This window comes from Hylobates moloch, unplaced genomic scaffold (assembly GCF_009828535.3).
Source record: "Hylobates moloch isolate HMO894 unplaced genomic scaffold, HMol_V3 SCAFFOLD_1, whole genome shotgun sequence".
NCBI lineage: Eukaryota > Metazoa > Chordata > Mammalia > Primates > Hylobatidae > Hylobates > Hylobates moloch.
The window spans coordinates 230,094,932-230,165,110 of NW_026652276.1; the positions used below are offsets into that span (position 1 = coordinate 230,094,932).

Here is a 70,179-nt window from a genome sequence, read left to right on the forward strand (position 1 = left end):
GGAAACACTTCGCGCCTATCCTGTGAAGTGGCAGTTCACTGCTTGTCTCCAGACAGACAATGGTATAAATTAGGCAGGTATGGTTGCCGTAGTGTTGCTGGTAATGGGGATTAAGCACATGGCGATTAAATGGTAATGTGGCCGTGCTTTCCAACAAAAATTCCGAACACATTGTCTGACATGTAGCATGAGGACTGGAAATATTTGAAATCAGGGTTGTCTTGGACTTTCCAAGGCACATGATTACCGTAATAGGCTACAGAGGGCTGGCCTGGGCCTGACCCCACACTCCACACTGTTGATATGGAAACTGGTCCCAGTTTCTAAAAAGCCAAATAACAGGTGAACTTTTGGAATAAAATCACCTGCCTTTTGGAACCATATTTCTTTTCCCCAGCAACATTACATGTTCTTTCCTCAGCAAAAAGTCTGAGTTGTACACATTTTTGAATCCCTCAAAGCATTTAGCAGAGTGCTGGGCATACGGAAGACAGCAGGATCCCGTGGCTTTGCCTGAAACGCGGAACCTGGTCTTGACTTTTGAGTGACTGAGCCCTCCTGCTGCCGGCACCCTGGCCGGGAGTGTCAAGCAGCGTTCTCCCTCCCGCCGCACGGGGGCACAATGGGAAGCCTGCGCAGTGAGGAAGAGCGGCTGGAGCCGGTCTTGCGCCGGGGAGGTCGCTGCTCCCATAATGCACCTGGCATCAACACGGCGGCGGCGGCGGCGGCGGCTTCCAGCAGGCTTCGGGGCGCCGAGCGGACAGGAACGCAGCCCGGGGACTCTGAGGCGGGGTCTGGGTGTTGAGGGGCGACTGGAGCCATGGCGGAGTCGGCGCCTGCTCGGGTAAGAAGCACCGGCGCGCGGGCTCAAGGGCGCGTTGGGGATGGCGGAGTCCCCTGCCCGGGGCGGGGCTTCGCGGTTTAGACGCCGCCGGGGTCTTGGTTTCCCCGGGCTGCAGTTGGCGCGGGTGAACGCGGACCCTCCTCCTCGCGACCCCGGTGCTCTGCCCTTTTTTCCCTCCGCTTCCTTCTGCAGCGGGGTCGGAGCCTCGGCGCCGTGCGCTCTTGCCCAGAAACTTCTCTGAAGCTTGCTTTAGGTTGGTGGATTTGTGACCCTGCCCACACGTTTTCTCTTTCGTGCCAAAAGAGCCCGTTCCCAGGTTGGAGCGTTTCCAGATTGGAAACGGTCTCCGTCGCTACGAGTGAGCTCTCCCACTGCCTGGGAGACCCCAGGACTTGCCTCTCTGCGACCACCTCCTCTTCGGTCCGATGTGTTGTCGGTTTCTCCCGTGCTGCAGATTTCTGTCTTGGGGTTGCAGCCACAGGTTGAAGTCAGCCTGGGCTTCTTCTTGGGGACGGATGTTATCTACAGTGTAGTTGCTGCATTTTGTTTGTAGAGCTGTCCAAACTCTCTCCTTCATCTCCCACCAACCCCCGCCCACCGACCATCCCCATTCTGGGAATGTCAAGATACGGAGCTTGGTGTGAGGAAAATCCTATTTGTGGAGTCACGAAGTTGTCAGCTATCCATTTGGGTGATTTTAGGCAACTGTGTTCACCTCTCTGGGTGTCTTTCGTTTTCTTAACTGTAAATCGAGAGAGTTGGAGTAGTTGCTAGATGATCTCTAAGGCTCTAAGTTTCCTTCCAGCTCCGACATTCTCATACTATTCCAAAGTGGTGGTTAATTTAACAACACCAGAGGATTTGCAATGGAAAGGGCAGCTGGAATTGAATTGATTTTTAATGAAGTGTTCCTTGGTCTAGAAACACTTTGAGAATCATGTTAGATCTTTGTGAGAATGGAGGGCTAAGGAGATTCTGTGGGGAAAATTTGACCATGAGCAGGGTGCGCTATATTTGATTCTTGTAGAAAGTGCGTTAAGAACTAAGAAGGGAGGGATTGGAAGACTTAGAGAACACAGTTTTTGCTTTCAAGGAAGTTAACAGTTGAATTGGGAAGACAAGACATAAATGTTTACAATATTAACCTCATCTGACTCCTATAAGCTAGGCTGAGGCAGTCAAAGACTTGGCTTTTCCACAAGATCTAGTTAGTGTTAGAGTCCGGCGAGAGGACTCTGCCACAGTTCTGCCTGCCAGGTCACTCCACAATTACCTACAGGTCATCAGTAGACCTTGTTAGGAAGAAGCCTTAAAGGTCCACCACAGGCCAGGCGCAGTGGCTCATGCCTGTAATCCCAGCACTTTGGGAGGCCGAGGAGGGCGGATCACGAGGTCAGGAGTTCAAGACTAGCCTGGCCAATATGGGGAAACCCGGTCTCTACTAAAAACACAAAAATTAGCCGGGCGTGGTGGCAGGCGCCTGTAGGCCCAGCTACTCGGGAGGCTGAGGCAGAAGAATCGCCTGAACCCGGGAGGTGGAGGTTGCAGTAAGCTGAGATCGTGCTGCTGCACTCCAACCTGGGTGACAGAGCGAGACTCCGTCTCAAAAAAAAAAAAAAAAGTCCACCACAGTCCCAAACTATGCCTTAAATAACATGAATTTGTCGTTGTAGAACTTATTCAGATTGTTCTTGAGCCTGTTTCTCTTCTCAGACATCTCTTCAGGTGAGGATTCTGTGTCTCTCGTTTGACAGTAAGATCAAGTAGGTGCCCTGATGAAACAGCTAAAAATGCTGGAAAACCCTGCACATAAATGCATTTGAAATTTTTTTAGTGAAGAATACTTGGAGCCCCAAAACTTAAGCGAAAGAGGAAACTCGAAAGTGATAGAGTTCTGAAGCCAACTTCGAGGGCATTGGCCGAACATTCATCTTTGGTATTTATGATTCAAGGGACCTGCAAAATAGAACACACATCTCAGAGCCTAAGATGGAAAGTCTAAGAAGCTCCCTAACCCAATCCCATGAAGCAGAGACTTCAAAGGGCAACATTCTGTGTAAGGGTGAACTGAAAGTAAGGTCTGACCTTCAGAAGATTGCAAAGTAAATTGTTAAACCTTGGCACAGATTACAGGCGTGAGCCACCGTGCCTGGCCATAGTTACGTTTCTTTTCTTTTTTTCTTTTTTTTTTTTTGAGAGAGTCTCGCTCTCTTGCTCTGGCTGGAGTGCAGTGGAGCAATCTCGGCTCCCTGAAACCTCTGCCTCCCAAGTTCTAAGCTATTCTCCTGCCTCAGCCTCCAGAGTAGCTGGGATTACAGGCACGTGTCACCATGCCCGGCTAATTTTGTATTTTTAGTAGAGATGGGGTTTCACCGTGTTGGCCAGGCTGGTCTCTGAACCAACCAAAAAAAAAAAAACTACCTTGAAATGAAGTACAGCAAAACTAATGGGGGCCAGCTTCTCAACAGCAACCATGGAAGCCAGACAAAAGTAGAATGATATTGTCAATAGGCTGAAAGAAAGTAACTATAGTCCCATAGTTTTATATGCAGCAAAAATATGTTTCAGAAACAAGGATGTAATGAAGACATTTTCAGACAAATTAAAAATGACAGTTTGCTAAAGGTAATTCTAAAAGATACACCTCAGGTAAAATGAAAATTTTCCCAAATAGTCTGAAAATGTGAGAAGATGTGATGATGCATGGAAATGGTTAAATCTAAACAAATAGTGACTTAATAAAACAGTAACAATTTCTTGTTGTGTTAAAAACAATTAAAATACATGATGGCATTGATGTAAATATGAGGAAGAAATGATCAGAATTAAAGTGTTTAAAGGGCTTTGTTAAAGGGCCTTCTATGTATGTTTCCCATAATTTCTAGGATACTTGCTAAACAACTAGAAATTGGTTGTATAACTTATAGATCAGAAAGGGGGATAATAGAATAAGAAAAAATTAATGTAAAAGAAGACAAGAAAGTAGAGAAGAAAGATGGGATAAATAGCACAAAAAAGGTAAAAATAAATCAAAACTAATGAACGATTACAATAAATGTAAATGAATGAAATGTTCAAGTTAAAAGGCATAGATTGTCAGGATGGGGGAAAAATCCAACTAGATGGTTTAAAAGAGATACAGCTGGCCAGGTGCGGTGGGTCACGCCTGTAATCCCAGCACTGTGGGAGGCAGAGGTGGGTGGATCACGAGGTCAGGAGATTGAGACCATCCTGGCTAACACAGTGAAATCCCATCTCTACTAAAAATACAAAAAATTAGCCGAGTGTGGTGGTGGGTGCCTGTAGTCCAAACTTCTTGGGAGGCTGAGGCAGGAGAATGGTGTGAACCTAGGGGGCAGAGGTTGCTGAGGCAGGAAAATCGCTTGAACCTGGGAGGTGAAGGTTACAGTGAGCCGAGATCACGCCACTGCACTCCAGCCTGGGTGACACTCTAGAGTGAGACTTCGTCTCAAAAAAAAAAAGAGAGATACAACTAAAAGATAAGGATATAGAAACAGTTGCATATAAAAGGTCATGAAAAAATATGCCAAGCAAATACCAATCAAAAGAAAGTTGACTTAAATATATTTAGTATCTTAAGAGATAGAAGGCTACTACTACTTTTGTAATGGTAGAAGACTCAATTTACCAGCTAGATACAAAATTTCTAAACCTCTATGCACCTAATTACATAGCCTAAAAATATATAAAACAAAACTGACAGAACTATGAGAAAGATTCACTGTTATAATAGGAGATTTTAATACAACCTTAGTATTTTGTCAAATAGAAAAGACTTATAAGGGTGTAGTGCATCCAGTAGAACTTTCCAAGATGATAGAAATGTTCTGCTCTGCAGTGTTTAATACAGTGGCCACTAGTCACATGTGGCTTTTGAGCACTTGAAATGTTAGCTAGTATGATTGAGAAACTGAGTTTTAAATTTTATTTATTTATTTTGAGACAGACTCTCACTCTGTCACCCAGGCTGGAGTAGAGTGGTGCAATCTTGGCTCACTGCAACCTTGCAACCTCTGCCTCCCAGGTTCAAGTGATTCTTCTGCCTCAGCCTCCTGAGTAGCTGGGATTACAGTCATGTGCCACCACACCCAGCTAATTTTGTATTTTTAGTAGAGACAGGGTTTCATCATGTTGGTCAGGCTGGTCTTGAACTCCTGACCTCAAGTGATCCGGCTGTCTTGGCCTCCCAAAGGGTTGGGGTTACAGGCATGAGCCACTGCACCCGGCTAATTTTATTTAACCAGCCATATGTGACTAGTGGATATTATATTGGAAGCACAGGTACAGAAATGATTATTTTTATTTTTTTTCTGAGACAGAGTCTGTCTCTGTTGCCCACGCTGGAGTGCAGTGGCACGATCCGGCTCACTGCAAGCTCCACCTCCCGGGTTCACGCCATTCTCCTGCCTCAGCCTTCCCAGTGGCTGGGACTACAGGCGCCCGTCACCACGCTTGGCTAATTTTTTTGTATTTTTAGTAGAGATGGGGTTTCACCGTGTTAGCCAGGATGGTCTCGATCTCCTGACCTCATGATCCGCCCACCTTGGCCTCCCAAAGGGCTGGAATTATGAGCGTGAGCCACTGCGCCTGGCCAGAAATGATTTTTTTATCCATATATCTATCAGTATATAATATCAAAGTATAGAGACAAAATGAAATCAAAAGAGAGGAGGCAAAAATAAAAACCTATTGGGAATGAAAATGTGTGAATTCCCATGTCTATTGGTTGATGCTGGCGTGTAGACGGAGACTGTAGGTAAGGCCATTGAACAGAACACCATGCACTCTCTTCATGTGGCTTGGGATTTCTCAAGGGATTCTAGCACCTGGCTGCCTGTGATTTGCCCCACTTGACAGAGAGTGGAGCAGAGACGAACCATCCATGTGCCACCCTCCTTTAATTGCAGATTCACGTGCAAAGTAGATGATGATGTCTTAAGCCACTAAATTTGGGGCTTATTTGTCATACAGGAGTTGGTGGTTGGAATAGATACCTAGGGAAAATGTTAAAACATTGAAAGCTATTAAAAATGGAGTCTCAAAAGGCTGGGCATGGTGGCTCATGCCTATAATCCTAGCACTTTGGGAGGCTGAGGCGGGTGGATCATTTGAGGTCAGGAGTTCGAGACCTGCCTGGGCAACATGGTGAAACCCTGTCCCTACTAAAAATACAGAAAGATTAACCAGGAGTGGTGGCACACACCTGTAATCCCAGCTACTTGGGAGGCTGAGGCAGGAGAATCACTTGAACCTGAGACAGAGGTTGCAGTGAGCTGAGATCATGCCACTGCACTCCAGCCTGCAGCCTGGGCGACAGAGTGAGAGACTCCATCTCAGAAAAAAAAAAAAAAAAGGATTTGCATACTATGTTTATGAATTGAAATTCATCCTAAATGCGTCACTTTTCTGTTGGGTGGGGTGACTCATGACTGTAATACCAGCACGTATAATCGTGCCACTGCCCTCCAGCCTGGGTGACAGTGAGACCGTGTCTTTATTTGAGGCAGAATCGCTGTCACTGGAGGGAAGTGGTGTGATCATGGCTCCCTGCAGCCTCAATCCCCTGGGCTCAAGTGATCCTCCCACCCCAGCTTCCTGAGTGGCTGGAACTATAGGCACCTGTCATCATGCTCGGCTAATTTTCTTGTCTTTTTGTAGAGATGGGATTTTACCATCTTGCCCTGGCGCCCGTCACCATGCCTGGCTATTTTTTTTGTATTTTTAGTAGAGATGGGGTTTCACCATGTTAGCCAGGATGGTCTCGATCTCCTGACCTCATGATCCGCCCGCCTTGGCCTCCCAAAGTGCTGGGATTACAGGTGTGAGCCACTGTGCCTGGCCTACAATCAATATTTTTCTCCTATCCCTAGCCCTTGGCAACCACTGATCTGATTTCTGTCCCTATAGTTTGCTTTTTTCCAAACATGTAAATGAAACACAAATGTAGCCTTTTGTGTCTGAATTCTTTTTTTTTTTTTTTTTTTTTTTTAAGTGGTCTTACTTTGTCACTCAGGCTGGAGTGCAGTAGTGCGATCATGGTTCACTGCAACCTTGAACTCCAGGGCTCAAGTGATCCTCCCATCCTCAGCCTCCCAAGTAGCTGGGACTACAGGCACATGTCACCACTCCTGGCTCATTTTTAAAAAATTGCGGAGGTGGGGGTCTTGCTTTGTTGCCCAGGCTGATCTTGAACTCCTGGGCTCAAGTGATCTACCTTAGCCTCCCAAAGTGTTGGGATTATAGATATGAGCCACCGTGCCTGACCTTTGTCTGATTCCCATCACTTAGCATGTTGTTATACATGTCAGTGATTTTGGTTCGTTTTTATTACATAGTAGTAGACTTAGTAGTCGAAGTAGTAGTCTACTACTAAGTAGCAGGCTTAGTAGTCTACTAAGCTATATAGGAAAAATACGCTAAATATATAATACGGTATATAATGAAGTGTCTTATATAGTGTATCTGTTTCCTAGGGCTGGTGTAACAAACTGGGAAGCTTAAATAACAGAAATTCTGTCTCACAGTTCTGGAGGTTATGAGTCTGCAATCAAGATGTTTGCAGGGTTGGTTCCTTACGAGTTTTGTGTTTCTCTCCTGGCTTCTGGTGGTCCCATGTGTTTTCTTGGTTTGTGGCAGCATAACTCCAGTCTCTGCTGGAGACATGGCCCATTATGTATTGGTGTAACAGAATACATGAGGCTAGGTAATTCACGAAGAAAAGCGGTTTAGTTGGCTCACGATTCTGGTGGCTGGAAAGTTCAAGATTGGGCAGCTGTGTCTAGTGAGGGCTTCAAGCTGCTTAAACTGGTGGTGGAAAATGGAAGGGCAGCAGGTGTGTGTAGAAATCATGTGGTGACAGAGGAGGCAAGAGAGAGACCAAAGAAGTCAGACTGTTTCACAACCCACTCTAGTGGGAACTAATCCATTCCTGCCAATGACAGCTCACCCCTGTGGGAGCGCATTAATTTATTTATGAGGGATATGCCCTCATGACCCAAACACCTCCCACGAGACTTCACCTCCCAACACTGCCACATTGGGAATAAAATTTCAACATGGGTTTTGGTGAGGACAAACCATAGTAGACATCTTCTCCCTGTGTGTGTGTGTGTGTGTCTGCGTCTAAAGGTCCTCTGTTTTAAGGACATCGGTCATTGGATTAAGGCCCACCTAATGACCTCATTTCAGCCTGATTACCCTTGGAAGTACCTTATTTCCAAGTAAGATCACATCCTGAGGTACTGAGGATTAGGGTTTTACTGTATTATTTTGAGGAGACACAATTCAACCCATAACACTGGATGGATCACAATTTTTTCGTCCATTCACTGGTTCATGAACATTTGAATTGTTCCCATCATGCTAGATAATTCAAAACAGAAGATGAGAAGAAACTAGTTTAATCATTCTTTTCAACCTCTTACTATGTGGAAGAGGAGGGGGCTTATTCCTTTGCACAGATTCTCACCTATGTTCCTGTCTAGAAGAAGTGCTACTAAGCACAGAATACTGGGCCACAGAAAGAGGAGACTCACAGACTTAAAGTAGAAGCAAAACAAACATGATGGCATGCATATATCCAGTTTAATATTTTGTTTTGTTTTGCTTGCATTTGTTTTTTACGTTGAACTTTTCTTTTAATCTTTTGCAGGAGGATGTATTTAAGCTTTTGTCTCATGTGTTCCATGATGAATTAACTGACTTGAGTAACTAGAGTAGGTCCTGGCCAAACTTAAATGTTCAGTTCTGCACCAGTCAGTTTCCTTTTGTCCCATGTTCTCTGGACCACGACCCTTGGCCCCAGCAGTTCTTTCCGAGATATTTCCTCTACGTGTCTTGGTCTTGGTGGCCTCGCTGTGGTTAGAGAAGCAGCCTTGAATAGTGTGTGCCATGAAAGAATATGAAGTTTGCAGAGGGGGTTAGGACTGAAGTGAACGTGCAGGGAGACAGTAAGGGGACAGCTTGGGGAAGACTTCCCCAGTGTTGGTTTCAGTAATTTTAGCTTCTAGGACAGCGATTTTCCTACTGTCAGAGACAGCTCATTAAAGTGAAAATTATAAGGAAAATGTCAGTAGACTTAGTCACATCATTTCAGTAAGTATTTTCTAAGGATTTATTCACCATCCCAGCTGCTAGAGTGCAAAGATGAATGAATTAAGTCTTGTAGGTCCTGCTAAGGAATTTTATCTTTATTGTGGAGAGCCATTGAAAGTTTTCAAACAGGGGTGACATGATCAACTATGAAGTCTGGCAGGGATGTGGAGGCAAGATAAGATGTAAATGACATCTTTTATCATATAGTCCAAAACATTAAATAAAAATAGGTTTAAAAATGAACACTGATACAGGAGTCTCAGAGAATATGCTAAGCGTAAAACATAGGTAACAGAACATGCACACTATAATTTCACTTTTGTTGAAAAAAAATAAAAGATGAAAAAAACTTTAGAAATACACCAAAATTCAAACAGCTTCTTTCTTTTTTTTTTTTTTGAGACAGGGTCTCACTCTGTTATTCAGGCTGGAGTGCACTGGCACGATCTTGGCTCACTGTAGCCTCAACCTCCTGGGCTCAAGCCATCCTCCCACCTCAGTGCCCCAAGTACCTGGGACTACAGGCATGCATCACCATGCCTGCCTAATTTTTTGAACTTTTTTGTAGAGACAGGGTTTGCCTTGTTGGCCAGGCTGGTGTCAAACTCCTGAGCTAAAGTGATTCAGCTGCCTTGGCCTCCCAAAGTGCTGGGATTACAGTTATGAGCCACCACGGCCAGCGCTAACAGCTTATTCTGTGTGAGAATATTTTGTGTAATATTTTCTTTCTATTCTTCAGCATTTTCCAACATTATTAATACAATATCTACATATAATTTTTAGTATCAATAAGAGACATGCTTTTTTTTAATTAAAAGAAACTAGATAACTCTGAGCACTGATACACTTGAACATTGCTTTCTTTTTTTTTTTAATTTTTATTTTATTTATTTTATTTTTTTTTTATTATACTTTAGGTTTTAGGGTACATGTGCACAATGTGCAGGTTTGTTACATATGTATCCATGTGCCATGTTGATTTCCTGCACCCATTAGCTCGTCATTTAGCATTAGGTATATGTCCTAATGCTGTCCCTCCCCCCTCCCCCCCCACCCCACAACAGTCCCCGGAGTGTGATGTTCCCCTTCCTGTGTCCATGAGTTCTCATTGTTCAATTCCCACCTATGAGTGAGAACATGCGGTGTTTGGTTTTTTGTCCTTGCGATAGTTTACTGAGAATGATGTTTTCCAGTTTCATCCATGTCCCTACAAAGGACATGAACTCACGTATGTTTATTGCGACACTATTCACAATAGCAAAGAGTTGGAACCAACCCAAATGTCCAACAACGATAGACTGGATTAAGAAAATGTGGCACATATACACCATGGAATACTATGCAGCCATAAAAAATAATGAGAACATTGCTTTCTTTACTTGATGTTTGGAAGTGACATTGTCTGACCCTGTGTCTTTGATCCTTCAGCACAGGAGAAAACGACGCTCCACACCTTTAACTTCTTCCACGCTTCCTTCACAAGCAACAGAGAAAAGCTCCTATTTTCAGACCACCGAGATCTCACTCTGGACGGTGGTGGCTGCTATTCAGGCTGTGGAGAAGAAGATGGAGTCCCAGGCTGCCCGGCTACAGAGCCTGGAGGGACGCACAGGGACAGCTGAGAAGAAGCTGGCTGATTGCGAGAAGATGGCCGTGGAGTTCGGGAACCAGCTGGAGGGCAAGTGGGCCGTGCTGGGAACCCTGCTGCAGGAGTACGGGCTGCTGCAGAGGCGGCTGGAGAACGTGGAGAACCTGCTGCGCAACAGGAACTTCTGGATCCTGCGGCTGCCCCCGGGCAGCAAGGGGGAGGCCCCCAAGGTAGTCTCATTTAGGATTAAAAGATAGAAGAGAAGGGGGAACCAGCCCTTTGATATGTAAGCACCTCAGTTGCTGGCTTTTCTGTCATAGCTGTGGGTAGGAGCACTCACGGTGTGCCATTGGTGATTCCAGGTGTCCAGGTCACTGGAGAATGATGGTGTCTGTTTCACCGAGCAGGAATGGGAGAATCTGGAGGATTGGCAGAAGGAGCTCTACAGAAACGTGATGGAGAGTAACTATGAGACACTGGTCTCTCTGAGTGAGTAGCAGTTTTCTCCCTAGAATTGTGTCTCAGACATACTACAATTCCTGGCCGGGAGCTTGTAATTCAGACTACACTTGTGGCTCTTGTGGCTGTGGGTCCTCTGTTGGCCTGCACGGGTGGAGAAATGCAAGTCTCTAGGTCCTCCCATTTACAGAGACTTTTGGAAAGCTCTCAGCATTGTGCCTTTTTTTTTTTTTTTTTTTTTTCCCCGTGGTCACATAGTCTGTTCTTGATAGTATTTTCTAATAAATAAAATGTCATATACCCTATAGTGTGATATGGCTAGGGTTCCTCATGTTGTTTTTTAATTTATTTTGTTTTATCTTTTTTTTTTTGAGACAGTCTTGCTCTGTTGCCCAGGCTGGAGTGCAGTGGCACGATCTTGGCTCACTGCAACCTCTGCCTTACGGGTTCAAGCGATTCTCCTGCCTCCGCCTCCCGAGTAGCTGAAATTACAGGTGACCACCACCACACCCAGCTAATTTTTGTATTTTTAGTAGAAATGGGGTTTCACCATGTTGGCCAGGCTGGTCTTGAACTCCTGACCTCGTGATCCGCCCACCTCAGCCTCCCAAAGTGCTAGGATTACAGGTGTGAGCCACTGCGCCTGGCCTGTTTTATCATTTTTTTTTAAGACTCTGTCACTTAGGCTGGAGTGCAGTGGTACGATCTCGGCTCACTGCAGCCTTGACAGCTTGGGCTCAAATGATTCTCCCACCTCAGTTTTCCGAGTAGCTGGGATTACAGGCGCATGCCACTGCGCCTGGCTAATTTTTTTAAATTTTTTGTAGAGACGTGGGTCTTACTGTGTTGCCCAGGCTGGTCTTGAACTCCTGGGCTCAAGTGATACACCCACATCGGCCTCCCAAAGTGCAGGGATTACAGGCGTGAGCCTCCGCACCTGGCCTCTCATGCTGTTTTTAATATTTAAGACTATTTGAGATGGGTGTGGTAGCTCACATCTGTAATCCCAACACTTTGGGAGGCCAAGGTGGGAGGATAGCTTGAGGCTAGGAGTTCGAAATCAGCCTGGTCAACATAGTGAGATCTCTGTTGCTTAAAAAAAAATGATTTGACAACCGTATGTTACCTTGGATGAGGCAGGCAGCACAGGCTGATCAAAACCATTTTCTTGGTGTTTGGCTGGAATTATAGCTGGTCATTGTGGTCTCAGTGATTTTTTCTTGTTGATTAGAAGTGCTGCTTAATAGATAGAAGTCTTTATATGCAAAATGTTACCTATTACATAATAAATGTGTTTTGTTTGGTAGACAAAGTCTTTTAAAACCTAGGTACATGGAGGAGTGTCAAGTGCCTGGAGCAGAGTAAGAGGTAAAGGAAATAGAAAATGGGCCAGAAAAGTGACCTTGTAAGCTTGGTTGGGTCACATGCTCTCATTGTGACTGTTTCCTTGTCTGTCCCAATGCCCATCTTACCTTGCAGTGCCTTAGCAAGGATGAAATTAGATCCTCTGAAAGGAAGCATTGGCAAGACTTAAGCTGCACGCACATGGAGAGGCAGAGGTGGGTGGTGGTGCCATCAAGGGCAGTGGTGGCTCGGTAGCCTGCCTGACTGAGCCACAGGCCCTCTAATGGAGGAGCACTGGAGGCAGCAGCTAGCCAAGTCAGTTGTTATGATTGGCCAGAATTTTATAATTGTCCCAAACTGCTAGGGGAAACTGACAAGAACAGTAGCCTTTGAATCTGTATTTCCTTCCTGCCATTGGTCACCTTGGTCATTGGTGGCTGATCAGTGTGCAGTGAGCTTTTGCTCTCTCCTGGGCTCACACTGTGCTGTTTCCCACCCAGAGGTCCTTGGCCAGACAGAGGGAGAAGCGGAGTTGGGTACAGAGATGCTGGGTGACTTGGAAGAGGAAGGTCCTGGTGGTGCCCACCCAGGTGAGTGGCTCTGGAATATTCTGTTCCCCTTCCATAGCCCTCTGTAGCCCAGAGAGAGCTTTCCCACGGCTGAACTGCCAGGTGCTGGCTTGGTAACCTCATCTGGCATTTGCTTGTTCTGGACTCCTTTATGATTGTTGTTAGTTCAGCTGTTACATGTGCCTCAACTCCTACCCCCCTGTGGGGTCTTTAAGACTAACGGCCACATCAATCATTCTTCTTCATGCCCTACAGAATAGAGTACCATACTAGGTGGTAGTGAAAACCTGCTGGAGATTGAGCGTGGGTACGTCAGAGCTTCAGGAGGGAAGGCAGTGCAGGGAAAGCACTTGTCAGTAGGTAATTTGGGAGGTTATGGAGGAAGAACAGAGCTGGACATGAATTTTTAAGCTGTAGGTTTAGTTTGTCTTTAATCATTCAAATTTGTTATTTTAACACTCTTAGTATAGTTGTTACAGTGTATTCTGTCATTTTTCACAGGGATTAAATATAAATTTCTAGACAAGCTTGGAGAACTATCATTTACAGTATTGTTTTATAAGAGTAATACATTTATATTTCCAATCAACATTGGAAAAACTGTACATGAATATAGTTTTATACAAGTCTTGGTGCCTAGCCAGTGTCATTCTCCTCCACGTTATCCTAATTCACTTATTCCTGGAGTGCTTCTGAAATTCACAGATGGATGTTTGGTTCTGGAGAAACCAAAGGTGCTAGAATGTGATCTTTTTTGTTGGTCTTCTTCCACTTTGCAGCAGGTGGGGTCATGATCAAACAGGAGCTACAGTATACACAGGAAGGCCCTGTGGATCTTTCTGGAGAGTTCTCATGCATTGCTGACGAGCAGGCTTTCCTGAGCCCGGAGCAGACTGAGCTCTGGGGTGGTCAGGGCAGTTCTGTCCTCTTGGAAACAGGTCCTGGGGACTCTACTCTAGAGGAGCCTGTTGGTAGTAGAGATCCTAGCAGCAGCAGAACTGTGGGCTGCCCGAAGCAGAAATCTCATAGGCAGGGACAGCTCGGCCAGGAATGTGGGCAAGGCCTGAAGCTGAAAAAGGACATTTCCCACCCCTATGAATGTTCTGAGTGTGAGATCACCTTCCGCTATAAGCAGCAGCTGGCCACACATCTGCGCAGTCACTCTGCGTGGGGGTCTTGTACACCTGAGGAGCCAGAGGAGAGCCTTAGGCCCAGGCCACGGCTGAAACCACAGACCAAAAAGGCCAAGCTGCATCAGTGTGATGTGTGCCTGAGGAGCTTCAGCTGCAGGGTGAGCCTGGTGACCCATCAGCGTTGCCACCTGCAGGAGGGGCCCAGTGCCAGCCGGCATGTCCAGGAGAGGTTCTCACCGAACAGCCTGGTTGCCCTGCCTGGCCACATCCCTTGGAGGAAAAGCCGGAGTTCCCTCATCTGTGGTTACTGTGGCAAGAGCTTCAGTCACCCATCTGACTTAGTGCGGCACCAGCGCATCCACACGGGCGAGCGGCCCTACAGCTGCACCGAGTGTGAGAAGAGCTTTGTCCAGAAGCAGCACCTCCTGCAGCACCAGAAGATCCACCAGCGGGAGCGGGGCAGGCTGGCCCTGGAGCCCGGAAGGCCCAATGGCCTGCTTTAAGGGTGCAGCCCCTCGCCCGTCTGGGGGACGGAGGGGGGTGGCATTGGTTCCCCCGAAGAGACACTGCAGTCAGGGACTGAGTTCTTCCTGAGAGCAGTTGTTTGTGATTTGCCTTCCCTTGTCCCAGTACCAAGCCAAGCCCAAAGGCTATCCTGAAAACCCTGTGGAAGAAGAGTCCAGGCCAGGTCTTCACCCTGCTGCCAAGTTTGCTGTTTCTTGGCACCTTCAGGTCTCTGTTTTTCTCATTCATGCCAATGCTTGTGGGCTGGGGTTGGCGTTCTGACCCCACAGGGACTGGTCGCTGGTTCCAGGGCTCGTCCCAGCATTTCATGTCTTCCCACGGGGTTGAGTCGGGCCATAGGGGTGAGCAGCTGCCTGGAAGAGTTCTGGGAAGTATAACCCTCCATTTTTTCTTGTTTTGTAATCTCTTTGTTTAATAACAAGTAGAAGAAATAATTTAATTGAACTGCTTAGCCCTGCTCTGAAGAACCTTTTTTGGAATTAGATTTTAGTTGATTTTTTAAAGAATACAGCCCAACACTTGTTTTTTACGTTTTAAGAGTTGTAGAAGTTGTTCCTAACTTGGGGACTGGACCTACCCTCTAGGAGGGAATTGTTAATGGGGCTCTTTTAGCCCACTGACGCTTACTTAGGCCAGAGAGCAGGGGACATGGTGCTAGGTTCCCTCGTGCGGTGCTTGGTGCTCTCAAATTGTCTCAGAAGGACCAAGAGGAAAAGAGTCGGAGGGGTAGACCCTGCAGCCTCTGTTGAGGAGAAAGATTCCAGTGAAGTTGCTGATGGTATGGCTGTGGTCTGGGACTTGCAGTGTCTCGGCATACCCCTCTCCTCTTCCCACCTCCTCCTGGCTATGTTCTGCAGCCTCCCAGAGTAGAAAACTACTTTGTTACTTAAGGTTGTTCACCTTGTACCAGTGGTTATTTGAGTTTGTTCCTATTACACCAATCCTAACTTGAGGTGGTTCGGATTACAGTTTCCAAATGCATTCTGGGATTGCCTATTCCAGAGAGGGTACAGAAAAAGCACACGGATGGCTTGTCTCAGGAGTGTTGAATGTGTGCCCCGCTGCTGTCTGGGGGGATGGGAGTGGGCTCTGGGGTCATATGTGAACATCCCCTTGGATGATTTGCAGTTGCCTAGAATAAAACTTGCTACTAGCAAAAAAAAAAAAAAAAAAAAGTTCATACTGGATGTTCTTCTCCATTTGTCAAGAACACTTTCCTGGGGCCAAGGTGGAAGAGAGGCGCCTGACCTGGAGTGATGACAGGGAAGGACTGATGGCACAGCCTAACCTGCACTTTTACTTAAACCTAGGACAGAAGACAAGATGTGGCATGGGTGAAAATATTCAGGGGACTGTACTTAGATGGTGGAGAGCTGGAGACAGTCTGAGTGATGGCTATTGGGAGGTAGAAAGAGTAGGTGAAATGTGGGTACCCCAGGGAGTGCCAGGCAGCTGTTATAAGCATTGGCTTAGATATATGCGTAGCCATCTGGATCCATCTTAAACACAATGCTGAGGGGAAAAGGTAAGAAATTGAGATCTATAATGTAACACCATTTATATAAATTAAAAATGCATGTACACAAAACATTTTGTAAGAACACTTAGTACCAAAGGAGACATGTTAAAGACATTACAGTTTTCCGTGGGGAGATGGAACAAATAGATAGAAGGAAACTTGGGTTGCTATAAGGCAGAGGTCCCCAACCTTTTTGGCACCAGGACTGGTTTCGTGGAAGACAGGTTTTCCACAGACGGTGGGGGATGGGATGGTTTTGGAATGAAACTTCCACCTCAGATCATCAGGCATTAGATTCTCATAAGGAGCGCATAACCTAGATCCCTCACATGCACAGTTCACATTAGGGTTCATTCTATGAGAATCTAATGGCGCCACTGATCTGACAGGAGGCAGAGCTCACCTGCTGCGTGGCCTGGTTCCTAACAGGCCATGGACCAGTACTGATCCACAGCCCAGGGATTGAGGGCCCCTGCTATAAGGTATGGGATTGTCTTGTTACAGAAACTGAACAGGGAGGGAATCCTTGTAGGGCTGGCACTGTGTGAGGTCAGTAGTAGCTTCGTCAGGAAAACCTTTGGAGTTTCTTTCCTAAGTTTCTTCTGCAGTCTTACCCTCAAGTCTTTGCCTTATAGACACCCCTTCTGTCCTGTCCTTAGTTACTCTTACTTCCCAATTGTTGAGCGTTTTAATGTGACCAGCCTTGGGCCTTGCGTTGTGGGGAAAAGCGAAGCACAGAATATGGTCCTACTTCTCCAATAAAGTTAAGTTTTCCTTGAGGCTGGGAAATAATTGTATCAAGCAATTGGACTCCTGCTGACACTTGTTGAATACTTGTGTGCTAGGCACTATTTTAGTTATTTCCATGAAAACAAATCCTCATAGTTTTGGGTGGTGAGTATGATTTTACCTAGTTTTCCATATGAGATGTGGGAGGAGGCCTGAGAAGTGAAGTAAGATGGCAGAGGTGATGGAAACCCAGAGCATCTTGCTTCAGAGCCACAAACTTGGCTGTGGGGTGGTGGTGCTTCTGCAGTTAAGAACTCAGTGTCAAAGCTGGATTCTATGTCCTGAAGTGTGGGCTCTCTGCTGGCAGCAGCAGCATCCCGTAGGAGTGTGAAATGGTGCAGACTCAGGCTCTACCTAGACCCCCGAATCAGAACCTGCATCTCAGCAAGCTCTCCAGGTGATTCCGTGCATGCAGAGGCACTCTCTTACGGTATGCGAAAGATTTGCCTCTTGTCTGCTTCTGCCAACTTCCACTGAAAGCCTGTTCTGCCAGGTGCTGAGGAGAAAACAGGAAATGGACTGTAAGAAGGACAGGGATGATCAAGTTAGAAAGATTGAAGTCAGCAGGGAAGAATTAAATGCCAAATGTTAGTGACTCATCTATCCTGCCTTTTTTATCCTTCCTGTTCCCACAGTTAAGGTCCTAGTCATCATTCACCCAAATTTTTCAGTAACCAGTAGGTCTGCTGCTCTTAGTCACATCATTTTTGATTCCAGAGTTAATGTCCTTGCACACAACTGGATGTAGACTTTCCTCAAAACCTTGCAATGGCTTTCAGCAGCTACTGATAATGAGCAATCTTTTTAGTATAGAACTCAAGACTCTGACAACCTGCATCACCCTGCATTTTTCCCTTTTTACTGTATGCTGCTGCCACACTGGGCTTCCTGTCATTCATTCATTCATTCATTTTTTTAAAAAATTTTTGAGACAGGGTCTCTGTTGCCCAGGCTGCGTGTGCCATCACAGCTCACTGCAGCCTTGACCTCTTGGGCTCAGTGGACCCTCCCATCACAGCCTCCCAAGTAGCTGGGACTACAGGTGTGCACCAACCACACCCAGCTGATTTTTGTACCTTTTGTAGAGACAGGGTCCCACTATGTTGCCCAGGCTGATCTTGAACCCCTGGGCTCAAGCGATCCTTCTGCCTCAGCCTCCCAAAGTGCTGGGATTACAGCTGTGAACCACCACGTCTGGCTCCTGTCTTACTGAATAAGCCATGCTCTCTCCCTCTCTCTGCAGTGTCCTTCTCTGAACCAAACACTATTTTTCACTGTTTTGGTTTATAAGTCCCTTCTGTGAAAGCTTCCCTCATCCATTTCTTTCATTGAACAAATACATATTGAGTCCCTGTTATCTAGACACTATTTTAAATACACATCAATGAACAAAATGAAGATCTTTGCCCTTATTGAGTTTACGTTCTTTCAAAATCAGTTTTCTTCCTTTACTGCACCTTTGCACAGCCCTTTCTTAGGTGAGGACAGTATTCCATTCTGCCTTAGAGTTTGTTCACTCACAAATATCTGAGTATCTTCCCTGTGCAGAATTCTACAGAGGGGTACAGGGATAAATCTTGCTCTTGGACTTACAGGCTGCTAAGGGGATATAAGATAGAATAGTAATGTCTTCAGATAAGTGAGGGTAAAAGGCTGTAAGCATTCAGAGAACTATTATTTTAGATGTGAGACACTGGGGAAGACTTTGTGATAGGTGGTATTTGAACTGGCCTTTTAAGGATGGGAGGAAGGACATTCTAAATGGAGGTGACAGGACCAAGTCAGGAGACATTATGGGACATGTACAGAAGAGGAGTTCATCCAATTTTGGGAGGGTGGAGTGTGAGAAGGAGAGTAGTGGGCGTTAGAGTTGGGTCAGCCTTCAAGGAGTCTGGATTTTATTCGGTTGATAATGGGGAGCTGAAGAGCAAAAGAGTGACAATTCTAGCTGTGATTTGGGAATGCTAATAAGGATTATACTGTGCTTTTTTGGGGGGTGTGAGGTTTGGGATATGTTAGAATGTTTCAAGTGAGATCAAGGAAGAGCCAGTGAGGGCCTACCTGATTGGGTGCAGCTGCAGTGGGAAGGGAGCAATAGATAAGACCAAGAAACAGTCACAGGATGTGATGCTGTGGGGAAGGAGGGACCATGTGTGTGTGTATTTTTTTTTTTTTTTTGAGATGGAGTCTTGCTCTGTTGCCCAGGCTGGAGTGCAGTGGCGCCATCTCGGCTTACTGCAACCTCCGCCTCCTAGGTTCAGGTCATTCTCTTGCCTCAGCCTCCCAAGTAGCTGGGACTACAGGCGCCTGCCACCACGCCCGGCTAATTTTTTGTAGAGACGGGGTTTCACCGTGTTAGCCAGGATGGTCTCGATCTCCTGACCTCGTGATCCACCTGCCTCGGCCTCCCAAAGTGCTGGGATTACAGGTGTGAGCCACCGCGCCTGGCCCCAGGAGGGACTATGTCTTACTCCTATCAGCCTCCACAGCTCTCAGCACAGGTGCTCGGCACATAGGTGCTCAGCAAATGTTTGCTGAATGAGAAAGTATAATGCGTGTTCACAGGATAGGGAGCTGGGTGTTGTCTGAAATAGGGAAGGCTTCTATGGAGGAAGGGGGATTTGGTTGTACTTCTGGTCTCCCTCTACTAATGCTTCCGTTCCTAACATCTTTATAATTCTGTGTGGGTCCACCTCCTAATCTAAATTACATTCCTGGCTTGGAGGATGAGGGACCCACAGGAATTCTGTCTCCGACCTGCCCCTATCTCTTGGCTGAGGATGTTCTGGTGGGGACAATGGCACTTGAGTGTGCTGACCTCTCGAGTGACCCTAGGTACTACTTTGGTGGTCCTCAAATTGTGACAGCCCTACCTTCTGCAGGTGGAGTCACCCTTGTTAGTCCACGGATTGGGCCTCCACTGGATGTTGTCAGTTCACCCAGAGATAATCAGGTCCTGGAAATCTGATCCCCAAAAAAGCAAACTCACAAGAGACAGATTAACAAAGATGAATGTAGGCTGAGCGTGGTGGCTCATGCCTGTAATCCCAGCACTTTTGGAGGCCGAGGTGGGTGGATCGCCTGAGGTCAGGAGTTTGAGACCAGCCTGGCCAACATGGTGAAACCCCATCTCTACTAAAAATACTAAAAATTAGCCTGGCCTGGTGGCAGGCACCTGTAATCCCAGCTACTTGGGAGGCTGAGGCAGGAGAATCGCTTGAATCTGGGAGGCAGAGGTTACAGTGAGCCGAGATCGTGCCATTGCACTTCACCTTGGGCAACAAGAGTGAAACTCCGTCTTAAAAAAAAAAAAAGCCACCATGTAATTTTAATTTATATCAGAGCTGGCTTGACACCCCGGCTGGTCTGCTCAGAAACCACATTATGGTGCAAAGTGTTCGTTTAATTAAATATATTTATAAAATCTAAGCATGGGAATGGGAGGTAGCTGTGGGACCCTGATAAACAGTGCCAAGGTTTTTGAACTGTGATCACCAGACCAATAGAATCAGCATTTCTTGGAAACTAGTTAGAATTGCAAATTCGCATCACTTTCATCCCCTCCTGCTTCAGACCTAGAAATGTTGAGGTTTGTGCCTAGCATCCTGTATTTTTAACAAGAACCCTCAGTGAAGATGATGCACACTCAAGTTCGAGTACCACTGACTTAGAGAAACTTTTTTTCTAAAAAGCGAAGACTAGCTGTCAAACATTATAGCACTCTTTCCTCAAGAGCTCATTAAATCCTAACATTTTTGTCTCCAGCCCATTTTCCTGACCCTTTCTTTCTTTTCTTTGTTTTGAGATGGGGTTTTGCTCTTGTTGCCCAGGCTGGAGTGCAATGGCATGATCTCGGCTCACTGCAACCTCTGCCTCCTGGATTCAAGCGATTATCCTGCCTCAGCCTCCAGAGTACCTCACCACCACACCCAGCTAATTTTTTGTATTCTTAGTAGAGATGGGGTTTCATCATGTTGGCCAGGCTGGTCTCGAACTCCTGACCTGAGATGATCCATCTGCCTCAGCCTCCCAAAGTGCTGGGATTACAGGCATGAGCCACGGCTCCTGGCCCATTTTCCTGACCCTTTGTTTGCACTGGGCCTTAACTGTTATTCTATAATGTCACCATTTACAGGTATTTTATAATCCTGAATAGATTGGACTGATCCCTGATAAGATCCTAGGGATGCTCTTAATGTCTTTAGTGCATATTTGCAGTTTGTGTCTTAGGTTGGGATAGTTCAACAAGAATTTCCAAAATGAATAATGCCAAATATTTATTTGATTTGTTACCTTAAAGTAACACGTCCTAACCTTTCCGCAAATTCTAGGGGTGCACCTTACTTAGGGTATCAGTTTGTGTTTTTTCTGATAGTTGACCACGCTTTTGCTTGGATCAAATATTTGTGAAAATAACCTCTCACCCTCCCCCCCCCCAAAAAGAAAAAACTAAAAACCAAAACCAAAAAACCCCAAACAAACCCAAACACAGAAAGAAACAAAACTGCAGATTTCTAGCGGGAAGAGTTTGCCAGCTTGTTGGACACAGACTGTGAGATGAGTGGGAAATGCAGAAAAGACAGAAAACAAAGCTTCAACTGCATACAGCACATTTAGTTCAATATGCCTCAGCACAGGCCGAGGAAAATGGGTCCTGCGGTTTATTCAGGATGCCTCGGGGCCTAAATGAGGGATGGACTGATTCACACTTGCTGTGATCTCAGCCTGGACCAAAGCTATAGAAGGGTCCTCGTGGGTGGCTGAGGACTTTCACCAGGCGGGCCTGGGAGGAGGAAGAGACCCCAGAGTCCCCAGGAGGGGAGGGCAGGCTTAGGAAAAAAAAAAAAAATCCTACAATCTTCACGTTTGTTCTGTCAAATTTAAAAGAGACTTTAAATCGTTCATCTAAGTTTCCCTGGCTTCTCCCTGGGTACACACGTATCCTTTTTACTTTCCCCAACTCAGTTCTGTGGTGCGTGGGAGGCGCTGCAACAGAGTCTCGGTCCGGACTGGAGCCCCGGCGAGGGCCGCCCCCGTTCCCCACGCAGCTTTCCCTCGCGAGGTTTCGCACTTTCCAGTGCGGTTCCTTCCCCCAGCCCTCCCGGCTCCCGCGTGGGACGCAGAGAGAGGTTGGGCGCCGCCCTGGCCCGGGAGTGGTTTACGCCTGATGCAGCCCGGCTGGAGGCCGTGGCACGCCCGCTCTGGCGTCAACTCCCGCGCCCCGCGTGAGGGTGGGTGGGCGCGCCTGGGTCCCGGACGCCGCGGGCGCTGAAGGCCTCGGGCGGGCGCGGGGCGGCGGCCGCGGGCGTGCGGTCCTACGGGCTGCAGGGGGCGCTGTGCGCGTCCTCAAGCTCGGCCGCCGAGTGCAGCTCTTTTTTAAAGGGCCAGCGGGGCACGTGGCTCGGGACGCAGTTGGCGGCCGCTCGGCAGTAGCTCCCAGGTTAGGCGGCTACCGCTCCGCTTCCGCCGTCGCCGCCGCGCCGCCCCAGGCCCGACAGGCCGGGTCCAGGGACTGCAACCCAGCGAGGGACGCGGGCAGCCATGGCCGAAGCGGCGCCTGCCCGGGTAAGCGCCCTCGGCCCCGCGGACGCCCAGAAGGCCCAGGCCGCCGCCGCGTGAGCCCGCGCGAGGGAGTCTGGCCGCGCGGGGCCACCGGGTGAGAGGGCCTTGTGCGCAGCCTCCACGCTCGTTGCCCCCGGCCCATCGCCCGGCCCGCGTCGAAGGCATTGACCGGGCGGCCCGGTGGGCGGGGCCCCGACGTCAGCGACTGACATTCGGCCCATCCGCGGCCTCTGCCAGGCCGGGCCCCAGAGCCACGCTCGGCGACGAGGAAGCCGCGCCTTAGAAGCATTGTCCCATTTGAGGCCTCGCGGCCCCCCCACAGCAGGCTGGGCGGGCAGGGGCCGCCAGCCCCACGGGACAGTAGCGGAGGCTGACATGGGAAGGGACAGGCCCAGGATCACGCATCTATTAGAGGCGGGAGCCTCACACCGGGGCAGGGATTTTGGAATTAGACACTTTAAAACGTCTCATATTCTACTTTTGCCAAAGAGAAAGATTGTGTCGTTTACAAGAGAGATTGCAGATTTTATTTAATTTTTTTTTTTGAGAGGGAGTCTCGCTCTGTTGTGCATGCTGGAGTGCAGTGGCACGATCTCGGCTCACTGCAAGCTCCGCCTCCCGGCTTCAAGGGATTCTCCTGCCTCAGCCTCCCAAGTAGCTGGGACTACAGGCGCCTGCTACCACGCCTGGCTAATTTTTCTATTTTTGGTAGAGACTGGGTTTCACTAGTTGCCCAGGCTGGTCTCGAACCCCTGACCTCGTGATCTGCCCGTTCCGGCCTCCCAAAGTGCTGGGATTACAGACGAGAGCCACCACGCCCGGCCATTTAAAAATTTTTTAATTAAAAAATTTTATATATGTGTGTGTGTGTGTGTGTGTGTGTGTGTGTGTGTGTATTTATTTATTTATTTATTTTTAGACAGGGTCTCACTCTCACCCAGGGTGGAGTGTAGTGGCAGGATCTCATCTCACTGCAACCTCTGCCTCTGCCTCCTGGGTTCAAGGTATTCTGCCTCAGCCTCCCAATCCCAAGTAGCTGGGATTACAGGCGCAGGTGCCTGTCTCATTTATATCTATCTAACTGTCTATCTATCTGTCCAGATATGTATCTATATGAATAAGTTTATTCATAAGAATAAACTGTATTTATAAGTATTCCTATACAGAATTTTTCTCCTGGAGAAGGAAGAATCACATCAGTTTTTTTGTCATCTTCATCTATATAAGCTAGGCCAGTTTAGCAGATTTTAGAATGTTGGTTTGATATAGTGCAATATGTCCAATTGGGAGATTATAATCCTTTGGCCATTTTTGACATACTGGAAAACGCTTGTAAAGAGCTCAATAGATGATACCTACTATTATTAATACACCTCAGTGAAGGTTTTGAAACCTTGATTTTTCTGGATACTTTTATTAAAGTAGAACTTCCTCTCCCTCCTCTTAGTGAGTGTGCTGAGCTTCTTTTTGGGTTCCCTGAGTGCAAGGGAGAGAAAAAGCGTTGGGGATTCTGCAGGTTTATAGCCCTGTTCCCTGGGAAGAGGGGGCCCTAGAAGGTGACATCATCCACTCCTCCTAACCTGGGGCTCACTGCTTCTCTACCTTTCAGATCACTCCTGTCCACCTGCTCCTCCCTTCTTGCAGCACTTGAGATCCCAAAAAACTCCCCAAAAGGGACAGATTTGCCCTGGACTCTTGTTAACCCATCCTATCACACTGTTGTTGTTTATAAGTATTCCTATACAGAATTTTTCTCCTGGAGAAGGAAGAACCACATCAGTTTTTTCTTCATCTTCATCGTACATTTACTATGATAGGTGTTCAGCAATTGTTATTGAATGAATGAAGCAATTATAAATTACTAGTGCTAAGGAGGAAGGGGCAGTGAAAGTCTCTAGGATGCGTTGTCTAAGCTAGAATCTTAAAGACGAGAGAGACCCAGGCATATAGAGGATGCATATTGAGAGCTGATGTGAAGTTGGAGGAGGGCCGGGTGGGTCCTTGGAATCCACAGGAAGCTGGCATGGCTGGAGCACGGCAGGAACTGGATGGCTCAAGGTCAAGAGAGGTCGGCTGGGCCATGAAGAAGTCTAGATCTTATGCCAGGTACACTGGGAAGCTATCGAAGAGTTTTAAGCAGGGGACTGAAATGATCTATTTGTGTTTTTAAAAGATTACCAGGCCAGGAGCGGTGACTCACTGACTCACTCCTGTAATCCCAGCACTTCGGGAGGCTGAGGCGGGTGGATCACAAGGTCAGGAGTTTCAGACCAGCCTGGCCAATATGGTGAAAGCCTGTCTCTACTGAAAATACAAAAATCAGCTGGGTGTGGTGGTGGGCATCTGTAGTCCTAGCTACTCGGGAGGCTGAGGCAGGAGAATTGCTTGAGCTTGGGAGGTGGAGGTTGCAGTGAGCCGAGATTGCGCCACTGTACCCCAGCCTGGGCGACAGAGCACGACTGTGTCTCAAAAAAAAAAAAAAAGATTAACAATTATTCTGTGGAAAGTGTATTGTCGGGGAGAAGGCTGGAACTGGGGGAGAAGGCTGGAAGTGGGGAAATCAGGTGGGCAGGACCGCAGTGGCCCAGGCCAAGCAAGGTGATGGGAACTTGGACTAGGCACTGGCAATGGAGAAGGAGAAACATGGATGGATTTGAGGTAATTTTGGAAGTTAGGACCTGATGGTGATTTAACCGTGAAGGATGAATGAAATTGAGGAGTGAGATATTGATTTGTCTCTCCAACAAGGCTTTTAGCAGCACCAACCAGGACTGTGCCCATTGCACATGCACAGTAAGAGATTGTGAATCAGATACCAGGGTAAGCTGAGGCACTTGAGAAGCTTTTTCCAAGGCACTGAAGGACAATGGAATAAAAGAGGTGGAGGTTAAAAAAAGGCCATATGAACTATTTATACCATATCCCTGAGCTGGAACCATCACCATAATCACTGTCATTGTCTCAGTCTGCTCAGGCTGCCTCACTTGGTTCCCGGCAGGGCTCTTTTCCTGGTTTGCAGACGGCTGCCTTCTCTTTGTATCCTTACATGGCATACAGCAAGATCATCTCCCTTGTGTCTCCTCTTACAAGGGCACTAATCCTATTTATGAGGGCTCTGCCTTCATGGCCTAATTGCCTCCCAGAAGCTCCACCTCCAAATACCACATATTGGGGATTAATGCTTCAGCAGATGGATATTGAGGGAGACACAAACATTCATTCCATAGCAGTCATCGTCATCTTAGCCCTGCAACATGGGGCTCATGTTTATTATCTGTGCTGTGCTACCCGTTGTACTAAGTGCTTTGTACACAGATTTTTCTTAATTCTGTCAGTGCTATTGTATAGGTACTATTATTATCTCCATTTTCTAGATAGGGAAGGGAAGTTGGAAGCTGTTGAAAACACCTTGCCCACAGTTGGCCAGCTTGTGAGTGGCAGAGCTGAGTTGCACCTGGGCTGTCCACTGGAGAGTCATGTTCTCTGTGCCACAAAGCCTTGTCCCTTCATTTTTAGAAGAGGAGACCGAGACCCAAGAAGGGGAGTCACTTGTTTGAGGCTGCACGTGGTTGCTCAAGCCTGTGGGGCATGCCCTGTCTCCATAGCTAGTGTATAGGACAGGAGCTGGGGCTGTTTTTTTTCCACTTTCCCACTTGCTGACACGTTGGTCCACCACTATGTCTTGTATCAGTTAGGCTGGATTCCTAACTGATACCCTAGCCTCTCCGTCTCCCCCCAGTCTGCTGCTAACTCAGGAGCCCAGATGGGACTTTACCATGGCAGGTGTCATTTCTGAAGTGTGTTTTTGAGGTGGAAGTTTTGATTGTGTAATTCTCATAACATCTCTCTTTTCTCTTCTTGTGAGCAGGTCCCAGAGACAGACAAGCACACAGAGGACCAGAGTCCTTCGACACCCTTGCCCCAGCCAGCTGCTGAGAAGAACTCGTACCTCTACTCCACGGAAATCACACTGTGGACGGTGGTGGCCGCCATTCAGGCCTTGGAGAAGAAGGTGGATTCCTGCCTGACCCGCTTGCTGACTCTGGAGGGGCGCACAGGGACAGCTGAGAAGAAGCTGGCCGACTGCGAGAAGACAGCTGTGGAGTTCGGGAACCAGCTGGAGGGCAAGTGGGCCGTTCTGGGGACCCTGCTGCAGGAGTATGGGCTGCTGCAGAGGCGGCTGGAGAATGTGGAGAACTTGCTGCGCAACAGGAACTTCTGGATCTTACGGCTGCCCCCGGGCAGCAAGGGGGAGGCCCCCAAGGTAGCACCGGGACACCCTGGGGTGGGGGAGCTCGAGGGGCTGAGCCTGTGAACATGTGGGTGAGTGAGTGCGACACTTATGGTTCCAGGTGCCTGTGACCTTCGATGATGTGGCCGTGTATTTCTCTGAGCTGGAGTGGGGCAAGCTGGAGGACTGGCAGAAGGAGCTCTATAAGCACGTGATGAGGGGCAACTATGAGACTCTGGTCTCCCTGGGTAAGGCCATGGAGGGAGGATCTGGGCCTCTGTCCACAGGTTGTCTGTGTCTTTGCTTTGGCTTTTGGTACTTTGGGCATCTCTGCATCTCTGTGGGCATCTGGGGGTCCAGCTCTTCCTCATTTCTTGTTCTGTGCACAGATTATGCCATCTCCAAACCGGACATCCTCACCCGGTTAGAGAGGGGAGAGGAGCCTTGTCCTGACCGGTGGGGCCAGGAGAAGGGGAATGAAGTAGAGGTGGGGCATCCAAGGATGTCGGACACTGGTAAGTATAGGAGCAAGATGTAGGGGGGTGGGGCACCAGGGGCTAGCTGCACCATCGCCTACCCTCTCGGGCTTCCCAGACAATCAGGGAGGGCAGGAAGGGAGCATAGACCATTAACCCAAAGTGGGACCACTCTGTACAAGGCCACCCTGGGCAGGAGTGGGTGGCAGGCTTAGAGCCATAGGGTTTCTATATCTGTCGGAGATGGACCATCACACTCACGTTACGTGGTTGTGATGACCGAATGATAAATGTTAAGCATGTACATACTGATCACTTTATAATAGTGGGGACTGGCCGGGCGCAGTGGCTCATGCCTGTAATCCCAGCATTTTGGTAGGCTGAGATGGGCGGATCATGAGGTCAGGAGATCGAGACCATCCTGGTTAACATGGTGAAACCCCGTCTCTAGTAAAAATACAAATAATTAGCCGGGTGTGGTGGCGGGCGCCTGTAGTCCCAGCTACTCGTGAGGCTGAGGCAGGAGAATGGCGAGAACCTGGGAGGCGGAGCTTGCAGTGAGCCGAGATTGCGCCACTGCGCCCTAGCCTGGGTGACAGAGCAAGACTTCGTCTAAAAAAAAAAAAAAAATAATGGGGACTTATTAATAGTAATAACCTCCACCAGCAGCACTGCTGCCTCCTGGCATCTTCAGGTGTGTCCATGTCCTGGCTATTGCTTGTGCCCCCCATTGCAGTCCCACAACCCCAGCCTGTGGCAGGAAGGCCTGTCGTGTGCTGGCTCCCATTTGTGTACGTGGCCTTTGGTAGGAGGGCCAGGCATGCCCTGTCCTTGTAGCTGGTACATAGGACAGTGGTTCCAAAGGGGACTGCACATCACAATCCTCTGGGGGGCTTTTTTTTTTTTCAATTAAATTTTAATAAAGTGGAATAGCACAGTGAATCTCCAAATGATCGTCACCCAAACTCAACACTCTGCTGGGTTTTGCCACATTCGCTTCATCCATCTGTTTTTTCCCGTTTCCTGAACAATGACCACAATACCATGGTCACACCCGCAGAATATCAGGATATCATCTAATACCATCTAATACCTACCTTTGTTTTGTTTTCCCCAGTTGTCTCAAAAACGTTTTCTATAGGTCTTTGGATCCTAATTGTAATATACTCTAGTCCACACTTTATATTTGGTTTATGTCTCTGAAGTATGTAAAAAAAACTTGTGAAAATCCCCCCAGTCTTTTTCAACAGCGTTATAGAGATACAATTCATATGCTATATAATTCACCTGTTAAAGTGTACAACTGAGTACTTTTTAAAAAAATTTCAACTTTTAATTTGGATATAGGCGTACACCTGCAGGTTTGTTATATGGGTATATTGTGCCCAGGTAGTGAGCATAGTACCCAAGTTTTTCAATCCATTCTCCCCTCTTTCCCTTCCCCCTGTAGTCCACAGTGTCTGTTTTTGCCAGGTTATGTCAATGTGTGCTCATTGTTTAGGTCTCAGTTATAAGTGAGAACATGGAATATTTGGTTTTCTGTTCTTGCATTAGTTCCCTTAGGATTATGGCCTTCAGCTTCATGTTACTGCAAAGGACATGATTTCATTCATTTTTATGGCTATGTAGTATTCCATGGTGTAGATGTACCACATTTTCTTTATTCAGTCCACCACTGATGGACACCCAGGTTGATTCCATGTCTTTGCTATTGTGAATAACATTGTGATGAACATAGGTGTGCATGTATATTTTTGGTATAGTGATCTATTTTCCTTTGGGTATATACCCAGTAACAAGATTGCTGGGTCAAATGGTAGCTCTGTTCTAAGTCCCTTGAGAAATCTTCAAACTGCTTTCCACAGTGGCCGAACTAACTTACATTCCCATCAACAGTGTATATAGGCATTCCCTTTTCTCTGCAGCCTCACCAGCATCTGATGGTTTTTATTTTTTTTATTTTTTTTTTTGAGATGGAGTCTCGCTCTGTCGCCCAGGCTGGAGTGCAGTGGCGCATCTCGGCTCACTGCAAGCTCCGCCTCCTGGGTTCACGCCATTCTCCTGCCTCAGCCTCTCCAAGTAGCTGGGACTACAGGCGCCCGCCACCACGCCCGGCTAATTTTTTTGTATTTTTTTTAGTAGAGACGGGGTTTCATCGTGGTCTCGATCTCCTGACCTCGTGATCCGCCCGCCTCGGCCTCCCAAAGCGCTGGGATTACAAGCGTGAGCCACCGCGCCCGGCCGATGGTTTTTTTTTTTTGAGGCGGAGTCTCGCTCTGTCGCCCAGGCTGGAGTGCAGTGGCGCGATCTCCTCTCACTGCAAGCTCCGCCTCCCGGGTTCACGCCATTCTCCTGCCTCAGCCTCCCGAGTAGCTGGGACTACAGGTGCCCGCCACCGGGCCCGGCTAATTTTTTGTATTTTTAGTAGAGACAGGGTTTCACCGTGCTAGCCAGGATGGTCTCGATCTCCTGACCTCGTGATCCGCCCGCCTCGGCCTCCCAAAGTGCTGGGATTACAGGCGTGAGCCACCATGCCTGGCCTATCTGATGGTTTTTGAGTTGTTAATAATCGCCATTCTGACTGGTGTGAGATGGTATCTCATTATGGTTTTGATTTACATTTCTCTGATGATTAGTGATGGTGAGCATTTTTTCATGTCTGTTGGCTGCTTGCATGTCTTCTTTTAAGAAATGTCTGTTCATGTCCTTTGCTCATTTTTTGCTTGTTGATTTAAGTTCCTTATAGATGCTGGATGTTAGACCTTTGTCAGATGCATAGTTTCCAGATATTTTCTCCCATTCTGTAGGTTGTCAGTTTACTCTGTTGGTAGTTTCTTTTGCTGTGCAGAAGCTCTTTAGTTTAATTAGGTGCCACTTGTCAATTTTTGTTTTTGTTGCAGTTGCTTTTGAGGACTTAGCCAAAAATTCTTTGCCAAGGGCAGTATCAAGGAGGGATTTCCTAGGTTTTATTCTATAATTTTTATAATTTGAGGTCTTACATTTAAATCTTTAATCCATCTTGAGTTACTTTTTGTATATGGTGAAAGGTAGGGGTCTAGCTTCATTCTTCTGCACATGTCTACCTAGTTACCCCAGCAACATTTATTGAATAGGGAGTCTTTTCACCATTGCTTTTTTTTTTTTAGTCACACTACAGGTGCATGCCACCATATCCGGCTAATTTTTGTATTTTTTTGTAAAGACAGAGTTTCACTATATTGCCCAGGCTGGTCTCAAACTCCTGGGCTCAAGCAGTCCACCTACTTTGGCCTCCCAAAATGCTAGTCAGCTTTTTTAGTTACCCTGAAATTCAGTCTGCACTGAAAAGGCAGAATGGATGCTTAATTCTTTCCTTTATCAGTTTCAGAATGAATGAAGAGTGGCTGCCTTAGTAGCCTCCAAAGGTGACCCTTGACTTGGGCTTCTTTTTTTTCCTGAGTGTTATTATGACTTCACAGATGGTTGGATATTTCATATGTGCTAGGCCTTTGCAGCCATGATTTTCCTGCTTAAACCGTCCCATCTTTAGCTAGTGGGAGCCTCTTTTTTAAGTTGGCCCATAGGTTATTCTGATGTGACCTCAGTGGCCTTCAGACACCACAAGGTGTGCCAGATTTATGTGTGTGTTTCTTGCTCCAGACCTGGAATCAAAATGTCTCTGGATTTTTTATTTCTTTTGGTGAAGAGTGGTATTTAGAGATTACAATGTGAGTGTTAATTGTTGCTGATTTTTGGCACTACTTCTAGGCCTGTTCAGAAAATACATATTTTTGGAAAGAAAAAAGAAATCATGAGTTTATACATGGATATTTCTAATTCAAATTTAATGTTCTTTGGTTTTTTTTTTTTTTTTTGAGACGGAGTCTTGCTCTATCGCCCAGGCTGGAGTGCAGTGGCACGACCTTGTCTCACTGTAATCCCTGACTCCTGGGTTCACATGATTTTCGAGCCTCAGCCTCTGGAGTAGCTGGGACCACAGGTGTGCGCCACCACGCCTGGCTAATTTTTGTATTAGCAGAGACAGGGTTTCATCATGTTGGCCAGGCTGGTCTCTAACTCCTGACCTCAAGTGATCCATCCTCCTCAGCCTCCCAAAGTGTTGAGATTACATATGAGCCACTGTGCCTGGCCCCAATGTATCTTTGAGATGTAATCCTGGAAGTTGGATTTCTGGGTCAAAAGGTAAATGAATATGTTATTTGGGGAGAATTTATCTCCAAATTCCCCTTCATAGGGCTCGTATCATTTGCATTCTAGTCTGTGTTGTGAAAAAGGTTCTCTTGCCAACAGAGGATGTGGGCAAACTTGTAGGATTCTTTTCAGTCTAATAGTAAGAAGTGTGTCAGTGTAGTTTTAATGGCACCTCTCTTACTGAGTGTGGATGAGTTTTTTTTTTTCCTTTAGAACTCTTTCTATTTTAATCTCTAATTTTTATGGGGACATAGTAGGTGTACATATTTATGGGGTACATGAGATATTTTGATACAGGCATACAATGTGTAATAATGACATCAGGGTAAATGGGATATTCATTACCTCAAGCATTTATTATTTATTTGTGTTATAAACATTCCAATTATACTCTTTTAGTTATTATAAAATTACAATTAAATTATTGTTGACTGTAGTCACCCTGTTATGCTGTCACATACTAGATCTTATTCATTCTATTTAAGTATATTTTTTACCCGTTAACCATCTCTACTTCCCCCCTCACACCTTCCCCCAACCCTTCCTAGCCTTCGGTAACCATCATTCAACTTCTCTGTCTCCATGAGTTCAATTGTTTTACTTTTTAGCTCCCACAAATGAATGAGAGCCTGCAAAGTTTGTCTTTCTGTGCCTGGCTTATTTCACTTAACATAATGTCCTCCAGTTCCACCCATGTTGTTGCAAATGACAGGATCTCATTCTTTTTTTATAGCAGAATATTACTCTATTGTGTATATGTACATTTTCTCTGTCCATTTGTCTGTTGATGGACACTTAGGTTGATTCCAAATCTTGACTATTGTGAATAATGCTGCAATAAACATGGGAGTGCAGATACCTCTTTGATACACTGATTTCCTTTCTTTTGGGTATATACTTAGCAATGGGGTTTCTGGGTCATGTGGTAATTCTGCTTTTAGTTTTTCTGAAGCACCTCTATACTGTTCTCCATAGTGGTTGCACTAATTTACATTCCCACCAACAGTGTATGAGGGTTCCCTTTTCTGCACATTCTCACCAGCATGTGTTATTGCCTGTCTTTTGGATAAAAGACATCTTAACTGGGATGAGATGATATGTCATTGTAGTTTTGATTTGCATTTCTCTGATGATCGATTATGTTGAGCACCTTTTCATATACCTGTTTGCCATTTGTACTTTTTTTTTTTTTGAGGCAGGGTCTCACTCTGTTATCCAGATGTGACAGGAGTGCAGTGGCACAATCAGAGCTCACTGCAACCCAATCTCCTGGGTTCAACCCATTCTCCCACCTCAGCCTCCAAGTAGCTGGGACTAAAGGCATGTGTCACCACGCCCAGCTAAGTTTTGTATTTCTTGTAGAGATGGAGTTTTGCCATGTTGTCCAGGCTGGTCTTGAACTCCTGGACTTGAGCAATCTTCCTGTCGCAGCCTTCCAAAGCACTGAGATTACAGGCATGGGCCACCATGCCCAAGCTGGTCTTTTGAGAAATATCTATTCAGATCTTTTGCCCATTTTTAATCAGATTATTTTTTAATTGGGTTATTAGATTTTTTCCTATAGATTTGTTTGAGCCCCTTAGATATTATGGTGATGAATCCCTTGTCAGATGAATAGTTTGCAAATATTTTTTCCCATTCTGTGGGGTGTCTTTTCACTTTGTTGATTGATTCCTTTGCTGTGCAGAAGATTTTTAACTTGATGTGATCCCATTTGTTCATTTTTTGCTTTGGTTGTCTGTGCTTTAGGGTATTACTCAAATCTTTCCCTAGACCAATGTCCTGGAGAGTTTCCCGAATGTTTTCTTGTAGTAGTTTGATAGTTTGAGGTCTTATATTTAAGTTTTTAATCTATTTTGATTTGATTTTTGTATATGATGAGAGATAGCAGTTTAGTTTTATTTTTCTGCGTATGGATATTCAGTTTTCCTGGCACCATTTATTGAAATAACTGTCCTTATTCCAATATATGTTCTTTTTTTTTCTTTTCTTTTCTTTTTTGAGATGGAGTTTCACTCTGTCACCCAGGCTGGAATGTGGTGGCACAATCTTGGCTTGCTGCAACCTCTGCCTCGTGGGTTCAAGCAATTCTTCTGTCTCAGCCTCATGAGTAGCTGGGACTACAGACGCCTGCCACCACTCCCGGCTAATTTTTGTATTTTTAATAGAGACGGGGTTTCACCATATTGGTCAGGCTGGTTTTGAACTGCTGACCTCAGGTGATCCACCCACCTTGGCCTCTCAAAGTGTTGGGATTACAGGCGTGAGCCACTGCACCTGGCCTAATATGTGTTCTTGACACCTTTGTCAAAAATGAGTTTGCTGTAGATGTATGGGTTTATTTCTGGGTTCCCTCTTCTATTCTATTGTTCTATTTGTCTGTTTTTATGCCATTACCATGCTGTTTTGGTTACCGTAGATCTGTAGTATAATTTGAAGTCAGGTAATAGATTCCTCCAGTTTTGTTCCTTTTGCTTAGGATGGCTTTGGCTATTTCAGGTTTTTCACGGTTCTGTATAAACTTTAGGATTATTTTTTCTGTGAAGAATGTCTTTGATATTTTGATAGGAATTGCATTGAGTCTGTAGATTGCTTTGTGTAGTGTTGACATTATAACTAATTCATTCTTCTAATCTATGAACATGGAATATCTTTCCATTTTTTTGTGTCCTCTTCAATTTCTTGCATTAATGTTTCATAATTTTCGTTCTAGACACTTTTACTTCTTTTGTTAAGTTTTTTCCTAGGTATTTTATATTATTTATAGCTATTGTAAATGGGATTATTTTCTTGATTTCTTTTTCAGATTGCTCACTGTTGGCATATAAAAAGGCTACCGATTTTGTATGTTGATTCTGTATGCTGCAACTTTGCTGAATTTATCGGTTCTAATAGGTTTTTTTGGTGGAGTCTTTAGGTTTTTCTTTTCTTTTTTTTTTTTTAGATGGAGTTCTGCTCTGTTGCCCAGGCTGGAGTGCAGTGGCGCGATCTTGGCTCACTGCAAGCTCCGCTTCCCAGGTTCACGCCATTCTCCTGCCTCAGCCTCCTGAGTAGCTGGGACTACAGGCGCCCGCGACCACGCCCGGCTAATTTTTTTGTGTTTTTTTTCAGTAGAGACGGGATTTCACTGTGTTAGCCAGGATGGTCTCGATCTCCTGACCTCAGGTGATCCGCCCGCCTTGGCCTCCCAAAGTGCTGGGGTTACAGGCATGAGCCACCGCGCCTGGCATAGGTTTTTCTAAATATAAAATCATATAGTCTGCAAACAAGGATAATTTAACTTCTTCCTTCCCATTGTGGATGCTCTTTATTTCTTTCTCTTGTCTGCTCTAGCTAGGACTTCCAGGATTATGTTGAATAACAGTGGTGAAATTGCATCCTTATCTTGTTCATCCTTATCTTGTTCCAGATCTTAGAGGAAAGGCTTTCAGTTTTTCCCCTGTTCCATATGATACTGGCTGTGCATCTGTTGTATATGGCTTTTATGGTGTTGAAGTATATTCCTTCTGTACCCATTTTTTGGATTTTTTTAATCATGAAAGTATGTTGAATTTTATCAAATGCTTTTTTAGCATCAATTGAAATGATCCTGTGGTTTTCGTTCTTTGTTCTGTTGGTAAGATGTATCACATTCATTGATTTGCAGAGGTTGAATGATTCTTCCATCCCTGCGTGGGATAAATCCCACTTGGTCATGATGAAAGATCTTTTTAATGTGTTGTTAAATTTGGTTTGCTAGTATTTTGTTGAGGATTTTTGCATCAATGTTCATCAGGATATTGGCCTGTAGCTTTCTTTTTCAGATGTGTCTTTGTTTGGTTTTGGTGTCAGGGTAATACTGGCCTCATAGAATGAGTTTAGAAATATTCTCTCCTCCTTTATTTTTCAGAATAGTTTGAATAGCATTGGTATGAATTCCTCTTTAAATGTTTGGTAAAATTCAGCAGTGAAGCCATTACGTCCCTGGCTTTTCTTTGCTGGGAGGCTTTTTATTGCAACTTTGATCTCATTACTTGTTATTGGTCTGTTGAGGTTTTGGATTTCTTCATGGTTGAATCTTGGTAGGTTGTATATGTCTAGGAATTTATTCATTTCTTCTAGGTTTTTCAATTTATTGGCATATGGTTGTTCATAATAGTCTCTAATGATCCTTTGAATTTCTGCAGTATTAGTTGTAATATCTTTTTTATCTCTGATTTATTTGGGTCCTCTTTTTCTTAGTCTGGCTAAAGATTTGTCGATTTTATCTTTTCAGAAAATCAACATTTCATTTCATTGATCTTTTGTATTGTTTTTTGTTTCAATTTTATTTATTTATGTTCCGATCTTTATTGTTTTTCCACTAATTTGGGGTTTGGTTTGCTCTTACTTTTCTGATTTTTTAGCATGCATGATTAGGTTGTTTATTTGAAGTTTTTCTACTTCTTTAATAGAGGCACTTACTGCTGTAAACTTTTGTCTTAGTATTGCTTTGCTGTATCTCATAAGTACCATAGGTCAATTTGATATGTCATGTTTCTATTTTCATTTCTTTTAAAGCATTTCTTTCTTTCTTTCTTCCTCTTTTTTTTTTTTTTTTTCAGACAGGGTCTTGCCCTGTTGCCTAGGCTGAGTGCAGTGGTGTGATCACAGCTTACTGCAGCTTTGTCCTCCTAGGCTCAAGCAATCCTCCTACCTTAGCCTCCCAAATAACTGGGACTAAAGGTGTGTGCCACCATACCTGGCTAATTTTATGTTTTTTTGTAGAGATGGGGTCTTGCTATGTTGCCTAGAGTAGTCTCAAACTCCTGGATGCAAACGGTTCCCCCACCTTGCCCTCCCAAAGCGCTGGAATTACAGGTGTAAGCTAGCCTCAAAAAATTTCTTAATATTCTCCTTAATTTCTTTATTGACCCATTGGCCATTCAGGAACATATTACTTAATTTCCATGTGTTTACATAGTTTCCAAAGTTCTGCTTGTTACTGATTTCTAGCTTTATTCCATTGTAGTCAGAGAAGATACCTGGTATGATTTCAATTTTTTGAATTTTTAAGAACTTGTTTTGTGGCCTAACATACCGTCTGTCCATGAGAATGATCCATGTGCTGAGAAGAAAAAAGTGTATTTTGCAGCCGCTGGATGAAATGTTCCGTGAATGTCTTTAGGTTCATTTGGTCTATAGTGCAGATTAAGTCCAGTGTTTCTCTGTTGGTTTTCTTTCTGAATGATCTGTCCAGTGCTGAAAGTGGGATGTCAGAGAAGCCAGTTATTATTGTATTGGGGTCTGTTTCTCTTTTAGCTCTAATAGTATTTGCTTTATATATCTAGGCGCTCCGGATTGGGTGCGTATATATTTATAATGTTATTAATATATCCTTTTGCTAAATTTATCCCTTTAGCATTATACAGTGAACTTCTTTGTCTCTTTTTATAGTTTCGTCTGAAAATCTGTTTGGTCTGATATAAGTCTAGTTACTCCTACTCTTTTTTGGTTTCTGTTTGCATGCAGTAGTTTTTCTATCCCTTTATTTTCAGTGCACATGTGTCTTTATAGGTAAAGTGCATTTCTTTAGGCAACAGATCATTGGGTCTTGTTTTATTATTTATTCAGACACTCTGTGCCTTTTGATTGGAGTTTAGACCATTTACATTCAATGTTTTTATTGGTAAGTAAGAATTCTCTTCTACTATTTTGTTATTTGTTTTCTAGATGTTTCATGGTCCTTCCATCCATCTGTCCGTTCATTTTAATTTCTTCTTTTTTATTTTTTGTGTATCTGTTTTAAGTTACCATGAAGTTTGCAGAGAATATCTTATAACCCATTATTTTACACTGATGATAGCTTAACAAGGATTAAAAAGAAACAAACTGCAAAAAAAAAAAGTAAAAAAAAAAACTAATAAAAACTCTAACTACATCCCCCTGCTTTTTAACTTTTTGTTGTTTCTATTTATATCATCTGGTACTGTCTATGTCTTGAAAAGTTGTAGTTTTTAAAAATCGGTTCATTTAGCATGCATGATTTTATTATTGGTCTGGTGAGGTTTTGGATTTCTTCATGGTTGAATCTTGGTAGGTTGTCTATGTCTAGGAATTTATCATTTCTTCTAGGTTTTTCAATTTATTGGCATATAGTCCTGGGAGGTAGAGGTTGCAGTGAGCCAAGATCACACCATTGCACTGAGACTCCGTCTCAAAAAAAAAAAAAAAAAAAATTGGTTCATCTTTAGACTTTCTACTCGAGATATGAGTCGCTTACACAGTACAATTACAGTATTATAATATTCTGTTTGTGTACTTACTATTACCAGTGAGTTTTGTACCTTCAGATGTTTTTTTTAAATTGCTTATTAATGTCCTTTTCTTTCTGATTGAAATACTCCCTTTAGCATTTCTTGTAGGACAGGACTGGTGTTGATGAAATCTCTCAGCTTTTGTTTGTCTGAGAAAATCTTCATTTTTCCTTTATGTTTGAAGGATATTTTTGCTGGATATATTATTCTAGGATGAAAGCTTTTTGCCTTCAGCACTTTTATTTTTAGTTTTTTGGAGACAGAGTCCCTCTGTTGCCCAGGCTGGAGTGAAGTGGCACAGTCTTGGCTCACCGCAACCTCTGCCTCCCAGGTTCAAGTGATTCTCGTGCCTCAGCCTTCCAAGTAGCTGTGACTGCTGGCGTGTGCCACCACATCTGCCTAATTTTTTGTATTTTTAGTAGAGACGGGATTTCGCTGTATTGGCCAAGCTGGTCTCAAACTCCTGAGCTGTGGCAGTCCGCCCACCTCAGCCTTCCAAAGTGCTAGGATTACAGGCATGCGCCATCACGCCTGGCCCTTCAGGACTTTATGTCATACCACTCTCCCGGGCGCGGTGGCTCACACCTGTAATCCCAGCACTTTGGGAGGCCGAGGCGGGCGGATCACGAGCTCAGGAGATTGAGACCATCCTGGCTAACACGGTGAAACCCTGTCTCTACTAAAAATACAAAAAATTAGCCGGGCGTGGTGGCGGGCGCCTGCAGTCCCAGCTACTCGGGAGGCTGAGGCAGGAGAATGGCGTGAACCCGGGAGGTGGAGCTTGCAGTGAGCCAAGATCGTGCCACTGCACTCCAGCCTGGGCGACAGAGCAAGACTCCATCTCAAAAAATATATATATATATATATATATCATGCCACTCTCTCAAAAACTTGTCAGGTTTCCACTGAAAAGTCTGCTGCCAGACGTATTGGAGCTCTATTGTATGTCATTTGTGTCTCTTCTTTTGCTGCTTTTAGGATCCTTTTTTAATATCCTTGACCTCTGGGAGTCTGATTACTAAATGCCTTGTGGTAGTCTTATTTTGGTTAACTCTGCTTGGTGTTTTCTGACCTTCTTGTACTTGAATATTGGTATATCTTTAGGTTTGGAAAATTCTGTTATCATGTTTGAGTAAAGTTTTTTTTTTTTTTTTTTTTTACAGAGTTTTGCTCTGTTGCCCAGGCTGGAGTGTGGTGGTATGATCTCGGCTCACTGCAAACTCTGCTTCCCGGGCTCAGGTGATTCTCCCGCCTCAGTCTCCCAAGTAGCTGGGATTACAGGTGTCCGCCACCGCACCCACATAATTTTTGTATTTTTAGTAGAGACGAGGTTTCACCATGTTGGCCAGGCCAGTCTCAAACTCCTGGCCTCAAGTTGATCCACCCGCCTCAGCCTCCCAAAGTGCTGGGATTATAGGCCATTTAAATTTCTTATTCTGTGAATTATTTATGTTTCTTGCTCTAGGAATCTTTTAAAAAATGCATATTTCCTTGGCCCACCCCGAACCTACTGATGAGATTCCCAGGGGTGCTCCCCAGGGGATGCTGCTATACTAGCCTAGTACAGGACTTGGGTTTGGGAACCCCCATTGTAGTGTTCTGAGCCAGGAGTCCCTAAAGAGCCAGATTTGTGTGTGTCTGTGTGTGTGACTGAGTCTCACTCTGTTGCCCAGGCTAGAGTGCAGTGGCACAATCTCAGCTCACTGCAACCTCCACCTCCCAGGTTCAAGTGATTCTACTGTCTCAGTCTCTTCAGTAGCTGGAATTACAGGCCATGCCCAGCTAATTTTTGTATTTTTAGTAGAGACAGGGTTTCATCATATTGGCCAGACTGGTCTTGAACTCCTGACTTCAGGTGACCCGCCTGCCTTGGCCTCCTAAAGCGCCGGGATTATAGGCGTGAGCCACTGTACCCAGCCCCCCCACCTTTTTAAAATCACTGTTTATTCAAAATGTATCAGCCCTTTTACTTACAGACAAAATATGAAAGTAAACATTTGTTCTCTTGGACTCCATAACGAAACTTTAATGTCCACTTTAAAAAGAAATAAAAGATTTGTAGATTATCAAGATGAAACCTGGGAACTTTGGCAGGTGTTGTTTCTGTGAGTCCAGTTTTTTTTTTTTTTTTTTTTGGAGTCGTAGTTTCTCTCTTGTTGCCCAGGCTAGAGTGCCATGGCTCGATCTTGGCTCACTGCAACCCCCATCTCCCGGGTTCAAGTGATTCTCCTGCCTCAGCCTCCCAAGTAGCTGGGATTACAGGTGCGCGCCACCATGCTTGGCTAATTTTTTTGTATTTTTAGTAGAGATGGGGTTTTGCCATGTGGGTCAGGCTGGTCTTGAACTCCTGACCTCAAGTGATCCACCTGCCTCAGCCTCCCAGAGTGCTGGGATTACAGGCATGAGCCACTGTGCCCGGCCTGTTTTTGGGAGTCCAGTTCTTTCATCCCTCTATGGCCGATGCCTGCCTACTCCGGGCACTGGTTGTCACCACCATGGTCTACTCTTTTTTTTTTTTTAATTCCCATTTTACAGATAAACTTTAAAATTTATTATTTATTTATTTTTTGTTCTGAGTGGTATACTCTTGTGTGTCGTCACTTGTAACAGCTGAGCTCATGGCATTTTCTGGGAGACAGTGCTGCTGTCTCTCCTGCCGTTCTTTCTTTTTTTTTTTTTGAGACGGAGTCTTGCTCTGTCGCCCAGGCTGGAGTGCAGTGGCGCAATCTCAGCTCACTGCAAGCTCCGCCTCCCAGGTTCACGCCATTCTCCTGCCTTAGCCTCCCGAGTAGCTAGGACTACAGGCGCCCGCCACCACGCCTGGCTAATTTTTTGTATGTTTAGTAGAGACGGGGTTTCACTGTGTTAGCCAGGATGGTCTCGATCTCCTGACCTCGTGATCCACCTGCCTGCCCTCCCAAAGTGCTGGGATTACAGGCATGAGCCACTGCACCAGGCCCTCTCCTGCCATTCTTTCAAAATCATCTTCAGTGAGGTTGCCTTCTTGGCCTGTGCTTCCCTTTATTCATCTGGGGGCACTGGAGGCCAAGGGGCTGCGTGGGGTCTTCACCTGATGGAACTGATGGAAGTGGCATTTTTGGAGAGGCCTGGGACTGCCCCAACTAGGAGCACCGCTGGCTTGCAGGCTGCTTGATCCTGGGGGTGCTGCCCCTTTGCCAGTGCTGTCCCCCAAATCCAACTGCAGCAGAATCTGGCTCTTCTTCCCAATATTTAAAAAATTATTCTTAATTTTTTTTTTTTTTTTTGGCGGGGTCTTGCTCTGTCGCTCAGGCTGGAGTGGTGCAATCATAGCTTACTGCAGCCTCAACTTCCTGGGCTCAAGTGATCCTCCCACCTCAGCCCCCTGAGTATCTGGAACTACAGGCATATGCCACCACACCCAGCTCATTTTTGTATTTTTTTGTAGAGGCAGGGTTTCACCATGTTGCCTATACTGGTCTCAAACTCCTGAGCTCAACCAATTCTCCCACCTTGGCCTCCCCAAGTGTTGGGATTACAGGCATGAGCCACTGCGCCTGGCCTTATTTTCAATTCTTAGTGGCTCATGAACAGTCAGGATTCATATTTTCACTTGGACCGTTCTGTTTCTCATTCTTTTCTGAGGCGTCATCTTGCTCAGTCACCACCTTGTGATGCTTGGGGCTGTTCAGTAGGATGGATGAGTGTTTCTCTTTGTTGTAGGAAGGATCCAAAGATGAAACTTCAGAGGATGATCCACTGAAATTTTTAGGATCTGCTGATGAAGCAACTGTCTTTAGGCTTGTCATGAAAGTAACATTTTTAGGGGCAGTGTAACCCGTTGGTTTATAACTCTCCTGTACATAAGGGGAGTCGGTAGCAGTGTTAGCAGGCACAGACTCAATTGGATTATTATTTTTCACCGCTATTTCACCTTTTGATAACCTTCTAGCTGGTTTTACCTCTTCTCTTAGAAGAGAACCTCAGTTGAGGTAGAGTGGACAGGACCCCACTTGGGTTACTTTTTATTTATTTATTTATTTATTTATTTATTTATTTATTTATTTGAGACAGGGTCTGGACCCGTTGCCCAGGTTGGAATGCAAGTGGCACAATCATGGCTCACTGCAGCCTCATACTCCTGGGCTCAAGCCATCCTCCTGCCTCAGCCTCCCAACTAGTGGGGACTGCAGTCATGTGCCACCACACTCGGCTTTTGGTTGTTGTTGTTGTTGTGGTTTTTTTTTTTTTTTTTTTGAGATGGAGTCTTCACTGTGTCACCCAGGCTGGAGTGCAGTGGTGTGATCTTGGCTCACTGCAAGCTCCGCCTCCCGGGTTCACGCCATTCTCCTGCCTCAGCCTCCCAAGTAGCTGGGACTACGGGCCCACGCCACAACGCCCGGCTAATTTTTTGTATTTTTAGTAGAGATGGGGTTTCACCGTGTTAGCCAGGATGGTCTTGATCTCCTGACCTTGTGATCCACCAGCCTTGGCCTCCCAAAGTGCTGGGATTACAGGCGTGAGCCACTGCGCCCGGTCTGGTTGTTCTTTTATCTCTGACAAGGCATATTGTTCTCTGGATGCTTAAGTTTAGGAAGATCCAGCGTGGTAAATTCCAACCCAGGTTTGGAGGTAGAGCCACTTTTTCCATGATTCTGGGTTTCTTGTCTGTTCCCTTCTGATCTGATGCCCATCCAATTTCAAATTCCTCTTAGCATCAAGTGGACAAACGATGTGAGCCATTTGCTGATTTCATCTCTGATGGTAGCATTCTGTCAGCTCTCTGTCAGCCTTTTGCTCATCATAGTTTTTTTCTCATCATCTTTTTTTGCTTAAAAAATCAGAGCTTTGGCCGGGCGCAGTGGCTCACTCCTGTAATCCCAGCACTTTGGGAGGCCAAGAGGGTGGATCACAAGGTCAGGAGTTCAAGACCAGCCTGGCCAAGATGGTGGAACCCCCATCTCTACTTAAAAAATACAAAAATTAGCCGGGCGTGGTGGTGGGCGTCTGTAATCCCTCCTACTCGGGAGGCTGAGGCAGAGAATTGCTTGAACCTGGGAGTCGGAGTTTGAAGTGAGCTAAGATCACGCCACGGCACTCCAGCCTGGGCGACAGAGTGAGACTCCGCCTCAAAAAAAAAAAAAAAAAACTTCAAAAAAAAAATCAGAGTTTGATTTCTTGTGTGAGAGGACAAGTGCTCATTTCGGGGCTTTACCATTTGAAAGTCTTGCTAACAGCTAGGTTGGTTATGATCACTCTGGGAGGCGGGCACTGATTAAACATGTATATAGACCCGGGTTCTAAGAAGTAGGCATAGGGGTGGAGTTATCTTGAAAGACAACTTCTGAGGGGAAAACCTTGACGCTCCTAACGCCATATCTTCAGTTGTGTTTCTGCCCTGCCTTGGGTCCCTTATGCCATAAGAGCAGCTTGGAGGAGGAGGAGGAGGCCTGACCGTGGGAGGTGGTGACCACCCCACTGGCTGGTGGGACAGGCGTGGTGTTTCTCCTTCCTGCCTTAAAATGCCAGATTCTGTCATGACCTGCCTGGTGATCATTACCATGAATTCCTGTCTGCTGAATTCCTGTGCTGCAGTTTCCTTCTCTGGGACATGAGGCTTTAGACTGGAATCTAGCTGCCAGGTATTCAGTGGGGTCCACCTCACTATCATGCCCTGTGCTGGAGCTGAGGCCCCAGGATCGCAGTGACTCTGACTTTCCCCAGAGGGTCCCTGGTCATCTGGGCAGGAGACCTCCATGTTGTGCTCAGTGTCACTGATTTGCATTCTCCAGGCCTCCCTCCATATCTGGAGCACCTCACCAGCCCACTCAGCCCTGCCCAGGAGGAGCTGAAAGAAGGGCAGGCCCCCAAGCAGCAGCAGGACTCAGAAGCGAGAATGGCCCCAGCCAGGCCAGAAGCAGGTGAGTGAGGACAGTGAGGCGGCAGGATAAACAGTGTCCCGAGGCAGCATGCGATTACCAAGCGACGGTGCTGAGGAAAAGCACTGCAAGCGTGGGGCTGGGAGACTGGTTGGGCTGGGCCGGACGGGCTTTCTGGGAAAGAGGCCCCTGAGACAGGCCTAAAAGAAGGTAGGTTTTGGCATTTTCAGTGAGAGAAAACAGTCAGTACAGAGGGGTGGGTTCCTCTGCGTGTTGGGGGTCTGGGCACATGGGTCCGGTGGAGTGAGAGGAGGGGTAGATGGGTGTGTTGTGCCTCCCCAGGGTGTTTACGAGGGTCCCATCCACGGGGCAGTGTGTGTCCTGTGTCTAGTGCGGCGCCAGCGTGGTGTTTCTCAGCAAACACCCTCTTTCTGAAGACCTACTGGGAACTCTGGCTTTAGTCATCCTTCCAGACTTCTTTGTCTGCTTTTATTTAAAGGCAGTCCCTGCCTGTCCTTTCACAAAAATGTATATCAGGGCATTTAGCGGAACACTTGGCAAACAGTCCAGAGCTCTATTCTCTGTCGAGTGTTCCTCTGTGGGGCTGGCTCCTCCGCCCGGTCCTGCCGCTGACCCGACTTTCAGTCTCTAGTTGCTTTCTCTGCGGTGATTTCTGGGTATCTTCCCCACTGGATCATCCTCCCTTCCATGGGTTTCTCTTTCCAGCCAGTGTGTAAGTCTGGGCTCTGCTCATGGAGTTGGAGAGATGGGACCCTCTTAGGTGGGAAGGCAATGTTCCTGCCCCATTGCAGACCTGGAACGGTGTCCGGGAGCCTCCCAACCCTCTGTTCTTTTCAGGCTTATCAAGGTGACAGCTGCTGAGGGACAAGTCATTAGCACTGGCCTGCAGGAGTATTGGGGACGTGGCCTTCATAGCTCTTGTCTCACCTCTGAAGCCCTCTGGACAGAAGCCCTAGGCCTCTTTTCTCTGACAGGGAATTGCACACGTCCAGGGCTGCTGGGGAGATGGCTGTGCACGCTGCAAGCCGCGGGTGTCCTGCAGCCGGTGTTGGGAGAGGCCCTCGTGGAGTCTTTCTCACATGGCCCCCAGCTAGCACCAGCATTTTATCCTTGATTAAGCTAGAAGGAGAGTCTTTAGATGGGGAGTCTCCAACCTCCCCCACCAGGGACATCCTGCCAGGCATGGGGCCAGGGGAAGAAGGGCGGAGGCACCTGTGGCCGCAGCAGAGCCCCACAAGAGCGTGGGGGCTTTTGGGAGTGGGGTGGGGTTGGGGTTGGGTGGTGGGACCTGGTGAGGGGCTTCCTCCTGAGGGTTCTTTCCCTCCCTCTGCAGCTGCTATCTCCCTGGGGACTGTGGGGACCCAGATCAGTCTGGGGTCCTTCCTGGTCTTTCCGTATTGTGGTCTGGTCTGGCCTGGCTGGAAAGGCAGTGCATGAAAACCCAGGCATCAGATCCCAGGCATGTGGTCTGATGATGATGATGGAAAAGCTGTTCACGTGGTCTTGGTGTGGCTGGGCTCCCAGCCCCCCATGTCCACAGTCTGTGTCCCTCTGCCTAGAGTCTGTGCTTCCCTGAGAGGGCAGGGTGCCAGGACCCTCCCTCACATTAGGGACCTCTGAGAGCTGGGTGCTGAGACCTGGGGTCTCAGGTCTCCAGCACATTGTTGTGATCACCTGCCACTGCCTTGGTTGTCCTTGTCACTGCTGTCCCAGCAGCTCCTTGGCTCCACCCAACCTGGGAGTTGAGTGAGACTCACACAGACCCAGGCAGGAATCTCAGGTCCCAGTGCCTCCTCTCTGTCACCAGTGAGTGTAGTGGCAGGCAGGTCACGGACGCTCTGTGCGGATTTGTCATGTGGATGAGCAGCTGAGCATGGGTACAGCACTCACCACTTCTAGTCCACAGAGGCCTCTTACGGTGGTCTGGGGGCATCCAGGGCCTCTGGGGCTCATTGTCTTTCACAGATGGTAACCAGTGTCACCAGAACTCTTGGGGGTGGGGTCCTGCCACCCTCTCTGCTGTGCCCAGGGTCTCTGCTTCTGTGTTCCACTCCAGCTGACCCCTGACCTCCGGGCTCCCTGGCTCCTGGCCTTGCAGTTTGATCTCCCCTCCCCTGATGTCCTTAGCTGGACCTCCAGGAATGAGGCAGATGACAACAATCAGGACTGAGTGACCGTGCGAGGCAGTGCCTGTGTGGCGGGGCTCAGTGAGCAGGACCCCTGCAATGTGCTGTGAGCACTGTGGGAAGACAGGGCCTGGGCTGAGGCTGGAAGCCAGGACTGGGCCGAGTGACCTGGGGGACAGGGTGGTGAGGTCCACTTGGAAACCAACATAGACTCCTTTTGCCAGGTGGTGGTGTGGCCATCAAGACAGAGGCACAGTCTGAAGACGAGATGACTCCTGAGCGGCTCTTTCTGGGGGTGTCCCGAGGCCAGACCGAGTGTAGAATCCCACAAGGGCCCAGGAACAGGCCTGGGGGCCCCAGCCGTCATCAGGCCCAGGGCGTGCCCAGGGTGCGGGCAGGGGAGCCTCGGCCACCAGGGGTCGGCGGGGAGACGCCCCGAGTCCTCTCCCGCCGGCGGCAGCGGGCATTCCCCTGCCCCGACTGCGGGCAGAGCTTCCGCCTGAAGATCAATCTGACGATTCATCAGCGGACCCACGTGGAGGAGGGGCGGCAGGAGGCCCCCGGCCACTCGCCCACCAACTGCAGGGACAGCCAGGCCACGCTGGAGCCGGGGGAGGTGGTGGTGCCTGGCCCTGTCATCCGCTGGCTCCCTGAGGAGCCCGAGGGTCGCCACTCCGTGGCAGGGGGCCGTGCATTGGTGGGGCGGCGGCCTGCAGCCAGCAAGATGTACCACTGCAGCGAGTGCCTGCGCTTCTTCCCGCAGCGCAAGAGCCTGCTGCTGCACCAGCGCCTGCACACCGGCAACGGCCAGGGCTGGCCCGCCTGCCCCTACTGCGGCAAGGCCTTCCGCCGGCCCTCGGACCTCTTCCGGCACCAGCGCATCCACACCGGTGAGCGGCCCTACCAGTGCCCCCAGTGTGGCCGGACCTTCAACCGGAACCACCACCTGGCTGTGCACATGCAGACCCACGCCCGAGGCCAGGCGGGCCCACACTTGCCTGCCACCCCTGCCCGCCACGGGAGCCTGCCCCTGCCCTGGCCCAGCCGGACGGAGGAGGGCTGACCAGGCAGGAGCCCACAGGGGACCCCTAGCGGGGTCTCTCCCCTGTGCCTGACGCGGGTTCTTCCTCTTCCTGGGATGGAGAGAGGTTTGTTGTTTTTACCCATTCAAATGGGAAGCTAGCCGCCCTTCTGGTGACAGTGTGGGTGACCAGGTGCTTTCTCTTTCCTGTTTGCACTCTTTGCTGCCTTTTCTGCATTCCTGACTTGTAAAAGATTCCTTAAGGCTTAGGGATGCCTTATTTTTGGTAGGGCCTCTGGTAGGTACCACAGCCAAGAGGACCAGAGATCATGGCCCTTCCAGTATGGGGGCGATAGAGACATCGGGGACCTGGATTTTTGTTTTGTGCAGAGATCTCCTGCCTGCTGTCACCATGAGAAACAGTGGAGTGGATGGATGGCCTGAAGAAAGGGCCCTGGAAAGTTTTCTACTTTGCTATTTTGAAACTTTTTTCCCCTTGTTATAGAGACTTTCAAGTGCTTTTGTAAATGTGTGTAGTTGCTAACGGAACTTTGCCTTTTGCAAAGTCGGAAAGAGCCGGCTTTTCCATGTGGGGCTCGCAGAGCTGGAGGGGGAGCTACCTCCACCAGCCTGTGGGTTTTTTTTTTTTTTTTTTTAAGATGGAGTTTCACTCTCGTTGCCCAGGCTGGAGTGCAATGGTACAGTCTCCGCTCACTGCAACCTCCGCCTCTCGGGTTCAAGTGATTCTCCTGCCTTAGCCTCCTGAGTAGCTGGGATTACAGGCGCGTGCCACCAGTCTTGGCTAATTTTTGTATTTTTAGTAGAGACAGGGTTTCATCATGTTGTCCAGACTGGTCTCGAATTCCTGACCTCAGGTGACCCGCCCACCTTGGCCTCCTGAAGTGCTGGGATTACAGGCGTGAGCCACCACTCTTGGCCCAGCCTGTGGGTTTTGATGGGGATGTCTTAGCTGCTGTCTTGGAAGCACAGTGTCTCCCCATGTGTGTTTCTTGGCCCAGAGTGACTCCCAGTATTCCTAGTCCTTCCCCACGGGATAGTCACATCCATTATTTACTTTTGTTGTCAGCTGGGAGGGGAAACTGAAGCCTGGACACTTCTCCCCAAGGGCTCAGTGTTCATGGGTAAGATCCATTGACTGGACCCCAGAAAGCACCCTGAGGGGCAGTGCAGAGAGAGCCCAGGAAGTCCCTCCACTAGAGGAGGCCCTTGGTCTGGCTGAGCACCACGTCCACCCTGGGCTTCCAGGCCTGCTTTTCACATTAAAGGCGGGACAGTCTCCTCTCAAAGGAGTTGTCCCTTGAGCACTTTGGGCTCTGGGGCAGAGCTGGGCTGGGAGATCTGGGTGAATCCTTTAGTCACGGCTAGTCTCATGTTCCTCTTCTGTCAAAGGGGGTCACGGCCCCAGTGTGTCCTACCTCAGAGTTGTCAGGGTCAAATTAACAGGCACTGGGACAAATATGAAGCCTAGCTTTGTGCTTCCTTTCAAATTCAGGGCCTCCTTTCTACTCCATTCCAGCTTTTTTTCCTGTCAGAATCCCTCAGGAAGGACCTTTATCTTCTGGAGTGAGTGGCAGTTCCACTGGGTTCAGTGAAAGACTCGCCCACGGGGCTCTGTTCCCTAGGAGTCCTTTGTATTTTGGTGAACAAGTTCTTACCAAAGCATGAGATTCGGACTGTAGAAGTTCAGGCAATAATATCAGGCCTCATGGGGAAGTCTGGAGGTCAGCTGGCTTCTGGTGTCTCTCATCACACCACTGCAGGTGCTGCCTGTAGAGCAGCCTTGGTGTGGGTGACCCTGAAGCTGGAGTGATGGGACCCCAGCTATCTTTGTTTTTTACTGCCTTGTCGCACTGTGGCCACCCTTCAGGGCTGCTTCTGGGGGCCTTGGTCCCTGGATGTGCCATTTCCTTGCCCTTCTGACCCTCACACTTCTTCCAAAGTCTTGAGCAGAGTTGGGGGCCAATGGTAGCATTGCTGTCATCTCTGGGAGGAGGGTGAGTATACAAGTCAGTGACAGTTCAGCCAGGCTCCCTTGGGTTTGGGAAGAGGCACTGCCCTTCTGTGCTGTGGATCCTGCTTGTCTGCTCTAGAGTCCTCCCACCCTTGCCAGGAGCTTCACTAATCAGAGACGGGCTGTCAGCAAGAGCTCAGACAGGATGTGGTGCAAGTGCAGGTGCACGAGTTTAACCCTCAGCTGCAGGAGCTAGTCTCAGGTGTTCTGGGGATAACTCAGGCTAAGAATTTTGCCGACTTTCTGGGCTTGTTTGGCTAATGCAAAATGCCCCTGCTTAAATATCACAAGGTGCTGATACTCCTTTTTTCTTTTTTTCATAGCAATGTGCTCAAACTTTGAGCAAGGTCTTGTGAGTTTGCCTAGCACTCAGATGTGTTTAAGTAACGTTCTTTACATTGAAACAAATCAACCGAAGCTTTGTGGTGCAGAAGCTGAGGGTGCCCCAGACTCGGTGGGAGCCCTGGTTGGGCCCCAAACTCCCCCACCAGGGTCCTCGGCTTCCTCATTTGTGAAATAAATGGGTGGGCCACGACGTTAATAAGCCCAAGAGAACTGTGTAGGTGGTAGTCCCTTGCCCTAATTGGTGCTCAATAAACTTGGCATAAACGAGTGCGTGCGCGTGATCTGGTTTCTGCTCTCTGGGAGGTGAGTGGCCGTGCGGGGCGGTGGCAGCTGGCGACACCTGCGGGTTGTTGGGCACCAGCCCGGGGCGGGCGCTCACACCTGTCGGGCGTGCACAAAGGCCCGGCGCATGCTGTGGGGGCGGGGCCTCCTGGGCTGGCCAATGAAAAGCTGGCACTGGGTCGGAGGCTCCAGCCAAGCGGGGGCGGGGCCTCCAGCACCGGCCAATGGGGATCTGGCTTCGGGATGTGGGCGGTGCCCACCCGGTCTCAACCCATTGAGTCTCTGCACAGCTGCCGCCCGGACGCGTTTTCCGCGTGTCCCCAGTCCCGGCGGCCCCGCGAGCTCGGTGCATGCGGGGAAAGCAGGGCTGACGCCGTCTGCGAAGAAGACTGCGCAGCCGGGCTTGTGTGGGGCCGCGCGTAACAGCAGCGGCGACTGCCTGCCCAGGCTGGCCAGCACAGGGCCATGGCCAAGGCGGCTGCGCCTCCGGTAAGGGCGACCCTCATGCAGGCTTGGGGACGTGGAGCCGAGTCCTGAATTCGCCAGGAGGATGTCCCACCCCCCACCATCCCCGGCGACCTCCTGGAACTGGGGAGGGCTCAGCCCGGGTGGCAGAAGGAGGACAAGGACTCCTAAGGCCACACGATAAACGCCCTTCTCGCTCTCCGTTTCCTTGCCTGTGGAATAAGGTGATTGGCAAACACAAGATTTGGAGGTTCCCTCCAGCCCTGATATCCACTGGACGCGGCTCTGGGGGGACAGTGGACTGTGGACGTCTTCATTCCCGACTCTCCAAGGTTCCTCTTTCTGGACCCGCCTTTTGGCACCGCCCCCAAGTCGACCATCTCAAAGATCCACCCCTCCCTCCAAGCTGAGACCAGTGCCATGGCCTTGGGAGGGATGTCCGCTGCAGTCTGGTGGAGCCAGAGTCTGGCTCCTGGCTGTGAGGTGGGCTCTAGATTTGAGCTCTGATTCCAGTTAGGAGGATTCTGATGCCTGCCCACTCTTTCCAAAATTCCCTGACGAGTCCTTCTGGCTGCTGCTGAGGGGATCTGCATTGTGAAGACTTTTGGTTAGGGGCTTCAGGCTCAGGCTTGACCTAGGCCATTGCTGGCCTGCATAAGAACTGTTGATATTTTCATAGGTTTTTAAAGGTAAAGGGGCCATCTCCTAGTATAAATAGGTTTGCAGTAGTTTTGGATCCATTCCCGGGTGGCACATTTGTGGCAGGGCATTGCAGGGAGGTGAGGATGTTTGCCCCTAATCTGTGAAGACGGTGCTGCCTCCTCTGGGCTCCACTTCATTGTATCAGACAGAGTCCAGACTTGAGGATGGAGAGCCATGCTGTAAGGGGAAGGAAAGGGCCAGGTATCTGATGTCTGGTACCTGGTATTTGTGGGACACTTTGCTAAGTATGTTTATCGGGGAGGTCTATGAGAAACTCAGTTGCACAGAATTGGATTAATCACAGTCTTTGGTTCATAACACATTCAGATCACTGGTCCATAGCCTTTATATTTGTTTTTAAGAATATAACAGGTGCTACTAATGTCATACACCATGAATGCTTTTTCATATCTTCAGTGCATTTCATCCACACAGCCACCTTAGGAGTGAAGGAAGTTAGGATGTCCCCATAAGTGAGAAAATAGAACCTTGGATAAGTAATGTGGCTTGACCTCAGGTTGTGCAGGATTCAGATGGCAGGAGAGGCACTGAGTCAAGTTCCAGGTGAGTTCCATTTCCAGGAGTGCTCCCTTTATACCTCAGCTGTTCCCCACTGAGGCATTCCTGGATTTTAAATTTTATTTCCAGCAATACACAATACATTTTCCACCTCCTGTGAACAGGGTATTCCTTGTAATGTTTCCTTGTTCTTTCCTTTTCTGCTTTCAACTTTCTCTGGCCCCTGTTGCCTGGCAGCTAGGAGGGTGGAGACCACCCTGGGGCTGGTTGACGAGGCACCTGGATCATGGGGATGTGGTATCAGGCAGGGCAGGAAGTCACACCAGTAGATGTCAGGGTGGATGGGCCTTAGAGATCACCAAGGCAGAACAACAGGCCTTTCTCCCCTTGAGCCCACTAAGGGGTGTGCGCTTGTTCTAGAAGAAGGTGAGGACTCAGATTGCTGCCTGGGTGTGCATTGGACCTGAGGTCCCCTGGCAGGTGCTCTGGACTTGGGCTTCTCACCATTTCTTGGCTCCTGCTGCTGGCCGTATTCCCTAGTTGGTTAATTGGCTGAGTTAATAGAGCCAGTGAGTGGTAGAGCTGGGATCCACTCTCTGTTCATTTATGATGGTAATGTTGGTTATGTCATTTTCCATTGCCCCTGGGTCTTGGTTCAGGATTCTTCTCATGGGGGCTTTGTGGGGTCCAGTGTCTGCTGTCTTTGACTATTAGGTGGGGTTTGTTTGGGGGTCTGACTAGTGAGGCCCCCTGGCACTCAGAAGACGTCTCCCCCATTCCGGAGAATCCTGACCTTCCCGTATCTGGGAACGGCTGCTCTCCTTCTGGTGGCTGACTCGTGAACTTGTGTCTGGTTGCAGGACTGGCATATGCGGACTGACCTCCAGGGAGAGGCCCAGATCTGATCTGCAGAGATCCCCCTTGTGGCTATTGCGGCTGCTGTTCAGGCAGTGGAGAAGAAGATGGAACCCCAGGCTGCCTGGCTACAGAGCCTGGAGGGATGCACACGGACAGCCAAGAAGAAGCTGGCCGACTGTGAGAAGGTGGCTGTGGAGTTCGGGAACCAGCTGGAGGGCAAGTGGGCCGTGCTGGGGACCCTGCTGCAGGAGTACGGGCTGCTGCAGAGGCGGCTGGAGAACGTGGAGAATCTGCTGCACAACAGAAACTTCTGGATCCTGTGGCTGCTCCTGGGCAGCAAGGGGGAGGCCCCCAAGGTACAGGAGCTGGGTGTGGGTGGAGAGACCCTGCCTGGACTCTGTAGGGTCGCCATATGCATAGCGGAGGGAGCCCCTTGGCTATTGAAGCCTGACCTCTGGGCATCCAAGGCAGTCACTAGTTGACTTTAAAGGGCTTGAAAAATGTCAGAGGAAAATTGTGACACAGAAAAATGTCTGCTTTGGAAGATGGAATGGGGTTTGTTGGGAGAGATATGGTTGTGCAGCAGTGGTTGTACATGATCTCTGAGAGTGAGGACTGGCACAAGTAGGAGATATGTGTGCCTGGGAGAGGGGAGGAGAACCCAGGAGCCCCGATCCTGGATCCCATTAGTCACTGGTTCTGCCCTTTAGCTGAAGGCAGTGTGATGGAGTTCAGTTTGCATTTGCTTAGTAGTTTGGCCTACGATGCCCTCTGCTTCGGGGGAAGGGAGCGGAGACTGGAGTTGGTTTTGGCTGCTCTGTGAAATGGTTGTTATTCGTGGTGGGTGCAGGCAACCTGTACTTCCAGGTGCCCGTGACTCCTGAAGATACGATCGGGTATTTCTCAGAGCAGCAGGGTGGCGGCCTGGAGGACTCATAGAAGGAGCTCTGCAAACGTGTTGTGAAGGGGAGCTGCGAGACCCTGAGCTTCCTGGGTAAGAGGCTGGCCTCTGGGGGCCTCCACACCTTGGTTTTACTCCTTTATTCAATCACATGAGACTCCTGAATCTCAGAGCAAGAAGCATGTGGAGATCATTTGTTCAGCCCTCTGTCTTCAGGCAGGTAGAAGGTATCTGTCATTCTCATTTTGAGGTTTTATGTAATGAAATACAGAGGTTATGTGACTTGTTCCAGGTCTCATGGAGTAAAACTGGAGTCTGCTCCTCGCTGTCCTGCCCTTCGCATGGTGCCAGAGGCAGCTCCTGCGTCCACACCTGTGGCTCGCCAGCCTGTCTGCTCCTGGGGAGCTGGGGCCTCCCCTGGTTTACATCTGCATCTCTAGGACTCCCACACTGCACTCTGCACACTGAGTTCTCAGGAGATTCCTGCTGAGCAAAGAAGGATGAATTGTAGGCCTGCTTTTTTTTTTTTTTTTGAGATGGAGTTTTGCTCTTGTTTCCCAGGCTGGAGTGCAATGATGTGATCTCAGCTCACCACAACCTCCACCTCCCAGGTTCAAGTGATTCTCCTGCCTTAGCTTCCTGAGTAGCTGGGAGTACAGGCATGCACCACCACGCCCGGCTCATTTTGTATTTTTAGTAGAGACGGGGTTTCTCTATGTTGGTCAGGCTGGCCGCGAACTCCCAACCTCAGGTGATCCGCCCGTCTCAGTCTCCCAAAGTGCTGGGATTACAGGAGTGAGCCACGGCGCTTGGCCAGGCCTGCTTTTAAGGATGCCCCAGGTCCAGAAAACGAGGGCCAGCCCTGGGAAGTTCGCTCCTTCAGGCAGGTGTGCGTCTTCGTGTGAGACTTGATCAGACCTGGGTTTTTATAGCTACCCAACTCCCAAGCTCTCCTGTATGAACCTGGAATTCTCACTGCTTTGGGCAGGTGAGCAGTTGGCTTTTTGTCCATTCTCTCCCCTTGTTGGGAGGCTGAGGCCCAGAACACAGTGCCTTCCCTCTCTTTGCCTGGCTGCAGAGGTTCCTCCTTCAGAAAAGGGTCCCAGTGTGCTGTGGGAGGCAGGGTGAGGCGGCTGTCTGGCCTCAGGCAGGGAAGGAGAAGCACGTGGAAGGAAGGGCAGCAGGAAGCCTGAGCCTGACTGCCATGAATGGCCAGCCCCACTCTTGGGCCTCAGTTTCCTCATCTGTCTGGACTAGGTGACTTGTCTGTGTGGGCAGTGGATGGGAACCCTTCCTCTTGGCTTCATGGCACTCACTTCTGGCCCACAAAAACTGAGAGGCCTTGCCCGCTCTACTCTCCATGCCCCTCAACACATGCCTTGAAGAGGCTGCTCCAGGCCTGGCAGAACACCCTCCCTTTCCAGGCCTGCAGAGGACGGCCCTGCCACTGCCCTTTTCCTCCCCACAGGCCGGGCCACCACCAAGCCAGATCTTCTGGTGCCAGTGGAGAAAGGAGAGAGGCAGGCAGCTGCAGCCTGCCCAGTGTGGAGAGGGGCCAGAGCCCGGGCACTGGTGAGTCCCTCAGGGTGTGGGCCTGGGCCTCTCCACCTGCATCTGGTAAGGGCATCTGGTGTCAGGAGGCCCCCCTGGAGAAACAGAGGCAGAGGTGGGGGGAAGTGAACTGCTGGGCCTCACAGCTGGCAGTCGGGGCAGACCCGGGTGTTCTGACACCCAGAGAGGGCCTGGGCCATTTCCCACACTCCATGTCCCTTTCGAGCCATCGCTTGGCCTGAGACCAGTCTGGAGGCTTTTGGGGAAGGGCAGAGGGCATAGCAGACACCAGGAACCTGAGACAGGCTGTTGTGGTGCATGCAGGGTTCCGGGAGGAGCGACGGGCTGGTGGCCTCCGTGAGACCTGCCCTGACGCTGCGTCTGCTCCCAGGGCCCTTGGTGCCTGCGTGCAGGTCCTCCTCACTTTGCAGCCTAATTCCTGCTTCCTTTCCAGGCTTCACTCTCCTTGGGTGAAGGGACTGAGTCTTGCTGTGATATCCCTCTCCTCCAGCACCTTACACGGTGCCTGGCAGGTACTGAGATTATAAATAATAAATAATTATTAAATGAACAGTGAACCAGAATAGGAGCTCAGTTGTCAAATGCAGTTTTTTTTTTTTTTTGAGGTGAGAACCCTTTATTCCAGTGATAACCGGAAACATGTAACATGGGGGACAGTGGGACCATTCTAGTTGAAGGACAGGAGCCCTGGAGCTGGTTGCTTAGAACACAGTGGATCATGCCAAGATACTGCTGCTTGCTTTCTAGATTCTTAGATTTGGGGAGGAAGGCTCCCCTGTGAAGCAGACTCTTTGAGTAGGTAAATTAAGTCACAGTGAGCCCAGAGTGGGGAAGAAGGTGGGGGTTGACAAGGGTACTGAGTGGCTGGCATGTAGGTCCAAGGCTAAAAGTGGCATTTCCAGGCACCTGCAGGGGGTGGGGGCACCACAGAGAAAGCAGGGTTGTTGAGTAAGGGGTGGGGTGTGGCAGGATGCAGGTCACATAACCCGAGCTGGGGAGCCCTGAGCGAGAGGCCAGCTGGGCGGACCGTGGATCTTGTGGTGTCACTGAGCGCTGTTACAGCAGCAGCCTGGCCAACAGCTCCTCCCCTGTGGTGCAGGGAGGGGAGCTGGGCCCAGGCACTGCAGCCACCCTGGCTGGCCCCTGCAGCAGGTGTGGGCAGGACTGGGGCATGTTCAGAGGCTGTGGCCGGTGCCACAGTCCCAAGGGCTGAGCAGCTCCTAGGGGGATGCAAAGCAGCAGGCAGGGCCTGGCCAAAGAGCCCCAGGCACGGCTCTGCCATGAGGCTGGGCTTGCACCTGAAGGCAGCTCGAGGAAGCATGGGTGCAGGAATGAGGCCTGTGCAGGGGGGTTAGGGTTGCCCTGCGGTCTGGGTAGTCCTTGCCATTCTAGCAGTTACTTCTTGTTTTCCACTCCCTGCAAGCTTTTCCAGATTTCTCCAGGAGAGAGCTTTGTTTACCCCCTAGGACTGGGCCTTACTCCTAAAAGCTGCTTCTAAACCCTTTGCGTGCAGGCCCCAGACAGTGTGGGTGCATGACTGCTTTATCTGTTGGATGTTTCCACAGGCGGGCTGTTCCTGCCAGAATTCTAGAAGCAGTGTAAACGGGCTGCTCATTCATTAGGTACGGGCAGGTTCTGGGCACTGGACTTTCAACGTTTTCCTCCCGTGATTCTGGCGCCGTTAGTTTGAGAATCAAGGCTCAGAGATCCCTCTGAACAGAAAGTGACCCGCCTCTAGACGTTGAAAGTGTCTATGTTTTGATTATGCAAATGGATTCTTACACAAATACGTTGGCAATGTGGATGTCATGGGCAAAGCTAAGCAGCTGTCTGCTGGCCACCCGCCCAACCTTAGGCCCCTCCTAGGGTAGCCACTGTTATCATTTTGCTGCATAACCTTTCAGGCTGTTTTCTCATGCAAATACATACTTGTGTGTACTGTAGGAAAATACAGGGGTTAAGAACACACAGATATACTTTACATATCTTCTGCAGTTTGCTGTTTTCACTCAACAATATGTCTTAAAGATCTTTTCGTGTTGATACATTTTGATCAACTTCCTCTCTGAAACGGTTTCCAGGGCCCTGGTTAATCGTGGAGCCAGCCTGGTGTGTAGCAGCCAGGTTGGGCTGGTGTCTTCAGAGTGGCTGTGTCAGAAGTGCCTCGTGTATGACAGAAAGAAGTGAGCTGTGCCCTGGCTGTAAAATCTGGCAGCGCTGAGCGACTGGACAGCAGTTAGATATGGGTGGCTTGGAATGTTCTCCATTCATTTATTTAACAAAAAATGTGCCTACCCTGTGTCAAGCCTGGAGCAGGAAGAAGAGCAGTAACTATTCCCTGATCTTAAGATAGGCCTTAGAGGTGGGCACAGATTGGTGAGGCCGCCCAGTCCTTGAAGGACACCCACCTGAGGGCACTGTAGGGTCTGTGTTTGGCTGCTGTAACAGAGACTGAAGAAAACAAAACATAACAAAACCAAAACCACAGCTTCCATACGGCAGGGGGTGGTCTCCCTCCCGACAGAGCTTGTTTGGCAGCTTACAGGCCCAGGCTCCTTCCAGCCTATCGCTCCACCATTCCTGGGGCCAGGCCTTGTTGTTGTGGTTCGAGATGGCCCGCGACCATGCCCACGGCCCTGTTGAAGGAAGCAAGGGGATGGGCTGGGGGTTGGGGTGCCCTTTCCCTTTTCCTTTTAGTTGATGCCTTTCCCTTTAACCAAACACATTGGTTTCTTGTACATTTAGTACTTACTGTGCACTTTATAAACATTGACCCATTTAAGCTTATTCCAACTCTCAGTTTCCTTATATCATAGATGAAGAAACTGAGGTACAGAGAGGCCGAATCCGGCCGGGTGCGGTGGCTCACGCTTGTAATCCCAGCACTTTGGGAGGCTGAGGCGGGTGGATCATGAGGTCAGGAGATCGAGACCACGGTGAAACCCCGTCTCTACTAAAAATACAAAAAAATTAGCCGGGCGTGGTGGCGGGCGCCTGTAGTCCCAGCTACTCCGAGAGGCTGAGGCAGGAGAATGGCGTGAACCCGGGAGGCGGAGCTTGCAGTGAGCTGAGATTGCACCACTGCACTCCAGCCTGGGCGACACAGCGAGACTCCGTCTCTAAAAAAAAAAAAAAAAAAGAGAGGCTGAATCCACTGTCAAAAGTCCTGTAGCTGGAGGAGGCAGCACCCCTCACATCCATTAGTCACACCAGCCACAGGGCACATCTACTTGCAGGGAGGCCCAGCAACAAGGTCTGGAGTCTAGGAGGCCATATGCCCAGCATGACACCAAATGCTCTGTTAGTGTTGAAGCGGGGTGGATGGCATTGGAAGATGGCTGGTTGTCCCCATCGCAGCTCACAGCCCATCATTCACAGGCTAAGCTCCCCTGGCTTGACTCGCTGCCATGTCACATGTCCCCAGGATGTGCTTTGCTGGGACCTACAGTTCTGTTGGGAGTCTCTTTGGTGTCGTGGTCCCAACAGAGGCTGTGAGAGGAAAGATGCCCCGTGATACCTGCTGACCTCAGGGCCTCTTCCTCTTTCCCTTAGACACAGGCCAGCTGGAAACGCCCCCAGGAGTTCCGTCCTGGATCAAGCAAGAGGAACGGGCAAGTGGGAGGAGCCAGCAGGGCCCACAGGAGACCACTGTGGCACACCTGTGCTCAGGTAAGGCATGCTGGGCCATATCTTCCCCAGGCCTGTATCCCTGGGCCTTAGGAGACATGGCGTCCCCTGGGGGGCCTCACAGCGCCTCTAGCGGGGCCTTCTCCTGCAGGAGGTTCATGAGGGAAGGCAGTGCGCAGCCTTGGCTGTGTCTCCGCAGAATCTTGTGTGCTTGCTGCGTGGTGTCCTCCCATGTAGTTGCACGTAATCATTCTTTTGTTCCTGATCCTGTTTCCTGTTCATTTCATGAACTTGTCTGTAGGCAGCATGGTGCTGGGCGCTGCAGGGGCTCATTAATGCGTGAGACACAGATTCCACTCAGAGAAGACGAACACAGACAGTACACAGTGGGAAGGGGCACCGCTGTGTCTACAGCCAGAGCCCTTTCAGAAGCTGACCCAAAAGATGGCCAGTATTCTAAGAAAAAGCACATATGCTTACAATGTGCAAACAGCTGAAGGTGTTCTGTCTTTCAACTATAGTAAAAGGGGGGTCTCAGTGGCTACAGGTGGCCCAGATGAAGGTCCTGCTGGGGAATATGTCACCAGGCTGGTCTTGGAGGCTCCGTGAGAGGGAGGTGGGACTTGAGAGGGGCTTAGAGCCTGGGTGAGAGGCAAAGAGGAGGCCAGAGATGTTCTGGGTGGAGAGGACCCTCGGGCCAAGGCTCAGAGGTGGATGAACGGAGCAGCCTTAGGTGGAACAGCACAGGGTGGAACCTGGCAGAGGACAATGGGAGCTGACGGAGGCTAGGCCAGGGTGGGGCCTTTAGTGATGCTTGAGCCCCAGGCTTCAGACTCCAGGAGAGCCAAGGGCAGGTGGTCTGGCTGCAGAGCCTGTGGCAGGGAGGCCTCATTCGCTGTACACTTCTGTGTCCTTTGCCTGCAGAGACCTGTCTGGGCCGCAAAGAGAAGAGGAGTCTGGAGGGAGGGTCTGAGGGCCACTAGCCAGTCTGGGCCGCTGGAGGGGGGCCTGGCAAGGAGGGCTCTTGGGGAAGCACCTGTGGGGGTCTGCTTCCTGACCCCAGGGAGCGAGAGGTGGCCTCCCTCCCTCTAGGACCCCCGAGCCAGGCTGAGCCAGCTGTTAGGGGCACAGAGCAGTGCCCACCTTGCGCCCAGTGTGGCCAGAGCTTCGGCCGGAAGGAGCTCAGTGCGCCGCACCAGTGCGCATATCATGGCCGCTGGCTTTTCGCTGGTGCTCAGTGTCCCAGGAGCGTCGCGCAGCGGGCCACCCCCGCCAGCCACCATCGGGCACACGTGGCCGAGCGCACCTACACCTGTGCCCAATGCGGCAAGACCTTCGTCCACCGGTCGACGCTCACACCCACTACTGCGCGCACATCGGGGAGAAGCCCTACGAGTGCGCCAAGTGCTTCGGCCGCCTGTCCACGCTGCTGGAGCACGGGCACGCACACAGGTGAGCGGCCCTTCCAGTGCGCGCAATGTGGCTGCTGCTTCAGCCGCCTGTCCACGCTGCTGGAGCACCGGCACACACACATCAGCGAGAAGCCCTTCCAGTGTGCGCAGTGCGACGAGCGTTTCACGCGTCTGGCCAATCTGACCGTGCACCAGAGGGTGCACTTGGTCGAGTGCGCCTTCCAGTGCGCCCAGTGTGGCGGGAGATTCACACAGAAGCCCGGCTTCCTGCGTCATCTGTATGGCCACTCGCAGGAGAAGCACTATCCTTGCAGCCCTTGTGGCGAGAGCTTCACCCGTCCCTCCTGGCTCGTGCGTCACCAGGACAGCCATGCTAGCCAGCCCTCTCCATCTTGCCCGGTTTTTGAGAGGGACTCCCTGACCGATGAGCTGCCCACGGGCCTCAAGGGTGCAGTGTGGGGGAGCTTCCCTAGTGATCCTTCTGCCTCGCTCAGATTTGAGGGCACCGGTACAGAGCTGGGCCTCAGGAGGTGCCCTGGAGACAGGCAGCGGAGCAGTGGTGATCAGGAAGGTCTTGGGTGGGGGTCCCTTGCCCAGTTCTCTTTCTCGTGTGAAGATGGAGAATGTGGGTAGCACCCAGAGAGCTCCCTAAAGGGGCTCTGAGGGCGCAGGGGCAGTTGGTGCCCCTTAAATCCAGGCAGCGTCTCCTGGGGCGCACTTCTTGGCCAGGTCAAAGTATTCTGGCCATGGTCTTGGCTTCCCGGGAGAGGGCTGTTCTCCCAGGCACTGCGATTGCCCATGGGGCTTCTCGTTGCAGGGAGGCGGCTGGGATAGAGGCCAGTCCCAAACACCTGAGCCTCACTGAGAGGAAGGCCTGGGCTTGGAGGTGGGGTGCGCAGGAGTGGTGGGCTTTGCCTTGTTCTCTTAGGGGAGTGATTTTCAGAGACAAAGGTCCCAGTTAGGAGATGTAATTACTCAGTGCTTTGAAGGGACATCCAAGGTGCTCACCCTTAGCCATAGCCGTTGGTTTCCTGGATGCTGACTGTGAAGATTAGTCTAAAGTGCTTCCTAGGGTGGGCAGTGGTGGCAGGAGGCCTTGGACGGAGTCCAGGCCCAACCCAGCCTCCTGTTTAATAAGCTGAGCCCAAGCGTCCCTCAGATGCGAATCCAATAGCCTTGGTGAGTTGTAAGATTTCATGGAAACTTTCTCTGACTTCTGCCTCCCCCTTGCTTCCCATTACCTGGGAAAGGCAGCTTTGTGGGCCATGTGTCCCAGAAGGGCCTGGGCTGGCTGTGGCCAAGTGCTCAGGACCAGCCATCTTGGCCCTCACAGGGCACTGTCCAGTTGGTATATTTGCCTTCAAGCCATTGTTGGAGCAGGCAGGCAAAGGGGGCTTTCTGAGGATCCAACCTGTGCCAGCCACTGGGATACAAAGAAGACTGAGGCCTGGTTCCTAGCTGTGGGGCTGGGAGGGGTATCTGACATCAGTGGTGAAACCTGGCAGAGGACACGCAGACAACGGCAGGCAACATGGGCTGCAGTAAATGTTGCGGAAGCACCTACAGGTTAAGCAGAAGGGAGATAGGAAACCTGGACATGGCCTGCCAGCAGCTGAGAAGCCCCCCTGAGATCCTGGCGGCCCCGCCACCATCTGAAGATTTAGGCCAATCCCTTGGGCTTTTCAGGCAGGCACTTATGGTGGCCGGCCAGTTTGGGACCCTCCCATTTTGATACATTAGTTCCCCCTCAGCTACTGGAGATCTCAGCCACAACTGGGCTCCAGCTGCGACCCAGACTCAGCCAGGATCCCCTAGATCCTCAGCTGTCAGATAATCCCCTGTCCCCCTCCTCCTCCCCACTCAACCCCCAGTGCTTGACATGAATGCATGTGTGCTTCCTAGGACTAGAGGCTGGTGCTGTCTTTACCATTGCCCTCGCTTTAAGGGGCACACGAGCAGATGGTAGCAAGCCCTGGAGAGCAGCACTTGGGCAAGTGAGGTGGCTCTGGCACTGCCCCTGGACTTTCAAGTTTGTAGCTTGAGTTGGTTTTAATTGGAAGCTCTGTGATTTACATAATCACTTACAACCTCTGCAAATAAGGAACTGTTTATGAGGAATTGTAAATTTCCTCTCTCCCCCTTCTTACCCTGTCTGTGATCTTGTTTGTGATGCAGTAATGATATTCCACTCTAGGTTCCCATGATCAGTGGTGAAATGTAGTGATTTTCACCTGTGCTTCCATTCTGACGTTCTGAAAAGCAGTACTGGATGGACTGAAGTCCGGGACAACGTCCCAAAGAAAAGCAGAGTCCAGGTGGGCTGGGAGGACCAAGCCCTGGATGGGCACTGGAGGGCAGAGGCCTCAGTGTCCAGCACTGTGCCCTGCACATGGAAAGCCCCTATGTTTGTGGAATGAAAGAATAATAAAAATGTTTTCATAAGTGATGCCATTCTCAATTTTAATGTCATTGATCTGATAATGCAATTTTAACAACACATCTTTACCATTTCCTGCCTTAAATAACAGTTGTTAATACATTTCCAGAATTTCATTGAATCTAAGATCCATTGATTGTAAGACACACCCTTATTTTCTACTTCACTAAGCAAGGAAAAAATGTGTCAATTTCACCATGACTCTTCTCAATGCAGGATGATAACTAGGTGGTGACATGTGAGCCACTGTTACTATTCTTGACAATGTCAGATCAACTGATTCATTTCTTTGTTGAGACAGGAGTGGAGTGGCACAATCACGGCTCACTGTATCCTTGACATCCCAGGGCTCAGGTGATCCTCCCATTTCAGCCTCTCGAGTAGCTGGGACTACAGGTGCACACCACCATGCCTGGCTTCCCCCCGCCCCCCCCGTAGAGACTGAGTTTCACCATGTTGCCCAGGCTGGTCTGGAACTCCTGGGCTCACACAATCTGCCCACCTCATCCTCCCAAAGTGCTGGGATTACAGGAGTGAGCCACTGTGCCCAGCCAAATGATTCTTTTTTTTTTTTTTTTTTTTTTTTTCCTGAGACGGAGTCTTGCTCTGTCGCCCAGGCTAGAGTTCTGTGGCACCGTCTCAGCTCACTGCAACTTCCACCTCCCGGGTTCAAGCAATTCTCCTGCCTCAGCCTCCTGAGTAGCTGGGATTACAGGCACGTGCCACCATATCAAGCTAATTTTTGTATTTTTAGTAGAGACGAGTTTCACTCGAACTCCTGACCTTGTGATCTGCTTGCCTCGGCCTTCCAAAGTGTTGGCATTACAGGCGTGAGCCACCATGCCCGGCCAATGATTCATTTTTAACAAAGGTCCTAGAAGTGTAAAAGTGAACCAAGAACAGCATTGGGTCCTATCAAGATGGGCTACCAATACTTCAGATCCTAGACAGCTCTTGAAGTTGGAATCCCATCATTTCTCTTGGCACCAGGGAGGTCAGTTTTGTGACAGCAGCTTCCATTGTCAACCCCAGCTACAGACAAATCACCCTGAGACACCTGAGCCTCCCTCACCTTAATAAGGTGAGGCACCTATTGCAGGGAGGATCCTCTGTTCCTTTAGGTCCTCTTGTCTCATGTAGCAAATTTATTCTAGGATTCTGCTACAGGCTGAATTGTGCCTCTCCTCCCCAAATTCATATGTTGAAGCCCTGACTTCTAGTATGATGATATTTGGCAATGGGGCCATTAGGGAAGGTAGCTAGGCTTAGATGATGAGGTTATTAGGGTGGGGCCCTCACGATGGAATTGGTGCCCTTACAGGAAGAGGAAGAGACACCAGAACTCCCTGTCATGTGAGGATGGAAGAGTGTCCTCACCAGGACCTGGGCATGCTGGTGCCCTCATGCCAGCCTCCAGCACTGCCATGAATTTCTGGTGTTTAAGCTGCCCAGTGTATGGATATTTTGTTACGGCAGCCTGAGCTGACCAAGACAAGTTCCCTCCCTCAAGAGCTTCCTGATCCCTTCCTCATTACCGCACCTTTTAGAATTTCCACTGCATTTACTCTAGGCCATTGTCATGCCCAAGCTCTGAGGAGCCATGTCAGTAGGTGATTAGGACCTGTTCCGGGTCTCCTTCCTAGAGAAGAATCCAGAGTCCTGGGGGAAGGCATCCATACCAGCACCTTCTCCAGCTCACATCCATCCTCTCCCTGACGATCCAGAGCCACATGTTGCTCTGATGGCAGCTGGCTCGGGGTTGCAGTTTCAATTGTGTCCTCCCAAAGATATGCTCAAGTCCTAATCTTCAGTACCTGTAAGTGTGACCTAGGTTGGAAATAGGGGTTTTGCAGATATAATTAAGATATAAGTTAAGATGAGGTCACACTGGAGTAGGATGGGCCCTTAATCCAGTATGGCTGGTGTCCATGTAAGAGGAGAATGCCATGTGAAGGGCACAGATGTGGAAGGACATCATGTGATGGTGGAGTGAGTTTGGAGGGACGTGTCTGCAGGTCAAGGAAGGATGGTTGCCGGCAACACCAGAAGCGAGGAGAGGGATGTGGAACAGGTTCTCCCCTGGAGTCTTCAGAGGGAGCACAGCCTTCCTGGCACCTTGATACCACACTTGCAGCCTCTGGAAGTGTGAGGGAATATATTTCCATTGTTTTAAGCCCCACAGTGTGTGGTCCTTTGTTTCAGTGGCCCTAGGACACTCCTGGGGTGGAGACTGTGCTTCCTCACTGGGCCGGGACGAATGGGGCAGTGGAGGCACAGCTTTGAGGAGGAGAGTGAGGCTGGGCCCTGCTCCAGGAGAGGCTGTTACTTGTTCTCCAGGTGAGAGGCAGCTGTTCCACTTTCTCCTGGCAGGAGTAAGGAGAAAACAGAATAGCTTTTCTGCCCTCAGCCCTGCTTTACCATCTGGAAAGTGCAGGGAGATTGGGTGGGGGTGGGGTCCCCGTTTCTCAGGCTTGTCTATCCAAATCTCCCCATCCTGGACCCCATGTCCCACTGTCCCATGTGGACTCTGACTCTGACCTGGGCAGCCCGTTGCTGTCCCTTGTCTCCTTCCAGCCTTCTGTGCAGACTGCTCCATGGCTACAGGATGTGAGAGCCTCTTTCTTTTTTTTTTTTTATTTGAGACAGAGGAGTCTCACTCTGTCGCCCAGGCTGGAGTGCAGTGGTGCAATCTGGGCTCACTGCAAGCTCTGGCTTCCAGGTTCACGCCATTCTCCTGCCTCAGCCTCCCCAGTAGCTGGGACTACAGGCGCCTGCCACCATGCCTGGCTAATTTTTTTGTATTTTTTTTAGTAGAGACAGGGTTTCACCATGTTAGCCAGGATGGTCTTGATCTCCTGACCTTGTGATCCGCCTGCCTCGGCCTCCCAAAGTGCTGGGATTACAGGCGTGAGCCACCGTGCCTGTCCGAGAGCCTCTTTCAAAGCGCCTTAATGACCTTCTGGTATTCAGTTTATCTCAGTTGGCGGTTGGCTGCCCTGAGCCTGCTGTTTCATTTATGCAAAGCGTTCATGTTGTGAATGGAAGCCAGACCCCTCTCTATCCTCATCTTTATCATTGCCCTACACCAGGCATTGGCAACTGCAGCTTTGAGCTGAATCTGGGCAGCTATGTAATTTGCAGGGCCCAGTGCAAAATCAAACTGTGGGGCTCCTCATTCAAAGGCAGGAAGAAAGTGCCATGGAGGGTACTAAAATACTAAGCTTCTTCCTTTCTCCCACACTCTCTCTTTTGACCTGTCATGGTGTTTTTTGTTTGCTCTTTACTGTTATTCTGAGTAAAGAAAAGTTAAAACATTAATTGTTAATGTAAAACAAAAATTAAAATCATTATGAGCGTGTGTACCATTCATCTTTGTATTATGAAATGATAGTTTTAAATGCAGATAGAAGAGCATTTACTGGGATGCAGAATCACTGAAATCACATGATTCCACACAAGTAAACAATATTTGTAGTTCACACATGCATACGCATTTCATTCTTACAAGAACCGTGGAAACTGCCCAAAGCTAACTTCATTGTTTTCATTTCACTTCCTGCTCCGTGCCCGTTCTACCAACACTCTCTATCTTCAGTATAACCAGGAGCAAAGGACTGAGGGAAAAGGAGCCATGGGCTGCCCTCTCTTCTTCCTTCTAGCCCAACATTTTCAGAGTAAGTGATTGGCTAGCACATGTATGATAATACGAGTAGCATGGGGAAGAAAGTATCTGATACATTTCCTTGGTTGCTTGTGTTTCTCAGAACACGATGTGATATGGTTTGGCTGTGTCCCCACCCAAGTTTCATCTTGAATTGTAATTCCCACAATTCCCATGTGTTTTGGGAGGAACCTGGTGGGAGGTAATTGAATCATGGGGGCGATCTTTCCCGTGCTGTTCTAGTGATAGTGAATAAATCTCATGAGATCCGGATCTGATGGTTTAAAAACTGGAGTTTCCCTGCACAAGCGCTCTGCCTGCTGCAATCCATGGAAGATGTGACTTGCTTATTCTTGCCTTCTGCCATGATTGTGAGGCCTCCCCAGCCATGTGGAACTGTAAGTCCGTTAAACCTCTTTCTTTTGTAAATTGCCCGGTCTTGGGTATGTCTTTAGCAGCAGCGTGAAAATGGACTAACACACCCTGGTATTCTTTCTGTATTTGAACCAAGTTCTGGTCCCAAAGGAAAGTAGGACCTCTTGGGCTGTCAGCACCCTACTTTCTCGGTCATAGATGGAATGTGTTTACCTTGTATATATCCCATTGGGTCTTGCTGGACTCCATGCATTGTGGGCCTTCAGAATGCAATGGGGCACCACAAGCACTCTATATGCAAATTGGGCTGCAAGGAACATGCTGTGCTCATCTCTGCTCCTGACATGCTCATTGTCCTATTGGATTTCACCTGCAAAACACAAGTTCAAAGGTAAGATTATGAGTTTCCTGATGGCGACAGCAGAGCATGATAGCAAACTCGGGTCTTTCTAAGCATGGGGCTCTGTGCCACTGTGCACGTTCATGCCCATGAAGCACTCCTGATCTAAGTGATGCTTGAGAGGTGTTAGTATCGCCTGTTCCAGGCACTGCTGAATAGAGCAGGAGTTCCAGACAGAGTCCTGCTCTTTTACTATGAAATCACAGTGCAGTTGGGGTATGTGAGTTTATATATTCAATAACTCATGTGTTCAGTAGCATTTTCCATGCTAAGTCCTGTACATGAGATATATCAAATATGCGGGATCTGCAGTGAGAGTCCATGCTCTGAGATGTGTGTGAGCGTGCATGCGTTAGATGTGTGAAGGGCTTGAACGGCTCGAATCCAATACAAAGCAGCAATAATGAAATAGACTACACGTTGATGTGGGAACCCGGAGGAGGGGGATACTGGCTGTCAAGAGAGTCAGGGATGAGCTCACAGGAGCATGACGCTTGTGCTGGGTCTCAAAGAATGAGTAAATGTCTTCAGGGACTCTCGAAGGAGTGAATCCCGTCCAAAGTCCTCAGCCACCCACCTCCGCCACCTCCTCTGCTACCATCCTGCCTCAAACATCATGCTCCACAGCCAGGCCTTCCCCTGGCTCCCTGCAGTCTGCATTGCCCACTGGGAGCCTCCCTCATGGCCAGGGTAAAGGGCCCATCCTTCTACCTGGCCATGCTGGCCATGCTTCCAGGCCTCTGCTCTCGCTGGTCCTCTGCCTGAGAGCCCCTCCCTTCAGACATCCACACGGCTTGCTTCCCTCTCCCTTCAGATCACTTGCAGATGTCACCTCTGAATACTCCATCTAAAATAGCACCCTCCCTGCTGCTGGGGCCCCTTCTCTTCTCCCCACTCTGCCTTATGTGTCTTCACAGCACAGATTTGCACCTGACATTATTTGGTTATTATCTTTTTAAAAACATTATTTATGTTTTGACACTGGGTCTCCCTCTGCCACCCAGCCTGGAGTGCAGTGGTGCAAACACAGCTCACTGCAGCCTCAACCTCCTGGGCTCAAGCAATCCTCCCACCCCAGCTGTCAAGTAGCTGTGACCACAGGCACATGCCACCATGCCTGGCTAACTTTTGAATTTTTTATAGAGATGGGGTCCCACCATGTTGCCCAGGCTGGTCTTGAACTCCTGGACTCACATGATTCTCCTGTCTCTTGCTCCCAAAGTGCAGGGATTACAGACGTGAACCACTGTGCCCTGCCTGTTTGATTATTATCTACTCCATGAGAATGGGGATTTTGTTTTGTTCCTGCTTTATGTCCAGTACCTAGAATAATGCCTGGCACATAGTAGGTGCTTACTAAATATTTGAATTATGAAATGAGTGTATTGTGTCTCTTTCAACTAAAATGTAAATTCTTTGAAAGCAAGCACCATGCTCTTCATCTCTGCATCTATCCTGTTTAGCACAGAGCCTGGCACAGAGGAGATGCTTCATAAACGTTACCTGATCTCTTCAAATGGCAACATTACATTCCACTAAGTGAATGCTGTTAACCATTCCCCTACTACTAGACATTTAGAGTTTTTTTTCTAGTTTTAAATTAAAAATAATACAGTGATAATCTTAGGTTTATTATTTTTCATGGGTGTTTATTTAAAATAGATTCTCAGAAGTGGCATGACTGAGTCAATATAATAAATACAGTATTGCCAAAATTGCTTTCCAAAAGGGTTGGAGAGGATGGAAAATGTGGAAAATCCCATTTTACGAGACTTGCCATCTTAAAACGTTAGTGCTAGATAACAAACAAGCAGAAACAAAAACAAAACAACAACAAAAAGTACTGTGTTGATGGTATTGGTCAGCCTGGGCTGCTAAAACAAAATACCATGGACTGGGCAGCTTGAATAACAGAAATTTATTTCTCACAGTTCTGGAAGCTGGAAGTCCAAGATCAAGATGTGGGCAGATTCTCTCCTGGCTCTCCTAGGGCTCTTCTTCTGGCTTGCACACATCCTCAATATGTTGGGGAGAGAGGGGGAGAGAGAGTGCGAGAGAAACGGAGAGAGAGACAGAGATGTGGAGATGTGGTCTCTCTTCATGTAACGGCACTAATCCCACCCTGGGGCCCCACCCTCATGACCTCATGTAAACCTAATTACCTCCTAAAAGCCCTACTTTCAAACACTATCACTTTGGGGATTAGGGCTTCACCATATGAATTTTGGAGGACACAGACATTCAGTCCATAACACTAACCAAGAAAAGTTTCTGGAAGGCAACAGCATGACCAGATTCATTTTGTGTGTGTTATGGGTTGAATTATTTCCCCCTCCCTTTTTTTTTTTGAGATGGAGTCTCGCTCTGCCACCCAGGCTGGAGTGCAATGGCACGATCTCGACTCACTGCAACCTCTGCCTCCTGGGCTGAGGCGATTTTCATGCCTCAGCCTCTCCAGTAGCTGAGACCACAGGCGGGTGCCACCATGCCCAGCTAATTTTTGCATTTTTAGTAGAGACAGGGTTTCACTGTGTTGGCCAGGCTGGTCTCGTACTCCTGACCTCAAGTGATCCGCCCTGCCTTGGCCTCCCAAAGTGCTGGGATTATAGGTGTAAGCCACCGCCCACCACCCCCCAACAAATTTATATGTTGAGGTCCCAAACCTCAGTACCTCATAATGTAACCGTATTCAAAGATGGGGTCTTTAGAGAGGTGATGAAGCTAAAAAGAAGCTGTTAGGGTGGGGCCCCAATCTAAGAGGACTGGCGTCCTTATGAGAAGGGGAAGAGACACCAGGATGGGCACACACAGAGGAAAGGTGTGTGAGGACACAGTGAGAAGGTGACCACCTGCACACCACAGAGAGGCCTCAGGAGAAACCAGTGCCACCGACACCTTGATCTTGGGCCTCCAGCCTCCACGACTATGAGAAAATAAATGTCTGTTGTTGAAGCCACCCAGTCTGTGGCGTCTTGTTATGGCAGCCTGAGTGGATTCATGGTGGGTCAATTGTTGATGTTTTGGAGAGTGAACAGCTCATAGGACAGGGTGAACCAGCTGCAGCTTCCTTCGGGCTGTGTGGAGGCTGCTGGCACCACCCCACAGGATTCTTCTCTCTGTGGATGCTCCTGGGGGTTTGCTGAAGGCTGTTGGCCCTGGGAGGTGCTAACTCTGTTTGCTGGTGGGAGAAGGCGTCCCTCCAGGGGCTTGGATTGGCTTTTAGCATTCCAGAAATATTTGCTGAACCCGAGTCATGTGCTATGTGTTAGGTGATGGGGCTACAAGGCAAGCAAGGCAGGGTCCCCAGGGCTTAGACCAGCGGGGATGCCTGTAAGAAGCAAGTCACTACACTCATGCTAGAGTCAGTGTTTTGGGATATTTAACTTAGGGCGCCTGGACATTGCAAGTATGTGTCCTTTTTAATTTGTATTTTATTATAATATACAGACAACTGGGTTTGGGAATCATATTACTCCTGGTATTTTTTTTTTTTTTTTTTGAGATGAAGTTTCACTCTGTTGCTCAGGCTGGAGTGCAGTGGTGCCATCTTGGCTCACTGCAAACTCCGCCTCCTGGGTTCAAGTGATTCTCCCACCTCAGCCTCCTGAGTAGCTGGGATTACAGGCACCCGCCATCTTGCCCGGCTAATTTTTGTGTTTTTGTAGAGACGGAGTTTCACCATGTTGGCCAGGCTGGTCTTGAACTCCTGACCTCAGGTGATCTGCCCGCCTCGGCCTCCCAAAGTGCTGGGATTACAGGCATGAGCCACCATGTCTGGCCACTCCTAGTATTTTAAAAAAATATGGTGGGTGTTTTAGTAACTTTTATATTTACTTTTTGTTAGGAAAAAAGTACGTGTTTGTGTGGGAACATAGAGGCCCAATGGGAAGGGGGCAGAGAAGAGGGAGATGAGGTGTGACCCCATCACAGAAGGGGTGACACCTA

At 48.7% G+C, this 70,179-nt stretch overlaps 2 protein-coding genes across 4 annotated transcripts; both read left to right on the forward strand.

The window, feature by feature from the left end:
- Window positions 1–691: 691 nt before the first annotated feature.
- Window positions 692–16,214, forward strand: ZNF212 (zinc finger protein 212). The gene is made up of 5 exons (XM_032762081.2): window positions 692–844; window positions 10,388–10,777; window positions 10,910–11,036; window positions 12,851–12,940; window positions 13,699–16,214. The coding sequence occupies exons 1-5, from the start codon at window positions 821–823 to the stop codon at window positions 14,553–14,555; spliced, it is 1,488 nt and encodes a 495-aa protein (XP_032617972.1). The 5' UTR covers window positions 692–820; the 3' UTR covers window positions 14,556–16,214.
- Window positions 16,215–22,227: 6,013 nt separating this feature from the next.
- ZNF783 (zinc finger protein 783) lies at window positions 22,228–51,997 on the forward strand. Of its 3 annotated transcripts, none has more exons than XM_058427713.1 (7): window positions 22,228–22,450; window positions 26,316–26,711; window positions 26,800–26,926; window positions 27,068–27,193; window positions 43,392–43,520; window positions 45,850–46,515; window positions 51,852–51,997. In XM_058427713.1, exons 1-7 carry the CDS (start codon window positions 22,427–22,429, stop codon window positions 51,869–51,871), a joined length of 1,488 nt encoding a protein of 495 aa, XP_058283696.1. In that variant the 5' UTR covers window positions 22,228–22,426; the 3' UTR covers window positions 51,872–51,997. The 3 variants fall into 3 exon arrangements, with proteins under 3 accessions (XP_058283696.1, XP_058283685.1, XP_032617974.1); XM_058427702.1 differs by lacking the exon at window positions 51,852–51,997 and adding an exon at window positions 46,937–49,285; XM_032762083.2 differs by lacking the exon at window positions 51,852–51,997 and having other exon boundaries at window positions 45,850–49,287.
- Window positions 51,998–70,179: the final 18,182 nt, after the last annotated feature.

Coding starts and splice junctions, on each gene's coding strand:
- ZNF783 (XM_058427702.1), top strand. CDS start 22,427: ATGGCCGAAGCGGCGCCTGCCCGG. Junction 26,712..26,799: donor GCAAGGGGGAGGCCCCCAAG/GTAGCACCGGGA, acceptor TTATGGTTCCAG/GTGCCTGTGACCTTCGATGA. Junction 27,194..43,391: donor TCCAAGGATGTCGGACACTG/GTAAGTATAGGA, acceptor TGCATTCTCCAG/GCCTCCCTCCATATCTGGAG.
- ZNF212 (XM_032762081.2), top strand. CDS start 821: ATGGCGGAGTCGGCGCCTGCTCGG. Junction 11,037..12,850: donor TGAGACACTGGTCTCTCTGA/GTGAGTAGCAGT, acceptor TTTCCCACCCAG/AGGTCCTTGGCCAGACAGAG. Junction 12,941..13,698: donor TCCTGGTGGTGCCCACCCAG/GTGAGTGGCTCT, acceptor TCCACTTTGCAG/CAGGTGGGGTCATGATCAAA.